Source organism: Microtus oregoni, unplaced genomic scaffold (assembly GCF_018167655.1).
Source record: "Microtus oregoni isolate MIOR12 unplaced genomic scaffold, Mior012 000012F_ref0000307, whole genome shotgun sequence".
NCBI classification, from domain to species: Eukaryota; Metazoa; Chordata; class Mammalia; order Rodentia; family Cricetidae; genus Microtus; species Microtus oregoni.
Window position 1 is genome coordinate 51,439,852 of NW_024543071.1, and position 69,190 is coordinate 51,509,041.

At 49.0% G+C, this 69,190-nt stretch overlaps 3 protein-coding genes across 5 annotated transcripts in view; all 3 read left to right on the plus strand.

The window, feature by feature from the left end:
• The first annotated feature begins 2,667 nt into the window (after positions 1–2,667).
• Capn1 (calpain 1) lies at positions 2,668–28,883 on the plus strand. 3 transcript variants are annotated; one of them, XM_041661288.1, is made up of 22 exons: positions 2,668–2,761; positions 4,008–4,275; positions 4,408–4,477; positions 4,755–4,873; positions 6,718–6,851; positions 6,950–7,118; positions 8,693–8,776; positions 9,101–9,186; positions 9,760–9,834; positions 9,919–10,079; positions 19,554–19,729; positions 20,868–20,879; positions 22,656–22,864; positions 22,960–22,999; positions 23,520–23,585; positions 23,675–23,732; positions 25,422–25,486; positions 25,876–25,944; positions 26,170–26,248; positions 27,117–27,233; positions 27,529–27,587; positions 28,104–28,883. In XM_041661288.1, the coding sequence occupies exons 2-22, from the start codon at positions 4,009–4,011 to the stop codon at positions 28,128–28,130; spliced, it is 2,142 nt and encodes a 713-aa protein (XP_041517222.1). In that variant the 5' UTR covers positions 2,668–2,761; position 4,008; the 3' UTR covers positions 28,131–28,883. The 3 variants fall into 3 exon arrangements, with proteins under 3 accessions (XP_041517222.1, XP_041517221.1, XP_041517220.1); XM_041661287.1 differs by lacking the exon at positions 2,668–2,761 and adding an exon at positions 2,776–2,846; XM_041661286.1 differs by lacking the exon at positions 2,668–2,761 and adding an exon at positions 3,223–3,361.
• Positions 28,884–31,684: 2,801 nt separating this feature from the next.
• Positions 31,685–44,739, plus strand: LOC121454802 (solute carrier family 22 member 20). The gene is made up of 10 exons (XM_041662220.1): positions 31,685–32,059; positions 32,138–32,241; positions 32,920–33,074; positions 34,827–34,995; positions 36,013–36,136; positions 37,511–37,626; positions 42,367–42,581; positions 43,684–43,792; positions 43,906–44,112; positions 44,643–44,739. The coding sequence occupies exons 1-10, from the start codon at positions 31,685–31,687 to the stop codon at positions 44,737–44,739; spliced, it is 1,671 nt and encodes a 556-aa protein (XP_041518154.1).
• A 5,297-nt stretch (positions 44,740–50,036) lies between these two features.
• Pola2 (DNA polymerase alpha 2, accessory subunit) overlaps positions 50,037–69,190 on the plus strand; it is a 23,886-nt gene continuing 4,732 nt past the window's right edge. The window contains exons 1-13 of the mRNA XM_041661594.1: positions 50,037–50,377; positions 52,150–52,274; positions 53,519–53,610; positions 53,975–54,032; positions 57,369–57,475; positions 59,700–59,893; positions 60,297–60,385; positions 61,886–62,041; positions 62,634–62,696; positions 63,536–63,578; positions 66,282–66,406; positions 67,332–67,370; positions 68,231–68,304. Coding sequence (XP_041517528.1) covers positions 50,299–50,377; positions 52,150–52,274; positions 53,519–53,610; positions 53,975–54,032; positions 57,369–57,475; positions 59,700–59,893; positions 60,297–60,385; positions 61,886–62,041; positions 62,634–62,696; positions 63,536–63,578; positions 66,282–66,406; positions 67,332–67,370; positions 68,231–68,304 — 1,244 coding nt within the window. The 5' untranslated portion in view covers positions 50,037–50,298. The remainder of the gene's footprint in view (positions 50,378–52,149; positions 52,275–53,518; positions 53,611–53,974; positions 54,033–57,368; positions 57,476–59,699; positions 59,894–60,296; positions 60,386–61,885; positions 62,042–62,633; positions 62,697–63,535; positions 63,579–66,281; positions 66,407–67,331; positions 67,371–68,230; positions 68,305–69,190) is intronic.

Consider the following 69,190-nt stretch of genomic DNA (forward strand, 5'->3'; position numbering starts at 1 on the left):
AAATCGGAACTTCCTTAAGAGGGATAGCAAAGCCTCAAGTGCCACCAATACCTCGGCCCCTGTAGAGGCCATCCATGCCACCTTGGCATTGAGACGAGCTTCATGATCACAGTCCCTGTCATTACTACCACCCAGGAGACTATGAGAGCCTGCCTGGGAAACTGCTCTGTGATGGTCATCATCCTGCACAAAAGACACTGTCAAGGTCACAGTAAAGGTCATTCCTGAATGGAATGACTGCCCTTCCTACGCCCAACCACAATATCTAGGATCCTACCTGCTGTCAAGAAAAAGTCACAGAGTACAGTGACATCAAGAAGGTGATAAAGAGCCAGGTATGGTGGCACACACCTTCAATCCAGCACTCAGGAGAAGAGGCAGGTAAGTGAGTCTCTGAATTTGAAGACAGCCTGGTCTACAGAGTGAGTTCCAGAACAGCCAGGGCTACATAAAGTGAAACCTTGTCTAAAAAAAAAGAAAAGATGGTGAAGCTGTCTTTGGAGATCCCTGAAGGGATTCTGTGCTACCTGGGGACCAGTTTGTCCCCTGCAACTCTTTATTCCAGCTTTCATTCTGAAGCTGGCGTTACCTTCAATGACCACTTTGTCAAGTTCATTTCCTGGTAGGACAATGAATGTGGGAAGAGCACCAAGGTGGTAACACTTATGGCCCATGTGGCTTCCTATGACTAAGAGTCTCTGGGCCACCAGGTCAAGCAGTATCAGGAGACAAAGATCAACCTTGATCTGCTGGAGAATCCCTGATCCTGCTGAGCCACCCAACACACAGAAAATCCCCTTCCTTATCTTACTATACCAAGAATCATTAATAAAGTTCCCTCTCTCCAAAAAGAAAACCCACCACCAGCCAGGCAGTGATAGCACATGCCTTTAATCCCAGCACCTGGGAGGCAGAGGCAGGTGGATCTCTGTGAGTTGGAGACTAGCCTGGTCTACAAGAGTGACTGCTAGGACAGGTTCCAAAGCTACACAGAGAAACTGTCTCAAAAAACAAACAAACATAAAACAACAATGAAAGAAAGAAAGAAAGAAAGAAAGAAAAAAGACCCCACCACCTCTTTGGTTTGAGCCATACTCTTCTGTCCCTGGATATTTACAGAATTCTTTTACCTGGTTGCCACTTCTTCTCTTGTTCCCTCTAACCCACTCTTCTTTTTTTTTTTTTTTTGAGACAGGGTTTCTCTGTAGCTTTTGGTTCCTGTCCTGGAAGTAGCTCTTGTAGACCAGGCTGGGCTCGAACTCACAGAGATCCGCCTGCCTCTGCCTCCCGAGTGCTGGGTCTTTTGTTTTGTTTTGTTTTTGTTTTTTTGTTTGTTTTTCAAGACAGGGTTTCTCTGTAGCTTTGGAGCCTGTCCTGGAACCTCTGGTAGAATGAAGTCTAAACTAGCAGAACGTAGTGGTAGATCCTATAACACAGCAGTTGGGAAGTGGAGATGGGATGATTGGGAGCTCAAGGCCAGCCTCAGCTACATGGAATACAAAGCTAGCCTAGGCTACCTGAGACCTCATGTGGGAGAGATGACTCAACAGTTAAGTGTAATTGCTGCTCTCCTAGACCATCCGAGTTCCCAGCATCCATGTTAGGCCACTCATGACTGCCTGTTTATCATTCCAGCTCCAGAGTCTGAATCCCTTTTTTGCCCTCTAGTGGCTATTTGCGTGCATGTGCGCGCCGCACACACACACACGCGCGCGCACACACACACACACACACACAAATAAAAAATATTTTTATTAAATAAAACAAAAAAAAATCTAAGCCCCTGATTCTGCCTAGTCCTGCTGTTCTCCCCTCTTTTTTTTTCCCTGCTTAAGCAACACCTGGTGCACCTCAGTTCCTCCACCTGCCTAGGCTTCCTTTTAGGCACACATATACACGTGGGCTCATACAACACCCACTTCTGCCATATTCCCCGTGTCTGGTTAGAACTGCTACAGACACCTGCATTAAGTCAGGCTTCAGTCAGAAACGTGTTATGGAGCAACTCCCAATTAACTATGAAGACAGAAGCCCTGCCTCTTCACCATCTTAGGCCCTGTTGAGCACAACGCCCAGATACTGAGTGCCTGTTTAGGGAAAGTCAGATGCAGTCAGCTCTTAACTTTTGGAGTGTCATGGAGCCTAGATTCCGGGGAGAGGTAGGCACCGTTTATTCAATGAATACTTATCCTTACATCTTAGGTAGCCTGCATCGGCCATGCTGTGACCTCCATAACTAGGAAGAGCCCTGAGCCTGGGGACCGCCCCAGTCCCTCCGCATCCTTGTTTTTCCAACCTTTTGTAGGGCACCAGGTGGAATCTGCGGGCCCCAGGCGGGCCTGCAGTGATGCTCAGGGTCTCTGCTGCTCTCTCCCAGGTCAGGCAACCCCCACAAAGGCCACACTCCCAGGTGGGTAGACCAAGAGCTTGGGAGAGAATGCCAGAATGCTCACATCTCTCAGCTTCTGGATTCAAGAAACTTCAGGACGCCGCTACACAAAGATTGGCGGCAGTCATTGTCCCTCTTATTCTGCTGCACGGTTGGGGAAATTAAGGGACGGATTTACCTATGGCCATGCAGGGAATGCGCAAAGACCGCTAGGACGGAGTTCTAGACCGGCAGGACTGCGTCTTAAGGTGCGGGGGTGGGGAGCTGGCCCAAGGACAGGCCCGGGGTGGGGCTGCCGTTTGCTTCGCGTCCGGTAGAGGTCCGCTCGCACCCAGCACGGGCGGCTCCAGAGAGCAGCTGCGGCGGCCGAAGGTAATCTCTGAGTCGCGTGGATCGCAGACTGGGCTGGAGGATCGACAGCTGCGACCCAGGAGGCGCGCCGGGGCGCAGGAGGCGGGTCGGTGCTGTGGGGAGTGTGCCACAACCCGGACCGTTCCCAGTACCTTCCCGGAGGGCGACGTGGGGTGGGGCCGGCGGCCCTGCAACTCGAGCTGCGGCCCCAGTTAAAAATACCCCTTGCCCTCCCCTCCCTCTGGCTGGCCGTGCCCTTCTGTCCCAGCCCAACCCTCATCACCCGGACAGGCGCCCGGCTCCTCCCGGGGGACAACTCTGCCTTTTACCAATTTGTCCTCACGCAGAGTTGGCTCAAAGCCTGCCGAGGAAGGGAGGGACCGAGAGACACCCTGAGTAAGAGATAGTAAAAAATGTTGTGTGAGAGATAAGAAAGAGCGTAGAGGGAGCGGGGTAAAAGCCTCAGGAGTAGGTGGAGGACCAAAGAGGGAGGAACCAGGGCCGAGGGGCGGTGGAGGAGGGCGGGGAGGAGCCCTCTTCCTGGTTGGGCCCTGCCCTGAGCTGCCACCAAGGAAGCCAGCAGCAGGGACCGCAGCAATCTTCCAAACTCCCCTCCCCCAGGTAAGGAGTTGGGTGCCCAGACTGCGATTGTCTGACCCAGGCCACTGCTTCTGAGGCTAGGGTACTGTCGCTGATCGACCCCTGTTCCAGGTCCTCTCGGTGCCTGCCTGACGGGTTGGGGTCAGGAAGCAGCTTAGCGCAGGCGCTCACCCTGTCGCCAGGAGCTGGGCCAGCGTCCAGTGCTCTGATGTTCAGCCGGTCTCAGGAGCCTGTGGAGGGGCATCAGTGCCTGGAGTATTCAGTTCCTAAGACACCAAAAAAAGGCAAATGAAGTAGATGCTTGGCAACTTTGTGGAGGGGGCTTACAGGCAGAAAACAAGGTCGGAGATTCTACCTGCAGTGCTGATGTGGGCTGGCTTCGCCCGACACCACCTACCTGGATGGCTGGCAAAGAACTGTCAAACCTGGATAATGGGAATAAGGGAAAGGAGAGATGGTGGCCGGGTACATAGAAACTGAGCACATTTTTCCAGATTTGGGGAGCCTGACAAGGTGGCTGAGAGTCCCAGGATCCGTAAATGGGGCAGTGAAGCAGAGAAACCGTGTCTGGGGAGGAATGGACAGGTCCAGGAAAGCACTAGCAAGCAGGAGTTACGTTCTATTTCTGGGAAGGCCTGGGTTTTTAGCAGGCCCATGTGTCCCCCAGGATGGCAGAGGAGTTCATCACACCTGTGTATTGCACCGGGGTATCAGCCCAAGTGCAAAAACAGCGGGCCAAGGACCTGGGCCTGGGCAGCCATGAAAAAGCCATCAAGTATCTGGGCCAGGATTATGAAAAGCTGCGGGCAAGATGCCTGCAGAGTGGGGTCCTCTTCCAAGACGAGGCCTTCCCTCCAGTGACTCACAGCCTAGGCTTCAAAGAACTGGGTCCCAATTCCTCTAAAGCCTACGGCATCAAATGGAAGCGTCCTACGGTAAGAAGGCCACACTGGGTGGAACTTGGCTCTGCTGATGGTGAGGAGTGGGACCGGGGCCCGTTATTAGTGGTGGTTGGGTGCCAGTTTCTAGGAGGGACTGGCACATGAACAGGACTGTGGGTCTTGTAGGAGCTGCTGTCAAACCCCCAATTCATCGTGGATGGAGCCACCCGAACAGACATCTGCCAGGGAGCACTGGGTAGGCCCCCCCCCCCGGGCGGGGTTCTGGGTGTTTTTCCCAGTATGGTTCCCCATTCCCGCTCCATTGGGCACTGCCCCAGCTCCTCCCTCCTGCAGGCCCAGACAGGCTCTGGCTATCAGCACGGGTGCTGGTTTGCCCAGATTCCTGGGTCTTTTCTGTAAGCTGAGGGAGATGAAGGGTTCCTCACCCAGGGAATCCCAGGTTGTCCCCAGCACCCCACCCTCCCCTGAGCAGACCCACAGGGCAAGTCTAATAAGGGTCTTTCTTATCCCAGGGGACTGTTGGCTCCTGGCTGCCATTGCCTCCCTCACCCTCAACGAGACCATTCTACACCGAGTGGTTCCCTACGGCCAGAGCTTTCAGGATGGATATGCTGGCATCTTCCATTTCCAGGTGAAGGGCCCTGCACCCTTCCTGGGGTGGAGGCATAGTTGGCGTTAGGGCCATGTACAGCGATGGCCCACAGCACTCTGAAGTCGGGATGGCCAGTGCCACACCCCGTGGGGGCAGCCCTCCCTCTGGAAGGTATTTGACTGCTCAATGCCACCTCTGGCCGGTCATGAGTGAATGGTCAGGCAGGTATTTCAGCTGGCTGTCTTCCTAGGTGAGGCCGTGCTTAGGGAAGAGAATGTGTGGAGGAGAAAGGCTGTGCTTTGGCTCACAAAGCGATCTTTTGTTCACCCAAGCCTCAGTTTCCCCAGCTAAAGATGAAATATTCTGCTGGGGAAACCCAAGGGCATCTCTGCGGGTCACTTCTCCCTTTCCCAACCTCCCAACTTTGGCAAGCTCTGACAGAGTCTAGGAGAAAAGATAGACTTGGGATTTAAAACTCCTTCTCCTGATGTTTCCAACATGGCCTACTTTTCAACTTACATGAACGAATTCTCCAGGAGCCGGTGTTGAGAGAAGTACACCCCAAAAGTCTTAATTGAGGTCTTCCAGCCATGATGACCCCGCCATGCCTGGAGACTCTTGTTTCCTTCTGCCTAGTCAGGGCCCCTACCTCACTCTGCCCTGGCCGAGAAGAAATGGCGGGTGTTACTCACTGTGCTGAGATCCCCACACCTACCCTGCTCTAGCCCACAGGGGCGTAGTCTTTTCCCCACCCCCTATCCTCAATTCTCCAGTATTCTCTCCAGCTTTTGATGGGCCCCCTCAGTACCTCCTCCCAAATCCTTCAAGGGGCTTCTTCTTACCTCACTATTGTGGGCTTCTCCCTGTGACAATTATTGGAGCTCCCGGAAGCTTCTGTTCCTAGACAGTCTGGGTCTGCACCTCACTCTTCTATCCGGGTCCTTTGGCATCCCTGGGGCAAATCCGGGGACCTAGTGAACCAGCCCCGCCCACCTGCGGCGGAGGGTCTGGGTGCAACATTTTCAGCCTACATCTCCCTCTGATGCCCATAATCAGGCTTAGACTAGGGAGGCAAGAAGGGGGCAGGGCCTAGGGGCTGTCTTGAAGAACTTCTTGCCCTCTCTCTCCATATCCGAAGGGGAGCCTTGCTCCATTTCAGTCTCGAGTTATAGGTGTCACCTGCGTTGTCTTAGTTTCTGTTGCTCCTTTTCCTGGGTAAGAAAACTGAGGCTCAGACCTAAGGCCATGTGATCATCTCACCCTCTCACTATTGTCTAGGAACTATCAAGAAACCAGTCTGTACTTGTTCATTTAAGAATTTTAATTACTTATTATTTTTGCGAGTGTCTGCATGTGTGCACACACGTGTGCCTGTGGTGTGCATGTGTGTTAATGAGGAGTGACGGTGTATATGTATATATGTCTGGTGTGTAAAGGTCAGTTCTCTCATTCCACCATGTGGATCCTGGAACTGAACTCAAATTCTCAGGCTTAGTAGCAAGCACCTTTGTTTCCAGAACCATCTCCATGGTCCAAATATGTCTATGTGGAATTGTTGTTTTGTTTTTGAGACCCAGTCTTACTGTGTAGCCCTGGCTGTCCTGGAGCTTACTGTGTAGATCAGGTTGTCCTTGAACTCACCTTCTGAGTGCGGAGATTAAAGGTGTGTGTTGGAGATTAAAGGTGTGTGTAGTTGTGGCACCTGGGGCTGAGGAGGGCTGACTGACTATATACTCCAGTAGACAAAAGCATGCTTCTACAAATGCATGTGTGTTACACACACACCTGGCATGTGGATCTAGACTCATGCATTTAGTAAGCCCAGCTGGAGCTGAAGCCTGGGGGACCCCAGAACAGGTGCTCACCTTGCCCCTCCCCCACAGCTGTGGCAGTTTGGGGAGTGGGTGGACGTGGTCGTGGATGACTTGCTGCCCACCAAGGACGGGAAGTTGGTGTTTGTGCACTCTGCCCAGGGCAACGAGTTCTGGAGCGCCCTGCTTGAGAAGGCCTATGCCAAGTGAGTAGGAACCCCAGGGCGCACCATCAGTCTCCAGGGGTGGAAGGGTTGCTCCTGGCTCTCATACCTGGTCTTACCTGCCCCGGAACTGCCCACAGGGTAAATGGCAGCTATGAGGCCCTCTCAGGAGGCTGCACCTCAGAGGCCTTTGAGGATTTTACTGGTGGGGTCACCGAGTGGTACGATCTGCACAAGGCACCCAGCGACCTCTACCAGATCATTCTGAAGGCCCTGGACCGAGGCTCCTTGCTTGGCTGCTCCATTGATGTGAGTGATGTCCATGTTCCTCTGCACAGCCCTGACCTCATCCTCAGCCCAGGCTCAGCCTGAGACACACACCCCTCACCTCACTGTAGGTTGTGGATGCAAAATCAGCTCTACCCACCACCTCCTTCCTATCTTCCACCTTCAAACCTCCGACCTCAGTTGTGCCCCAGACTAGTTCCCTGCTTCCTTCTGCTCCCTTTCCTTATCAGTTTTTTGTTTGTTTGTTTGCTTGCTTGCTTGCTTATTTTTTTGAGACAAGATTTCTATGTAGCTTTGGAGCCCTTTCTGGAACTCAGTCTGTAGACCAGGCTGGCCTCGAACTCACAGAGATCCACCTGCCTCTGCCTCCTCAGTGCTGGGATTAAAGGCCTATGCCACCACCGCCCAACTCAGGTTTTTTATGAATTATTTATTTGCATTTTATATGTATTGTTTTGCCTGTATGTATGTCTATGTGAAGAAGTCAGATTCCCTGGAATTAGAGTTATAGACAGTTGTGAGCCTCCATGTGGGTGCTGGGAATTGAACCCAGGTCCTCTGGATAAGCAGCCAATGCTCTTAACTGTTGAACCATCTCTCTAGGCAGAACATACATTAAAATTGGAATGATACAGAGAAGATTAACAAGGCCCTTTTTCATTCTTATTACCTTCTCATGTTCAGAGGCCTTCACAGCCCAAGTGCTTCTGATCTCTGATAAGACCTCTTTCCTACTCTCAGACTTCACCCACTCCCAGCTCCAACCTCTCCTTTCTCGTTGCTTCCCCTCACCAGCCCCACAACTGTTTCCAGACCTCCCTAGTCTGCCCCTGATCACTCCACATCATGGGAAGACTGCATCGTGCAGTCTTCCAGGCCGTCCTTGGCCAAATGCTGCTGTGTGGCCTAACACGAAATCTCGAAAACTTACTTAAAAAACTGAGATCTGAAACTCTGGCTTGACTGGGCTATTGCCACGTGTGAGCTTTGTGGATGACAACGCCACACTACAATGTCTGAAAGGTTAGCTATGGGGCTGGAGAGATGGCTCAGTGGCTAAGAGCACAAACTGCTCTTAGAGAAGTCCCAAGCTCAGTTCCCAGCACCCACATCAAATAACTCACAACCTCCTTGTGGCTCCCTCGGGCTCTGAAGCCACTGCCCACTGAAGGTATCTTCACTTGTAAGTGCACGTACCGATGCACAGCCACAACAGAGGAAACTTTCTTTTAAGGGCTGTATGAGTCTGCAAGTTTAGCCCCATTTGAGTCTGTCCTTTTCTTCCCCCCTTGCTTGCCAGCACACTGAGTTCCTCTTAGGGGTGGGCTTGATTCTAATTGTGTGTATGTGCACACTCACGATGTTGCCAGCCCTAACCCTTGGCGGCATAGTGATGGCCTCGAGGTGGATTGGCCCTGCTCCCCAGGAGGTACAGTGGTCCTGTACTACAATGGAGTGGGCAGGACAGGAGTCCCTGGTAGCTTTTCCCACCAGCCTTTGTGTGGGTGATGTGCCAGGAGGACTGGGTGTGCCTCGTGACAGCTCCAAGCAGGAATGGCGCCTCATCTGATCACAGTGCATGTTTCCTTCTGCAGATCTCCAATATCCGGGATTTGGAGGCTATTACCTTTAAGAACCTGGTGAGGGGCCATGCGTATTCTGTGACGGCTGCCAAGCAGGTATTTCCTGGGTGGGGCCTGCCCTGAGGGTGGTTCCCACTCCCATGCCTTCTTGGCATCTGACCAGGGTTGTGGGAGGTGGTTTCTCCCTTTTGACCTCCTGGGATAACCATTGTGTGGTATACATTGATGCTTATCCCAGTGACTCTAGTTCAATGTACAGCTGCCTCGCAGGGCTGTAAATCCCTAGAGGACTGGCTTTAGGGTATATTGGCTGTTTGGCCCTGGTATGCTGCTGGGTACTAAGCGGGGTGAGGTGATGAAGAATGTGGCCCAGGAAGAGGTGTCAAAGGGCATAGCAGTGATGTGTACTCTGGGAAACAGGTGAATTACCAGGGCCAGCGGGTGAACCTAATCCGAATGCGGAACCCCTGGGGCGAAGTGGAATGGAAAGGACCCTGGTGTGATAGGTAAGGGACAGGACAATGGGCACTGGTTGGGGAGATGTGGGGACATCTGGAGAAGTCCCTGACGTGTCCGCCTGGACCGCAGCTGGCTGGAAATGGACTCAGGGTTGAGTAGAGGGGTCCCATCTTGTGTACTTCTTTAGGATTTTGCTCTAACAGACCCACCCAGGCTGTGGGAGCTGAGGCAGCCTATGGATATAGCAGGGCATCTGATCTGACCTTGATAAGAGCACCCTGGCTGGCCACGGTGATTTCTGCTTGTCATTCTTGTGCTCAGGAAGCTGAGGGAGGAGGATCACTACAAAGTTGAGGCCAGCCTAGGTTGCACAGAGTGAGTTCCAGCTCAACCTAGGCTCCATGGTCTTTAAGAGGGGAGAAATATGGTACTACATAGTGAGAGCGGTCTCAAAAAGAAGAGGGGGCCCTTGAGTAGGACCTACAAAGACCTCAAGAGGGCTGGTTCTAGAGAAAGGCCCTGACCCGGGCTCTGGAAAACACACCAGGTTGGACAGGACCCAGGGACAGAAGTTAGCTAAGTCAGTGGTGTCCAGCCCTGGCCGTGCCTGCTTCCCACAGCTCCTCAGAGTGGAACAAAGTGGACCCCTATGAGCGAGAGCAGCTGAGGATCAAGATGGAGGATGGGGAGTTCTGGTAAGCAACCCTTTTCTTTACTTGCTCCCCTAAAACCCAGTTCATGATGGGGAAATGTGGTTCACGTCTGCCTTGGGCCCACAGGATGTCATTCCAAGACTTCATACGTGAGTTCACCAGACTGGAGATCTGCAACCTCACACCCGATGCTCTTAAGAGCAGTACCCTCCGGAACTGGAATACGACACTATATGAGGGCACCTGGCGCAGAGGGAGCACGGCTGGTGGCTGCAGGAACTTCCCAGGTGACCTGAGCCGAGAGGCAAGCTGGCAGTCAGGGCAGGGGTGTGGGGAAGGCCACCTGCCTGAGCCTGTTCTGTGCCTTGGGAGACAGATTGGGTGTTCCTCACATTAGCCTTGAGGGGTACATCCTTAAATGTCCTTAAGGTACTAAAGGACCCTGCTGAATGCTTAGGGCCTGGGTAAGAACATCTTGTTGTTATCCAAACATCTGCTGGTCACTCCCCTCATTCCCAGTACCCTCCCTCCTGACCCACTGACTTCCTGTCCTCTCACCTTTCCCTCTTACAAGTGGGTGACTGTAGCACGTGGTCAATTGCATTGTCCTGTGCCCCCTCCCTCGGCTCCAGCTCCGCCTGCTCACCACAGAGCATCATGGGCCTTGCCCAGTCTGGGAATACATCTGCCGCTGCCCAGGCCTCACTCTCTTGGAATTGACTGATCTTGTGGACTCCCATTTGAATTACTCTACTCTTGCACACACTGTCTGTCTGTCTGCCTGTCTGTCTGTTTCTCTCTCTCTCTCTCTCTCTCTCTCTCTCTCCCTCTCTCATTTTTGGTTTGTTTTGATTTTTTTTTTCTGCATCAGGGTTTCAGGTAACCCAAGCTAACCTTGAGCTTGCTCTGTAGTCAAGGATGGCCTTGAACTTCTGATCCTCCTGTCTCTACTTCCAGAATGCTGGGATTATAGGTGGCATTACAACACCTGGCTTATGTGGTATTGGGGATGGAACCCAGGCTTTGCGAATGAGAGACAAGCCCTCTACCAATTGAGACACCGCCCAGTCCCCTTACCCAGATATGAATCATCATCTTAATACATAGATTACTTGTTTGTTTCCTAAGACAGGGTTTCTCTGTGTAGCCCTGGCTGTGTGGAATGCACTCTGTAGACCAGGCTGGATTCAAATTTGAAGATTTGCCAGCCTCTGCCTCCTGAGTGTCGGGGCTAAAGGCCTGTGCTACAACCACCTGGCTCATTTTAATATATTTTAGAATATTAAAATTATTTATTTTATGAGGGTACGTGTGTGCATGTAGAGGGTCAGCTTGCAGGGCTGGTTCTTGCCTTCCATCATGTGGGTCCCGGAGATCTGACTCAGGTAGCCAGACTTGGTGGCAACTACCTTTATCCACTGAGCCGTTCTGCCTGCCCTTGCTGTTTTCATCTTGACCTTGCAAGCATCTAGTTCCCTGCCCTTTCCCTCTCTTTGCTCCTGTCACCCCAGCACAACCACAATCCCAGTTGAACCAAGCTTTCTACTGAGTCGGAACCACAAAATGTGGCTGGAAAAAAAAACACAAGTAAGGCTGTTTTCCTTGTAAATTCGTAACCACAAGCCTCTAATAAGCAGTTTGCATGGTACGCACATCCCACTGGGAACTCTCCACTCTCCTTCTCCTCCATCTTCTTTCATTGTCATCTAGAGACCTGGCATGTCATTGAAGAGACCACATCCCCTGTGGCAACTCATTCTTGTTCATTCCAGTGCTTGGGGGGGTAGAGACAGAAGGATCAGGAGTTCAAAGCCAGCTTTGAATGTAGAGCAAGTCTGAGGTCAGCCTGGCTGCGTGAGACCCTATCAGAAAAGAGAGGAAGAGATTGCCCGGCGGCGGTGGCACACACCTTTAATGCCAGCACTCCGCAGACAGGGGCAGGCAGGTCTCCACCCTCTTCTGCTCTGAATTGCCTTGCTGCCATTTCCTTCCTGGCAGCGCTGGCTTGACCAAGTTCATCCCTGTGGTGTTCCCTCGAGAAGCTCATCGATGTTTTTTAGAAGCATTCTTCTCCTCACTTTATTTTCCTTCAAACCTTTAAGCGCTGGTTTCCTGTACCACAGCTGGGCAGCCTGTGCTTTCCTCCGCCAGCCTCTTTATCACCATTGTGCAGTTCCTGTATCTTTTTGGGTATTTCTGGCCCTGGTCCAAGCGTCTGTCAATTACTCACTGATGTAATTGTTATGGATTTATGATGTAAATGTTATCAGAAGTCCTGTTATTAGACAAGGTGGATTCCTTCAGGAGTCTCTTTGATAATTTTTTTAAAGATTTATATTGTAAAGTGTATTTATTTTATGTATATGGGTGTTTTGCCTGCATGTATTATCTGTGCACCATGTGCATGCTGGTGCCCATGGGCGGAGAGGGCATCAGATGCCTAGAATTGAACTTACAAAAGTTTGTGAGCCACCATGTGGGTGCTGGGACTCTAATTCCATTCTTTATTTTTTTTTATTTATTTAATTTTTTTTTTGGTTTTTCGAGACAGGGTTTCTCTGTGGTTTTGGAGCCTGTCCTGGAACTAGCTCTTGTAGACCAGGCTGGTCTCGAACTCACAGAGATCCGCCTGCCTCTGCCTCCCGAGTGCTGGGATTAAAGGCGTGCGCCACCACCGCCCGGCTCTAATTCCATTCTTTGCAAGAGTAGTATGCATACGTAGCTGCTGAGCCATCTCCCTTGCCCCTCCAATCCCAGGACAGAGTCCTGTGACCTAACTTCTCCTAGAACTTCTGAGTCTCCTCCCTTCACCTCTCGGCTTTAATCTTTTTGTTGCTGTTGTTTGTTTTTTTTAAAGAGAGTTTTTCTGGGCAGGCCTGGCTGAGATGGAAGTCACTCTGTAGACCAGACTGTCCTCACACTCAGAGACCCACCTGCCTCTGTCTCCAAGTGCTGGGACTTACAGAGAATATAGCCACACTTGGTTCTTCTTAAATCTTGCCTTTTGTTTGCTTACAAATTTTAGCATTGGGTTAATAAGTCTTTTTTTTTTCTTAAGAAAATTTGAGGGTGCTGGGTGGTGGTGGTGCACACCTTTAATCCCACACTCAAGAGGCAGAGGCAGGAGGATCTCTGTGAGTTTGAGGCCAGCCTGGTCTACAGAGCGAGTTCCAGGACAGCTAGGGCTGTTACACAGGGACCCTGTCTCGAAAAAACAAAAAACTTGGGGGCACTGAAGTATAATTCGGTGGTAGAGTGTTTTCTGGAAAGTAAACGGTCCTGGATTCCAGCCCCAGGACTACCTAAAGTAAATAAATGTAATAGTTTATTATTTTTAAGGATTTCTGTTTGGGGCCTTCATGGCCAGCCTCTATCTCATAACTAAAATAAAATTAGATCTTATTTGGAATTCTTATTAGATCTACAGATCAAATTTACATTTTTATATTTTGAGCCTTTCAGTCTCAGAACATGGTATATCTTTACTCTGCGTGTGTGTGCGCACGCGCATGCTTGCTTGCTTGCTCGAGCTCTCATATATGCAGGCACGCATGTGTGTTCAAATGTTCGCTCATGCGTGTGCAAGTGGAGGTCGGAGGACAGCGTTGGAGGGTCTTCCTCAGCCACCCCCACCTTGTATTTGAGACAGCCTAGGCTGGCTGGCCAGAGAATTCGGAGGTGTCCCTCTGTCCCCTCACCCACTCTGGGAGTAGAAGAGGACAACGCCACACTGGGATTTGTTTCTTTGTTTTCAGTTTTTCAAGATTTTTTTTTTTTGAGGCAGGGTTTCAGTGTTGGGCTCTGACTGTCCTAGAACTTGCTGTGTAGACCAGGCTGGCCTCGAACTCACAGAGATCCACCTGTCTCTGCCTCCCCAGTGCTGGGATTAAAGGCGTGCACCACCACCGCCTGGCATCCTGGGGTTTTTTTAACATGGGTCCTGGAAACTGAACTCATGCTTGCAGGGCAAGAACTTTCCAGATTGAGCTATCTTCCTAGCCCTTTATTCTGGCCTTTCATCCCTCTTTATAGAAGAATATAATTTTTAAAAGGGTGTGTACATCTTTTGAGATCTAGTGCTTGGTGAGCCATCCTTCTACTATAAAAGACTATGTGTGCAGTATCCAACACACTTGTACCAGAAGTGGTTCAGAGTTTATATATTTTTGGCTTTTGACATATTTGTATATGTATATAGTAATATTTTTATTTTTACATTATGCATATGGGTGTTTTGCCTGCATCTATGTCTGTGTACCACATGCATGCCTGGTATATGTGGAGACCAGAAAAGGGCATTGGTTCCCCTGGGACTGGCGTTACAGACAGCTGTGAGCTGCCATGAGGGTGCTGGGAATTGAACCCAAATTTCCTAAAAGAACAGCCATCATTTTTAACCACTGCAACAGTTCTCCAGCCCCAAAAATAGCTTTTAAAGATAACATTTATTGAGGCAGGTATTGTGGCGCATGGCTTTAGTACCAGCACTAGGGAGGCAGAGGTAGGCAGATCTCTGAGTTTGAGGCCAGCCTGGTCTACAGAGTGAGTTCCATGACAGCCAAAGCTACACAAAGAAACCCTGTCTCAAATAAATAAATAAATAAATAAATAAATAAATAAATAAATAAATACATAAACAGATTCTTGCCTCTCAAATGATACTTATGGATACAATAATGCCCAGTTGCCTTTTAAATGTAGTTTGTATCCACACGTCTCTTCTAGATTCTTTGTGGTTTACTAGCTGGTGCCCCAGGAATGACAATGCATTTGTGTCATCTTGTCCCACTTTCCCAACTTTCCATGCGTTTTCTTTCCTACTACACTGTCTAGAGTAGAGCATATAGGAGCCGCCATTAAGGGATTCCTGATTTGGCTTGTCTTTTCGTTGTTGTTTAATTTTCTAATATTGTATTTACTTTGGCAGGGCGGGGTTCACACACGAGGTCAGAGTACAGCTTGTGGGAGTTGATCTTCTCTTTGCACCCTGTAGGACTTGGGGTGGAAGTCAGATGGTCAGGCTTGGTGGCAGGCACCCGTAGAGGTCTCCCCAGCTCCAGTAATACATATTTGTGCTAGGTGTCACTAGAGCAGATTTGTTGGTGGGGGGCTGGGGAGTGAAGGGCTTTGTGGGAGGTTCTGTTGTTGCTCTGTGGTCCTAGAAATCGAATCCAGGGCCTTACACACGCTAAACAAGTGTTCTGCCCAGAACCACATCCCTGCCCCCCACCACCTTTTTTTTAAAAGACAGTTTCCATCTTAAAATTCATGGTTGTCCTTCCGTTGCCTCCCAAGTGCGGAGACTGTAAGTCTGCACAGCCATGCGTAGTTTATCAGGTATTGGAGGTGGGACCCAGAGCTTTGTGCCATGGTCCACTAGGAGGCAAGCAGTTTACCAACTAAGCTACATCCCCACCTGATAAAAGGTTTTAGTTTCATATTTTGTGTATGCACGTGGGTGTTTTGCCTGCATGTATGTCTGTGTACTACATGTATACCTGGTGCCACGGAGGCCAGAATTGGGCAACAGATCCTCACAAACTGGAGTTGCAGACATCTGTGAGCCACCTTGTGGAGGCTGGGAATCAGACCAGGCCCTTTGGAAGAGCAGCCGGTGCTCCTAACTGCTGAGCCATCTCTCCAACCCTTTGAACATTCATGCAACAATTTTCATGAGTGAGCTTTGCCTGTTCATTCTTTGCTCGCCCTGACCACACTGCTGTGGTCCTGCCTTCTCTATTAGAACAGCCTCTTCCTTTGTGTGCTCTAGAAGAGTTTGCATAAGGATAGATGGTTTGTTTGGTAGAAAGTGCAGCTGTTGAACCCGCTTTTTCCTTTTCATGAAAATTAGCTTCTTTAGTTTGCAGTCCTAGGGATGGCAACTTGTGTGTACCGACGAAGCACTCTGTACTGAGATGCATCCCCAGCAGTCTCCATCCCAATGTTTATGTATTTAACTTCTTCTACCTGCCTATCTATTTATCTATCTATCTATCTATCTATCTATCTATCTATCTATCTTTCTGTCTATCTATCTATCTATCTTTCTATCTATCTATCTATCTATCTATCTATCTATCTATCTTTCTGTCTGTCTATCTATCTATCTATCTATCTATCTTTCTGTCTATCTATCTATCTATCTTTCTGTCTGTCTATCTATCTATCTATCTATCTTTCTGTCTATCTATCTATCTATCTATCTATCTATCTATCTTTCTGTCTGTCTGTCTGTCTGTCTGTCTGTCTATCTATCTATCTATCTATCTATCTTTCTGTCTGTCTATCTATCTATCTGTCTGTCTGTCTGTCTGTCTGTCTATCTATCTATCTATCTTTCTTTCTGTCTATCTATCTATCTATCTTTCTGTCTATCTATCTATCTATCTATCTTTCTGTCTATCTATCTATCTATCTATCTATCTATCTATCTTTCTGTCTGTCTATCTATCTATCTGTCTGTCTGTCTGTCTGTCTATCTATCTATCTATCTTTCTGTCTGTCTATCTATCTATCTATCTATCTATCTATCTTTCTGTCTGTCTGTCTGTCTGTCTATCTATCTATCTATCTATCTTTCTGTCTATCTATCTATCTATCTATCTTTCTGTCTGTCTATCTATCTATCTGTCTGTCTGTCTGTCTGTCTATCTATCTATCTATCTTTCTGTCTGTCTATCTATCTATCTATCTATCTATCTATCTATCTATCTATCTTTCTGTCTGTCTGTCTGTCTGTCTGTCTGTCTGTCTATCTTTCTGTCTGTCTATCTATCTATCTATCTATCTATCTATCTATCTTTCTGTCTATCTATCTATCTATCTATCTATCTTTCTGTCTGTCTATCTTTCTGTCTGTCTATCTATCTGATGTGTGTGGGTGTTTTGCCTGCATTTATATCTGTGCACCACATGCATGCCTGGTGCCCTCGGAGGCCAGAATCGAGCAACAGATCCCTTGGAACTGGAGTTACAGACAGTTGTGCCCTTCCAAACAGATGTTGGGAACTGAACCCGGGTCATCTGGAAAAACAGTCAGTGCTCTTAATGAACCTCTCTCCAGCCCCATGAGTGATTTTATAATAGTCTACTTTAAATTTTTTCTTTCTTAAAGATTTATTTATTGTACCTTGGGGTTTTGTCTGCATGTATGTCTGTGTGAGGGTGTCAGATCCCCTGGAACTGGAGTTACAGACAGTTGTGAATTGCTATGTGGGTGCTGGCATTAAACCCGGGTCCTTTGGAAGAGCAGCAACTGCTCTTAAACACCTAGCCATCTCTCAGGCACCCCAATTTTTTTAGATTACATTTATTTGTATTTGAAGTGATGGGGTTTCAGGTGTCACTGAACACATGAAAGTCAGAGGACAACTTTACGGAGGTCAGTTTTCTCCTTCCACCATGTGTCTCCAGACTTGGCAGCTACCACCATTACCCACGGGCCCATCGCACCGGCTTCGCATGTTAATACTTATCTCCATTCATTTGATTTATCTTCCCTTCCCTCCTTCCCGCCTTCCCTCCATTCTTCCTTCCTTCTTTCTCTCCTTCCTTCCCTCCTTCCTTCCCTCCCTCCTTCCTTCCTTTCTTTCTTCTTTCTTTCTTTCTTTCTTTCTTTTTTGTTTTTTTCAGACAGGGTTTCCTTGTGTAGCCTTGGCTGTCCTAGAACTGGCTCTCTAGTCTAGGTTGGCTTTGAATTGACAGAGATCTGTCTGCCTTTGCTTCCTGAGTGCTGGGTTTTAAAGGTGTGGGCCACCATCACCCAGCTAGACAGGTTCTTACTTGGTAGTCCAGGTTAGCCTGAAATTCACAGTAACCCTCCTGCCTAGTAAGCTTTTTCCCACTGTGCATTTAAATGTCTCAAGAACATGCCTAATGCATCTTGTTTTGTTTCATTGAGACACAGGGTCTCATGTAACCCAGGACAGCCTTGAGCTGGTTGCGTAGCTGAGGATGCCTTGGACTTTTTCTTTTTTCTTTATTTTGTTTGTTTGTTTTGTTTTGTTTTTTGAGACAGGGTTTCTCTGTGTAGCTTTGGAGCCTGTCCTGGAACTCACTTTGTAGACCAGGCTGGTCTTGAACTCACAGAGATCTACCTGCTTTTGCCTCCTAAGTGCTGGGATAGAAGGTGATCCGCCACCACTGCCCTGAGGGCCTTGGACTTCTAATCTTCCTGACTCTACCTCTAAGTGCTGGAATTACAGCTGCCAGGTTTCGCTTTCCTTTTATGCTTTGTTGCGGTTGTTAGTCTTTTAAATGCTGAGGCTGGCTTCTAGAGGCTCACATAGGTGACACAGTGCTCTGCCACTGAGCCCAGCCCTATCAACACCCTGTGCCCAGCTGCTCTTCTAAACAAGGCAGAGATTTTAGAGCACCTTCCTTGGCTTGCCCTCCCCTCTATGACATGGCATTTTAATGCTAAACCATTTTTGCTTGCCGTAAATTAAATGCTATGGTCACATGAGCTTGGATTGTCTGGGGATAATGATGGTCATCACATTCTCACCCTGTCATCTGTTCATAGTCTCTACTTAAAATGTCTATTAAAAGTTTTTTCTGGGCTAGGGAGATGGCTCACTGCTCTTCCAGGAGACTCTGTTTATTTCCCATATCTCTATCAGTGACTCACAATTGTCTGTGCCTCCAACTCGCAGGGATCTAACGCCCTCTTCTGCCGTCTGTGGGTACTGCACTCACATGCACATACTCACCAACACATGCATACAAAACTAAAATCAATCAAACAAGGGCTGGAGAGCCGGCTCTGTTCTTCCAGAGATCATAAGTTCAATTCCCAGCAACCACGTGGTGGCTCAAAACCACCTACAGTGGGATCTGATGCCCTCTTCTGGCATCAAGTGGACATGCAGACAGAGCACTTATACCTAAAAATATTTATATTTGTGTGTGTGTACCTGTGTGCTACTATGCCCAACTTGGATGGCTGAGTGATCTAAGACTCAACGCTTCTTGTAAAGGCACCAAGGAAGCCAGGCACTGGCTACTCCTTGGGGGCTCAGCTTTGCTGTCACTATCCCAAGCCGATTGCAGCTTGCGTCTCATTTTAGAACCCAGGGCCTTGAGCACACCAGTGTGCACTGAGTTACAATAAATCCTGCAGCTCCTCCAGTTTACTTTCTGAAGCACTGATTAATTAGTCTTACCAACAGAAACCCGGAATCAGATATCAAGGTAAATGTTGAAAGATCAGAGAAGCAAAGGAGCGGCCACAGTCAATTCTTACCTCTTTGGCTCCTCTGACCGAAAGGGCCCGAGATCCTGTCTCCCTGGTGCTGGGATCAAAGGTGCGAGCCACCATCTCCTGGCTCTGTTTCTCTGTTAGACTGGTTCAATCTCTGTAGCCCAGGGTGGCCTTGAACTCCTGATCTGATCTTCCTGCTTCCTCTTCCCAAATGCTGAGATTAAAGGTGTGAGCCACCACTGTCTGGTCTACACTATGGTTAACTGGTGGCTAGCTCTGCCTCCTGATCTCCAGGCAAGCTTTATTTGTCAGAACACAAACAAAATATCTCACAACATTTTTCTTTGTAGTAATTCTGATAATTCACCCACTTCAGCTTCTGAAAGACAAGCTCTGACAGGCAGAGGCACTGTCCTGCCTATCTCTCCTGTTTTTAAGTCAGGGGCCATGTAGAACCGCAGTGTTGAACAAGTTTATGAGTGAGTAAACACGGAATGTGCGGACGAGGCTTGGGAAGCCATCCGCCCTGCCTGCCTCTGAGCCTCCTCTCTTCCTGCAGCTACCTTCTGGGTGAACCCACAGTTCAAGATCCAGTTGGAGGAGGTGGATGACGAAGACGACTATGACAGGCGTGAGTCGGGCTGCAGCTTCTTGTTGGCGCTCATGCAGAAGAACCGCCGCAGGGAGCGGCGCTTTGGCCGGGACATGGAGACCATTGGTTTTGCTGTGTATGAGGTTAGCCTCACCTCCTCCCACTGCGGGAAGCATCTGCGGAAGTGGTTGGTCCAGGAAAGGAGGGTCACCATTCTTCTAGAATGTGGAGAAGAGGGAGCTGGGCTGATTTTTTGTGTGCCACACCTTCTGGTATCAGACTATGGGCTCAGCTTTTGGAGCTTTCTGTGGAGCAAGGATGCGAGCAGAGGCCTATGGAGTTGGGGAGAGTCTGCTTTACCGGAAGAGGCTATTCTAGGCCCTACTCGGTGCCTCCCCTGCATCTTTTTGTTGCTAGTGTTGTTTTGTTTTTGTTTTTTGGGGCAGGGTTTCTTTGTTTAGCCGTGGTTGTCCTAGAACTCACTCTGTAAGACAAGCTGGCCTCAAACTCAGAGATCCTCCTGTCTCTGCCTCCTGAGTGTTAGAATTGAAAGTGTGTACCACAGGACTGGCTCAGTGGTTAAGAGGACTGTCTGCTCTTCCAGAGGTCCTGAGTTCAATTCCCAATAACCACGTGGTGATTCACAACCATCTATAGTAGGATCTGCCATAAAGGCATGCAGATAGAGCACTCATATACATAAAATAAATTAATTTTCAAAAATGTGTGCACTATCACTGCCCAACTTCCCTTGGTTTTTTGTTTTGTTTTGTTTTGTTTTTCTTTTCTTTTTGTTGAGACACAGGGTTTCTCTGTGTAACAGTCCTGGCTGTCCTGGAACTCGCTTTGTAGATCAGTCAGTCTGGCCTCGAACTCATTGTCTCCCAAGTGCTGGGATTAAAGGCATATGCCACCACCACCAGCCTTTCCCTGCTTCTTATTCTGCAGCTCAAGATAGAAATGGAAACTTCTAGATCTTCCTTATCAGGGCAGAGGGAGGCCACCGTGTTAGCCTCCACCCAGAAGCCCTCGCAGCAGATGTCCCTGGGCTTTGTCACACTGAGATTGGTCACCTGGCAGCTGTTTCAAGGAGCAGAGGCCCAGGAGGTCACAGGGACAGAGACTTCTGCCCTGTCCTTCCGCTGGGAGGATAGGTCTGAGTCACCACTGGCCTGTTTCCTGTCCTCTAGGCTCCCTCCCTGAGAACTCAGGACCTCTATCTGATATGTCTGCCCTAGCTTTCTGGGCAAATACGTATTATTCTCTCTGTCTCTCTTGCAGGTCCCACGGGAGGTAGGTGTGGCTTTCTTTCTACTTGGTTCATCAGCCCGCCCGAACTCACCAGCCTGATGGGTCCCGGAGGGGAGGAGCAAGGTTGAAGTCAGCCCTACCCACACCCCACATCCAGCTTCTGGAGATATCACCTTATTTGTCACTGCCTGAAAAATGCTACCCCCAGTTCTTGTCATCAAGTAGGGCAGTCATTGCACTCCTGGGGGCAGGTAGCAAAGAGTGGATTTGAACCCTGATCCTCAGTCTCCATTCAGCATGCACACAGGCCAAGTTCTCTGTGTCTCGCTGCTTGTACTGAGGAAGTGCTAATCAGGCCTTGGAGTGGGGGGCTAGGAGCGTGTGCCACTGGCTGAACAGTTGCTGCAGCCCTGGACCTCGGGTTTTGTATGCAGACGTGGCACTTCCCAGCTGTGCATGGGGGCACACGCCTGTAATTCCAGCACTTGGGAGGTAAAGGCAGGAGAATCAGGAGATCAATGTCACCCTTGATTATAAAGAGGGCCAGCCTAGGCTTCATAAGGCCCTATTTTATTGTGTGTGGGGAATAGAGAGCATTTCCTCTGGGGCTATCAAGAGGGTCAGCAAAGGGCCACTGTCAGGTTTCATGCGAGGCACGACACAGGGAAAGTGCCAATGAGTGACAATGGCGGCAGAACTTACATGGCCTCTTAGGTTTGTCGGTCCTGGATGTGACCCTAGGATCTCACACGTGCTAGGCAAGCACCGAACCACTGGGCTACATGCCCAGCCTGCATCAGGTTTTAAACTTTTTTATTGTGTGTGTGTGTGTGTGTGTGTGTGTGTGTGTGTGTGGAGAGAGAGGGTGTGTGTGTGCACGAACCACATCATGAGTGTAGAAATAAGAGGAGCTCTTTGTGGAGCTGGGCTCTCCCCTTCGTCCTTTCCATAGCATCCCAGGATGGGACTCAGGCCACCAGGCCTGTGCAGCAGGTATGTTTACCTGTGGAGCCATCTCAACATCCTGGCGTCGTAGTATTGTTGAGTCCCTTATCTGCAGTCAAGGACACTCATATTTTCTTTTTATTGTTTCATCTTATTTATTATTTATTTACTTTTGAGATAGGGTTTTATGTAGCCTAGGCTGGCCTTAAACTTGCTTTGTAGCTGAGGGTGACCTTGAATTCCTGGGATTGCAGGCCCATATCTGATTTAATGCCATTCTGGAGATCAAAGTCAGAGACTGGAATATCTCAGTAGGTAAAGGCACTTGACCCCAGGCCTGAGGAGCTGAGTTTGATCCCCGAACCTACGTGGTGAGAGGAGAGGACTGACTCCAAGTTTTCCTCTGACCTCCACTCACACGTGGGCGTTCAGGCATCCCCTCCCCCAACCACAGTAAATAAATGTAAAGATGCCGGGAAGGTCTTGTACCGCCGGTGCCCTGTACCGCTGGTGCTCTGTACCGCCGGTGCCCTGTACCGCTGGTGCTCTGTACCGCCGGTGCCCTGTACCGCTGGTGCTCTGTACCGCCGGTGCCCTGTACCGCTGGTGCCCTGTACTCGCTGGTGCTCTGTACCACTACTCCGCATCTCCAGCTGAGGCACCCAAGTTTTGCAGAGGGTGAGTAACTTATCAGGGTCTCGCAGGCTGGGTACCCAGACTTAGCAAGCTGCTTCTCACAGACTGGGCTCTGGACTGCAGGCCTTGACCAGTATCCAAGGGTAGCCTGGGCTCTGGACTGCGGGCCTGGACCAGTATCCGAGGGCAGCCTGAGCGGGCACTGCAGTCCCCTGCTTGTTTCCTTCCTCCTGCCAGCTGGTGGGTCAACCTGTGCACTTGAAGCGGGACTTTTTCCTGGCCAACTCCTCTCGGGCCCGGTCAGAGACCTTCATCAACCTCCGAGAGGTCAGCAGCCGCATCCGCCTGCCGCCGGGGGAGTATGTGGTCGTGCCTTCCACCTTCGAGCCTAACAAGGAGGGTGACTTTGTGTTGCGTTTCTTCTCAGAGAAGAGAGCTGGGACCCAGTGAGTAGTAGATTCCCATCCCCCCACCTCTCCATTTCCCCATCTCTCCACTGCCTCTGCCCCAGGCCCTCTGACTGACCTTCTCTACTCTGCAGGGAGCTAGATGAGCAGATCCAGGCCAACCTCCCTGATGAGGTATGTGGTCCCCTTATTTCCCCCAGGTTCGTGATGGGATTTGGGTTCTGCTGGCAGGGCAGACTCCCTTCTGATAGAAGTCCTTAAAACAATACTAGCTAGTCCCTTGTTTGTCCAGCACTTCACAGTTTGCAAGGAACCTGTAATGATGATAGTAGGCAGTTCTTATGCTACGTCTGTGTATCTTGTTTCTTCTCCATAACTATTTCATCTGCGTTCTTCATGATATCACCCTCTGAATGGGAAACACAAGTTCAGAGAGGCTGATGAGTTAGCCTAGTTCACACAGCAGAGACTCCAGCCCAAACTTTTCAGCGCTCACTGACTTGTACCCATCATTTAGGCTACAAGAGTCCTAGACAGAAGGCAGATTCCATTTTACAGGTTAGAAAAGTGAGGCTCAGAGAGGTGGATGGAGTGACTTGTAACTGTGAGGTCCCACCCCACCTCCAGCGGCCATTCCTGCAGGCAAGGGCCAGGCCATACCATCCCTGACCTAGTCTCTCCATTTTGGGTACAGAGAGTGCTCTCTGAAGAGGAGATTGATGACACCTTCAAAACCTTGTTCAGCAAGCTGGCAGGGGAGGTATGTCAGGGCCTGGAAGAGGGTGGTAGGATGGGAACCCGTGTGTGAAGGGGGGGAACCCAGTAGATGCCGTATTTCCTCTTCCCTAGGACATGGAGATCAGCGTCAAGGAGCTACAGACCATCTTGAACAGGATAATCAGCAAACGTGAGGATGTCCAAATGACTGTCCCCACCCCGTGTCCTTCCCCAACTCAGCAAACATGAAGATGTCCAAATGACTGTCCCCACCCCGTGTCCTCCCCAACTCATCCCAGTCGTCATGGAACTAAACTGCACACCTTGGTCTAGGTGGCTGTCAGGCCTTCCACAGTCTGGCTCCGCTCGCTACCATTCCTATCCCAGACTTCTTACTAACCCTGCTCCGCCCCATCTGCTCCCTTGAGCTTTGTGACTTTAGGGAGGACAGACAGCCCATAGCAGGGCCAGCCACAGGTGCTCAGTGCTGATGGAAAGGCAAGGGTGCAGCCTCCAGGCCAGGCCACAGGTCTTGGGATGTAGAGTAAGACTAAATTCCAAGCCGGGCGATGGTGGCGCACGCCTTTAATCCCAGCACTTGGGAGGCAGAGACAGGCGGATCTCTGTGAGTTCGAGACCAGCCTGGTCTACAGAGCTAGTTCCAGGACAGGCTCCAAAGCCACAGAGAAACCCTGTCTCGAAAAACCAAAAAAAAAAAAAAAAAAAAAAAAAAAAAGACTAAATTCCAGGCTCTGGTGTGTGTGGACAAAAGCAGTGACCCCGACTTGCTCTTCCCTTCTGGCCTTGGCTGCTGCATGTTGGTATGAGCCTGTTCTAGCTGCCCGTGGTTTGCTGTGCCAGGCCTCTGTCTACATCCCTCCCTCTGGCCAGCATCTCCCTGGTCCTACCCTGCTGGCGAAGCTTGTTTACCCTCCCAAGCCCACAGTCAGCACCTGCTGGCTCCTCTTCTACCTAATTTCTTGTATGTCTGCCCAGTACTTCCTTCCTTTCATTCGGGGCCAGTTGGTTCCTGAGGCCCAGGAATGCTCTGTGGTTTCTCAGGAGGGCAGCACTGCACCCCATAGTTTGCCGGTCTCAGTGCCCGTGGGCTGGAGCCTCCCTCTCACTGATCAGTGTAGGGCTCCTGGCAGGACCAGTTCTGCAAGACCTCTGAATTGAGCCCTGGGACTGGGTTCTTCTCGATATCTGTCATCTCTCATGGCAGATAAGGACATCGGGTGCCCTGCTCTATCATTCTCTGTCTGTGCCCTCGAGACAGGGTCCCTCACTGGGCGTAGGACCAGGCTGGCAGCAATTGCAAGCCCTCGCAATCTTCCTCCCTCTGTCCCCAATGGCTCTGGGGTTACAGACTCTGTGTCTGTGTGTGTGTGTGTGTGTGTGTGTGTGTCTGTGTGTGTGTGTGTGTGTGCATGAGGAAGGGATATGGAGGCTGTGTGTTTGTAAGTTTTTATTATATATTTTTTATATAAATGTTTGCCTGCACACATGTAAATGTACCACATGCATGAACCGCATCCCCTGATCTGGAGTTACGAGTGGCCGTGGATCCATCGTGTGGGTGCTGGGTCGTAAACCCAGGTCCTCTGCAAGAGCAGCCAGTATGCTTAATCACTAAGCCATCTTTCCAGCCATCTTCTTTTCTCTTCCTTTCTTTTCTTTTTTAGATAGGGTCTATATATCTGAGGCTGGCCTCGAACTCCTTATCCTCTGTTCTCCTCCTTCCAACTGCCATGGTTACAGGCCTGCACCACCTTGCTTGGTGTATATGATGGGGATCAAACCCAGGGCTTAACGGCTGCCAGGCAAGCACCCTCCCAACTGAGTGGCATTCTCTGACCTGTTTGTTTGTTTGTTTCAGACAAAGACCTGCGGACCGATGGCTTCAGCCTGGAGTCATGTCGCAGCATGGTGAACCTCATGGATGTATCCTTTCATCTGCTCGTGTCTCCTGTGGGGTTTGAGGTTGAGGAAGATGCTGCGTAACTGTCCTAGGAACCGCTGAGAAGCTTGGGTGGAGCTGGAAGGGTGTGGATGTGGTGAGGTCTCGTGCTCAAATACCTTCTTAGATATCTCCAGGAAGGGAGAGTGAGGCACAGGTCTTCTGGGAGATGGAGAAGACCTCAGTCCTAAGGCTGGTACCATCTCTGCACCTCTCTGCATCCCAGTTAACTATACCCAACACATAGAACTCCAGCCACAGGCTGCAGATGGCCGCTCTGTCTCTCCCCTCACGGCCAGGCTCCCTTCTCCCCAGCTACCCCCCTTACACATCTGCTCTAAATTGTACAGTTTCCGTCTTAACATCTGTCAAGCGTGATGGCAATGGGAAGCTGGGCCTGGTGGAATTCAACATCCTGTGGAACCGCATCCGAAATTACCTGGTATGTGGTCGCTGGCTGGGTTCTCCTGCCCCGCTGTGGCCTCAGTCATGGCGTGGCCAGGCCTGGCAGCAGGCATCCCTCAAACCTCCTTTCCCACCCAAGCCCACCCATCTCAGCGAATGAGACCTTCCTGGCCGTTGCCCTCCTCCCTTCCTTTCCCTGGGCAGCAGGTAGCCCTGAAGAGCTGCTGACTCACCAGGTCCACACCCTTTCCTCTCCACCCAGACCATTTTCCGGAAGTTTGACCTGGACAAGTCCGGCAGCATGAGCGCCTATGAGATGAGGATGGCCATTGAGGCCGCAGGTGAGGGCCGAGGCTGGTGGCCCCGAGCTCCTGAGCCCCAGGGCTGTCTCCTGGGGATGATGCTCTGGTTACTGAACTGGCTACTCCATCTGTCCCTCCCTTTCCTCTCCTTACCAAGAACAAGGGGTTTTTAATTAATTGTGCCTGTGCATTTGTTTGTGGTTTGCATTGTTTATTTATGTTCACGTGTGTGTGTGCATACATGGAAGCCGGAGGTTGACCTCATCTGTCTGCCTCCATTGCTCTTACTGAGACAGGGTCTCTCGCTAAAACTGGGTCTCACCGATTAAGCTAGTTCAGTCATCCAACTTTCGTGCAATCTGCCTTCCAAGTGAATGTTGGGATTGCTGGCCGACTACCACACCCCCTGGTTTTTATGTGGATTCTAGGGTCCAAGCTCTGGACCGAGAGTTTTCATGGCAAGTGTTTTATCCATGGCCACGAAACAGAGCCCTTTCTTACAGCCCCAATGTGAAGAAGTAATTCTCAGAGGGAGAGCAACTGAGTTCAGGACATATAACCAGGCAGGCAGAGAGAGGATGTTGGGTATCAGCTCCAAGCTCCGGGGAGATAGGTGCAGGACTCTCCCACCCTGGCCTGTGTAAAAACAAGTCCAGAGTGTTTTACCCAAATGCGGCCAGATGCCTAAGTCCTCTGCAGCCAGCTCCCGATTTCCTGGAGTGACCTGGGTGGTATGCACCCTTCCCTAAGACCTGGTCCTCACTTGCCCAGCCCCTCGCCGCTTTACCCAAGAGGTCTTTCCAGAGAGGGATGACCCTGTGTATCCTGCCCAGAACAACTCCTCCACTACCCTCTCTGGCTGCATCTGCTCCGGCCGGCCCTCACTCGCTCTTCTTCCTCTGCCCAGGCTTCAAGCTTAACAAGAAGCTGCATGAACTCATCATCACCCGCTACTCAGAGCCTGACCTGGCTGTGGACTTCGACAACTTCGTGTGTTGCCTCGTACGACTAGAGACCATGTTCCGTGAGTGTCCCTAACTGACCTACTCTCTCACAGTGCCTGCAATGTGTCCTCGTGATCCAGTGGGAGAGATGGGGGGGGGCAAATAGGGTGGAGGCTGAGGAGGGGACAGGGACTTATCCATAGGTACTAGGTGTATGAAGTGTGGGCAGAGGAGGGCCTAAGGAGGCCCCTTTGGGCAGGAAGCTTCATGGCTCTAAGGGACAATAGCTTGAGGTACATGGGAGGTAGGAGACAGTCTTGCTGGATATTAATTGGCTGGTGTTCCAGACTTAACACATCTTTTTCTTGAACACAGGGTTTTTCAAAGCTCTCGACACAGACCTGGATGGTGTTGTGACCTTTGATCTATTTAAGGTGAGATGACCATTCGTGTTCACCTGTTCCTTCCTGGGCAGGCGTCCATAGCCTTGGAACCAGATCTCAGATATGAGTCCTAGTCCTGGAAGCCTTGGATCAGGGGCTTTGGGGACCAGGGGAGGGATGAAGAACAGGAGGCTAGGCCCCCAGATGTGGGAATCAGCAGACTGGTCTCCTGGACTAGAGAAGTAAGAAAGCTCCCCCTGCTGGGCGTGGTGGTGCACATCTCTAATCCCTACACTGAGGCAAAGGCACACCTGCCTGAGTTCGAGGCCAGCCTGGCTTACAGAGTTAGTTCCAGGATAGCCAGGGTTACACAGAGAAACCCTGTCTTTAAAAAAGAAAAGAAAAAAAGCACCCCTATCAGCAGAGGGTCCCCCAAAAAGGGGATGAGGTGCGGATGGTGATGGCTGAACCCTGGGGCTGGACCCTGGGCTCTGGGACGGGTGAAGAAGGAAGCTGCCATGTTGCCCTTCTGCGGCTCCTGGTAACCTGTCCATCTGGCCCTTACAGTGGTTACAGCTGACGATGTTTGCATGAAGAGGGATTCGACTCCCATTGCCTGTGTTCTTCCTTTCCTCTTCTGCCAACCCACGCCTTCCTGCTATGCCAGACCAGACCACATCAGCTGCAAGTGCCTTCCTTGGAACAGGAAGCCACCTTTGTCCTCCTGTCCTTTCTCCTCCCCACTACCTCTATTCAACTGCTCTGGGCAGAGTCATGGGCCCCTCCCTACCTCTGTGGCCAAAGGCTCAGAATGGACAACCCTGGACCCTGCTCATGGCTAAGACCAGGAAGGCAGCTCCTTGCTTATTCCTTCTTCTGGGGCAGGAGCAGGCACCCCTGCCCCCACCCACACTAGTGTCTGGATATGTGTTCTCCCTAATCTGTAGAGGCTATAACCCTTGCCATTCCCTAGACTGCAGACTTTATAACCACTAGCTAGCTCACACTGTCTGCATCTGGGATCTGAAGACCTCTCCCCACCAGGGAGCTCCACAGCCAGGATCACCTGTGCCTTCCTATGCAACAGCCAAGATCCCCTCTGCAAACCAAACCACTCCTCTCCTGCCCCATTGCCCACCAGGAACTTCCTGGCTTAGCGGGTGCTCAGGCCCTCCCTCCTCCCCTCCTCCCCTCCTCCCTTTTTTTATATTGGTCATTTTCAAGGGAACGTTTGAGGGGCTAGTGCACTGATTACGGAGGAGCAGGCACTGAGGGCGGGGTAGGGCGGTCCCTTGTTTCAGTGCAGTGGAAAAATAAAAGTAAGGGTGCACATCCGTCTCTGCGTGTTATCCTCCCAAACCTTGATGGTACCAGCAGGCCAGGGCTTAGAGACAGTCGCTAGCGGCATGCCCACTTTGGCTGGAGACTGGGCAGACGGCTGTGGCTACCCTGAGATGTTGAGAAGGGCTGAGTTACAAAGACGTGGGCTGGACGGCTCTATTGACAATCCAGTGTGGGTGGCTTTTCTGGTTTTGCATGCCCTCCTCTTCTGCCAGTGTCAGCAAGGAAACACAAAACCTCTACTGAGCACAGAGCTGCCCTACCAGGAAGCTGGGACAGGCATGTTGTCTCCCTCCTGGGCCACACTGGATCAGCCACAGCTTATATAAGCTGTTCTGCCTCTGTGTCTCTGCTTGCCAGGAACATGAGTGGGTGGGACTGGAGGATGAAAACGAGTCACCCGCTAGGACAAAGGCTGCAGGCAGCCAGTGGAGCCCGAAGGATCCAGGGCCGTGTATTTGATTGGTAGAGAGTTTGTCTAGATAGAGGTAGGAGAATTAGAAGGTTATCCTCAACTACATAGGGAGTTCCAGGCCACCCTGGGCTATATGAGACCCTGTCTTGAGAAGAGGAAAAGAGAGAGAGAAAGTAAGAAGGCAGGAAACAAGGAAGCAAGGAAGGAGGGACCAGCTGGGTGGTGGCAGTGCACACTTTTAATCCCAGCACTCAGGAAGCAAAGCCAGCTCGGTCTACAAAGTGAGTTCCAGGGCAGCAAGGACTGTTATACGGAGAAACCCTGTCTCAAAAAACTAAACAAAACCAAAAAATGTGAGGGACCAGGAAATGAGGACTTCCCACAAGACTGCCATATAGAAATAGAACTGAGACTTTTTCTTAAGATTTATTTATTTATTACATATACAGTGTTCTGCCTACATGCATGCATGCCAGAAGAGGGCATCGGATCTCATTATAGATGGTTGTGAGCCATCATGTGGTTGATGAAGTGGGTGCTGGTGAATTGAACTCAGGCCCTCTGGATGAGCAAGCAGTGCTCTTAACCTCTGAGCCATCTCTCCAGTCCCAGAGATACTTTTGATAATCAGGACAGTGTCCCGAGCTTGCAGTTTGCCAGTTACCTACTCACACGGAGCCCGCAGGCCTAGTCTGTACTGGCCTCCTCTCCAGCAGGGAACTGCTTTGTGAGGAAGGTTCTGGAAGGAGGAGGGGTGGATGATGTCCTGGACTCAACCCTTTGGCCTTCTCTAGAGTAACTTTAATTTGTTGTGGTGATTGGCCAGTGAGTGGGAATCTGAGGGCATCTTGACCCCAAGCAAAGGCTGTACGATGCTTCTTGGTTGCCCTATTTGGATTTGTTTGGTTTTATTTTGTTGTGTTGTATTTGGATTATTTTTTTACTTAAAAAATAAATTCGGCAATCTTTGGATGTCAGTGTGGCGATTTCTCAGAAAATTAGGAAAAAACCTTCCTCAAGACCCAGTAATACCACTTTTGGGTGTATATCCAAAGGATGCTCAATCATGCCACAAGGACATGTGCTCAACTATGTTCATAGCAGCTTTGTTTGTCATAGCCAGAACCTGGAAACAACCTAAATGTTCCTTGACTGAAAAATGGATAAGGAAAACGTGGTACATTTACACAATGGAGTACAACACAGCAGAAGAAAAAAAAAACATCTTGAATTTTGCAGGAAAATGGATGGAGCTAGAAAACATTATTTGGGGTGAGGTAACCCAGTCACAGAAAGACAATTATCACATGTACTCACTCATAGGTGTTTTTTAAACATAAAGCAAAGAAAACCAGCCTACAAATCACAATCCCAGAGAACTTAGACAACAATGAAGACACTAAGAGAGACTTACATAGATCTAATCTACATGGGAAGTAGAAAAAGACAAGATCTCCTGAGTAAATTGGGAGCATGGGGACCTTGGGGGAGGGTTGAAACGGGGAGGAGAGAGACAGGGAGGGGAGCAGAGAAAAATGTCGAGCTCAGTAAAAATCAATTAAAAGAAAAGAAAAAAGAAATACAAGAGCCAGGTACACACCCTTTAATCCCAGCACATGGGAAACAGAGGCAGGTGGATCTCCGAGTTCCAGGCCAGCCTGATCTGTAAGAGTTTCAGGACAGCTAGGGCTACACAGAGAAACTGTCTCGAAAAACAAACAAACCAGTGTGAGGTACCAGGGCCATCTTTCTTTTTTTTAATTTATTTATTTATTAAGGATTTCTGCCTCCTCCCCGCCACCACCTCCCATTTCCCTCCCCCTCCCCCGATCAAGTCCCCCTCCCTCATCAGCACGAAGAGCAGTCAGGGTTCCCTGACCTGTGGGAAGCCCAAGGACCACCCACCTCTATCCAGGTCTAGTAAGGTGAGCATCCAAACTGCCTAGGCTCCCCCAAAGCCAGTACGTGCAGTAGGATCAAAAACCCACTGCCATTGTTCTTGAGTTCTCAGTATTCCTCATTGTCCGCTATGTTCAGCTAGTCCGGATTTATCCCATGCTTTTTCAGACCCAGGCCAGCTGTGGGCCATCTTTCTTAAGTGGGTTTAAATGCAGGGCTTTATGCGTGTAAGGTAAGTGAGCTTACTTACCCTGACTCGGCCATCGCCCCAGTGCCCAGCCCTTGGTAACAGAGGGAGAAAGGGCCTGGAGGAGGGCCCCCCTGCAGATGTGGGGACACAGACCTCCTGCGAGGTGTAATTGGATCCCTCTGAGCTGCAGGGTTGAGGACCTGTGTGGTCCTAACTCCTGGCCTGATCCTCCACCTCCCAGTCCCCTCCCCTGCCTTTTTACATAAGGCCTGGGCACACAGGACCTTGGGTAGAGCCCTTGCCATGGCCTTCACAGACCTGCTGGATGCTCTGGGGGGCGTAGGTCGCTTCCAGTTTGTCTATACAGCCTTGCTGCTGCTTCCCTGCGGGCTGCTGGCCTGCCACACCTTCCTGCAGAACTTCACAGCGGCGGCACCCCCTCACTACTGCAAGCATCTTGCCAACAACACAGAAGCTACCACCAATGACTCAGAGGCCTGGCTGAGGGCCACCATACCCCTGAACCAGCATGGGGTCCCTGAGCCATGCCAGCGCTACACAGAACCCCAGTGGGCCCTTCTGAAGTCCAACACCTCCTCCCACGGAGTGGCCACAGAGGACTGCAAGGATGGTTGGGTCTATGACCGGAGCATCTTCCCCTCTACCATCGTGATGGAGGTCAGAGGTGGGCGGGTGGCCTGGGGCAGGGAGGCTGCTGCCTAGGGTCACAGATTAGCATTATTCTCTCCCTAATAGTGGGACCTGGTATGTGAATCCCGCACCCTCCGTGACCTGGCTCAGTCCATCTACATGTCTGGGGTGCTGGTAGGAGCTGCCTTGTTTGGTGGCCTTGCAGACCGGTGAGTGTTTGGGAGAGGTTCTAGTCACTTAGGAAAGCCCTCACGTTCATCTGTGTTCCTTTTCTTTCTCTTCTTCCTTTCTTCCCTTTTCTTTTTGTGTGTATATGTGTGTATATAAACATAGTAAGTTTGTGTATGTATCTGTGAGCATTTCTTCCTTCCTCCCTTTTTTGTTTTTCTGGTTTTTCAAGACAGGGTGTCTCTGTGTAGCCTGGAAACTCACTCTGTAGACCAGGCTGGCCTTGAACTCACAGACATCCTCCTGCCTCTGCCTATCAAGTGCAGGGATTAAAGGCATGTACCACCACCACTCAGTGAAATTTTTCTTTTAATTTTTTTGAATTTCTGATCTTTCTGCCTCCTCTTCCCAATGCTGGGATTACAGGCATAGGCCTCAGGGTCTTTTCAAAATCTCTACCTTTCCCCAACCTGGACTAAATCTCTCAGTCTCTGGTTCTCTTCTACATGTCCCTCTATTCCTGACCAGCCTTGGCCACCAGCATTGGGGTCCTGGCAGTTGTATGAGCTATTTACTAGGGTGGCTTTGACTGGGCATCTCATCTTCCCCTTGATTGCTTTGGTGTTTCTGCCAAGGCAGAAGGGTCAGGCACAGGTTTTGCTCCCTTGGGGTCATCTGGCCAGCTTGGGATTCCCTAACCCCTCACTCTTTGGGCTCAGGTTGGGTCGCAAGGCTCCGCTGGTTTGGTCGTACCTGCAGCTGGCAGTTTCCGGGGCTGCCACAGCTTACGTTGGCTCCTTCAGTGCCTACTGTGTCTTCCGGTTCTTAATGGGCATGACCTTCTCTGGCATCATCCTCAACTCCCTCTCCCTGGGTGAGTCCAATTCAGGTGGGACCCAGAGAGGCTGGGGTCAGGAGGAGGGGGAATTGCAGCCATCATAGGACATCTTTGTTAATTTTGGGGGTGAGGGGTAATTCTCATCCAGAAACCTCAACTCAAAACCCCACCCAGGGGTCTGGATTTGGAAGACCTGGGTTGGCAGATTGTGACCATGGTAGCAATGGCAATGGACCCTGGTGGCCTATCTGGTTCTGAGTTTCAGTTTACTAATCCGTGAGCTGCAAGGGTCAGGTTGATTTCATCTGAGTGTTACTCAACAATAACCACTAATTGTCTACAATGTGCCAGGCTTAGGAGGGGTCACACAGGTGACTGGGACACAGGGCCGTGAGATAGGATGATCTCCAAGGGAGCCAGGTATGGTGGCTCACACACGTAATCCCAGCACTTGGGAAATGGAAGCAGGAGGATCAGGAGTTCAAGGTCATCCTCAGTTACACAGCAAGTTTGAGTCTGTAAAAAAGTAGGGGTGGGGGTGGGGGTGGGGGGCTCATACAATCAATGATCCTATTCTGGAACCCAAACGCCAACTTTAGGGCAGGGTGCCAAGGTGCATGAATATAATCCCAGCTCTCAGGAGGTAGAGGCAGGAGGATCACACATTTGAGGCTAGCCTGGTCTACAAAGTGAGTTCCAGGCTAATCAAAAAGTACAGAGGGTGAGACCCTGTCTATAATAAAGAAATAGTCAGGCAGTGGTGACGTATGCCTTTAATCCCAGCACTCAGGAGGCAGAGACAAGCAGATCTCTGAGTTCAAAGATAGCCTGGTCTATAGAGAGAGTCCCAGGATAGTCAAGGCTACACAGAGAAACCCTGTCTCAAAAAACTGGAAAAGGAAGGAAGGAAGGAAGGAAGGAAGGAAGGAAGGAAGGAAGGAAATGGTTCCAAGGACGACAGAGAGCCCTGAGGCTGTATGGCTTTAGGGAAGATGGGTTTGCTAGTCTGCAAAGGCTGGTTATTTCTTAGCTCCATGGTAGAGATTTTAACTCCTGGGTGCTAAACAAATAGGAGTGTCCCCCTTCAGTGATAGGTAATAAACTGGAGCCTGTAGGTGGTCCTGGTGGAAGGCATCATGGGAGCCCACCCTGGACACAGAGCTGCCACCAGTGTGTGTCTCTTAGACCACTTGGTTTGCTTATGAAGGCGTCATCAGCCTCAGGAAGGGCCACTACCTTCACTGTCCATAGACAGATGGGCCTTTGACTTCAGGGAGGGAGGGAGGTCTTGGGCTTAGAGAACCAGGTGTGGAGATCAGGATCCCTTTTCTGCTTCTTTCAGAACCATCATTTGGGTATTGGAAGATGCTAAGCATATATTGGGACCTCAGTAATCCAGTCCCACGCACCTCCTTCTAGAAGGGCAGGTGTACAGTCATGGCTTAGAGCAGGTACCTGGGGTCCTTCAGTCCATCTCATACTAGAATGGCCTCTCTACCACACAAATGTTTGCACTCTCATGTGCACATGCACTTGAACACACACACACGCACGAGCAGGGGACATGCCAATAGAGGCCCCACACTCTGTCTCAGGACCCCCAACCTTACAAGGAAGCCATTGTGGAGTCTGATGTCCTGTAATAACCCACCACAGGCCACTCTTAGAGTATTGTCTAGGTAAATCTTGGTGTGGGGTTTAAGTTGCCGCAGTCTTGAGGAAGGGACAGGTGAACTGAACAGCTGTGTGGCAGATGAGGCACTTAAGTTGGCTGTCTTTATTCCACAGTTGTAGAGTGGATGCCAACCAGGGGCCGGACGGTGGCGGGCATCTTGCTGGGCTTCTCCTTCACCTTGGGCCAGCTTATCCTGGCTGGCGTGGCCTACCTGATCCGTCCCTGGCGGTGGCTACAGTTTGCTGTTTCTGCTCCTTTCCTGGTCTTTTTCCTCTATTCTTGGTATGTCCATCAGAGAAGGGGATGGGTGGGTATGTGCATCTGTGTGGTTGAACCCCAACATGGCTTTTTTTTGGGGGGGGGAGTTGTTTGAGACAGTTTTTCTGTATTGCTTTGGAACCTGTTCTGGAACTTGCTCTATAGACCAGGCTGGCCTCAAACTCACAGAAATCCACCTGCCTTTGCCTCCCGAGTGCTGGGATTAAAGGTATGAGCTACCACCACCGGACTCTGACATGGCTTCTTGATAGGACAGAGTGTGCCGTGTCTGTGATGTACTGGACACAGAGAACAGAGAGTGTCATGAAGGTCACAGGGGTCCTGGTACTCATGGATAGAAATAAATAAATAAATAAATAAATAAATAAATAGATTTAGGGAATCTTTGGGAAACCTCTGTCCTTGGCATAGAGCTCTGGAACACACAAAATGATCTTGCCTGTATCAGTTCCACTATATTTTATGACACACCCATGACATTTGGTAAGAGGAAAACTGAGGTACAGCCCAGAGAGGGACCATGGTTTTTTTCAAGGTCACACAGTGACCGATATTCAATACCAAGTATATCTTAGTATATTCAATACCAAGTATATCTCAGTTTTGATAGACTCTTCAGTGATTCTCTGTATGATAAACTTTTTTAAAAATAGGAAAATAGGTGGGCAAGATAGCTTAGCAGGTAAAGGCACTTGTCTTCAAGTTTAACAACCAGAGTTCAATTTCTGGGACCCACCTACATAGTGGAATTTTAAAAAATTAAGAAGAGAGTATTGTGTTAGGTGTAGTGGTTGCACACCTGGTTCTCCAACACTTTGGAGGCAGAGCCTGAAGGACCAGGAGTTTGAGGCCAGCCTGGGCTATCTAGGGAGAACCTGTCTCCAAAACAAAACAACAAAGGGACTTTGGTGGCACATCCTGGGCATGAAGCAGGGGCCATGCCACCTGCCTTTAGGGTCTGGTAGAAGGCAATGAAGGTATGTTGGGACTGCAGGTGGGAATGATCCTTCTGTGTTCCAGGTGGCTTCCAGAGTCATCCCGATGGCTCCTCCTTCATGGCAAGTCTCAACAAGCTGTGCAGAACCTTCGGAAGGTGGCCATGATAAACGGCAGGAAGGAGGAAGGTGAAAGGCTGACTACAGAGGTAAGCAGCTGTGTGGGTGGAAGGCTGGGGTAGGTTTTCATGTTAGTAGCTTCTGGTTACACTGGGACTTGTCAATTACCCCAGACTTACCTGCCTGCTGTCCCAACGCAGAGGCTGGTGATGCTCAGGGCAGGCAGAGAATGAAGTGTTGAGTATGGGGGCTGGGGAGGTGGCTTAGTGGATAAAGTATTTATTGTACAAGCATGAGAACCCCAGCTCAATCTCTAGCATGCTCAGGGGAAAAGAAGTCAGGTATGGTGGTATACCCAGAAGTTAGGTGCTATACCCAGAGCTGAAGTGTGTGTGTGTGTGGGGGGGGGGGTAGAGCAGGGACTCGCGTGCCAGCTGGCCTAGCTGAAAGGGTAAGTTTTAGGTTCAGTGACAAGACCTTAAACTTTAAAAAAAAAAAATTTAAGAAATACACACATAGCCGGTCATGGTGGCACTCACCCTTAGTCCCAGCACTTGGGAGGTAGAGGCAGGCAGATCCTTAGTTCAAAGCCACCCTGGCCTACAAAGTGAGTTCCAGGACAGCCAGGGATACATAGTGAAACTCTGCCTCAGGGGAAAAAGAGAAAGAAAGAAATGTACTGTGCACACAAAGCACACACCAGAAGTGGTTGTCAACATTTGCCCTCACACGCCTCCCACACGTGAGTGCACAAACACTTGAACACACTCATACACCACACACATGAGGAGGGGGAGGAACACATGAACACACTCATACACCACACACATGAGGGGGAGGAACACATGAACACACTCATACACCACACACATGAGGAGGGGGAGGAAGAGGAGGAAGAAAATCCAAATTGGGGCCAGTGAGACAGCCCAGTGGTGACCTGAGCTGAGCCCTCAGAACCCACACGAAGGAAGGAGAGACCTGGCTCTCACAGCTGTCCTCTGACCTCCACACATGCTGATAAATGGAACAGAAAGACTGCAAAAAAGAGAAAGAAATAGACACTGAGGTTTGGATAGACCCTGTAATTTGCCTCTGAGCACACGGTAGAGTTGTCCTGGAGATGGAAGCTAGGCCTTGCACGTGCTAACCCAGTGCAGAAACAGCTAATTCCAGTCAGCTACTTTTAACCACTCCTTGACCCTATCGTGAAGTTACAGGAATTGAGTGTGTCTCTAGCGCCTCAGAACCTCGGGATTGTTGGGGTACATGTTGCAGCCCCCATCTCAAAATCATGCAAACAGTCTCTAAGGACCCATCAGTTCCTCAGTGGAGAGGATAACGACAGATATCATCCCAAGAAACACAACTGAAGTTCTGTTTTCCACTGATAAGGTGTCCCCAGCAGGAAAATTGGGGTGCCATAGCCCTCAATGCCCCTCCCTGATCAGACATTCCTCATCCAGGTGGTGAGCTCCTACATCCAGAGTGAGTTCTCAAGTGTCCGTACTTCCAACTCCATCTTGGACCTCTTCCGAACCCCGGCCATCAGAAAGGTCACATGCTGTCTCATGGCTATCTGGTAGGTGATGAGCTCATACCCAAGACTTTGTCCTAAGATGGGAGCACACTTTCTGCTCTCATTGGCAAACAGTCCTGGTACAATGAGCAGGTGAGTGTGTGAATTCAATCTCAAGTCACACCCTTTCAGCACCAGGTCCTCAGGGCTGGGGAGATGACTCAGGGATGAAGAGCACTTGCTCTACAAGTGTGAGGACCTGAGTTCAGATCCCTAGTACCTGTGTGAAAAGCTGAGCATGGCCAGGTGTGCCTGTAACATTGAATATAAGCAGATCCTGAGAACTAGCCTAGCTAAGCTGAGCTTCAGGTTCCGGTCTAAGGGAATAAAGCATCAGAAGATAGAGGAGGACACCCAGTGACCTCTGGCCTTTATATTTGTACACATGGGTTAGCACATTGGCACAGACAGGTGCATACATAAGCAAAGGACACACACACACAAAGGTCATCCCCAGGGGCTCGAGAGATGGCCCAGCAGTTTAGAGTACTTGCTGTTCTTGCAGAGGACCCTGGCTCAATTGCCAACACCTACATGGTGGCTCAAAACCAACTGTAAATGCAATTCCAGAGGATCTGCCCCTGTGGAATCTCCATGTGAGTTATTTGGGAACTGGTGGGTGGGGAAGGAAAGTCCGCCAACATCTGCCAACCAGACAGATGTGGTGCACATGCGTACATGCCGTTTTTTTAAATTAAGGTTACAGCTGGGTGCTGATGGCACATACCTTTGATCCCAATACTCAGGAGGCAGGGGAAGATGAATCTCTCTCTCTCCCTCTCTCTGTGAGCTCCAGGACAGCCAGGGTTACACAGAGAAACCCTGTCTCTGAAGGTTCCACCTAGCACTTGGTACTCTGTGGAAGCACTGACTGGCAGCATAGATGAGACATTACATTGGTCTAGGGTGTCCACATTTGAGCAGAATCTTACCTGCACATATGTGCACATAAACTCACACAGATACACACATACATGCACAAATAAAAGTAAGCAAAACTTTAAAAATTAATAAAATAGCAAATAAAAATAAACAATTTAACATATAAATTTATAATTAATTTTTTTATAATTTAACAAATAAATTTTTGAAAGGGGGTCTCAGAATGTAGCCCAGTCCTGAGCACTTGTCCAGCATGTACAAGCTGCTAGGGTCAATCCCCAGATGAAACAAAACAACAAGCCAGGCAGTCTCATTTATTACACAAACTGGGAGGGCAAAGTGAAAAAAGATGAATATCTTTGCCCCTCTCCTCCACATTCCCTGGACATTAAATATTTCAAGCTGACATTTATGAGGCGGGGAGATAGACAATGATTGAGTTCCGATTACAGTTTGGTCCTTGTGAGTCTCAAAGTCGAGATATGCCAAGAACTTTCAGTGTTTTTGACCCCTGACCCCTGACATTCTGTCACCTGATTTGGGATGTGTCGCTTCGGCTCTGGGAATGCAGAGGTGTCTCCCACTCTGGAGGTGGAGAGAACTTGATGATCTGACTCTGGGCTCTGAGGGAGACTTGGTGACCCCAAGACCTCCCTGAGGTGTGTTGTGACATCCCCCACATCCCCAGCTGAGCCTGCCCTTCCAGACATTTCCTCACCTTCCTCTTCCTGCTGGAAAGACACAAACTACCAACTCCAAACTCAGAGGTTGAAAACCCTCTTTTGGATCCTTCTAGAGAAAATTAGCAATGGCCCGTTCTTGTTAAGAGGCAGCAATCCACAGCTTAGGCAGAGGTGGGACCTTGGGTCTGGCTGCAAGATTCTCCAACCATCCCAACCCCCTTGAAGCCTCCCAGCTTCAATTTATTAATTTCAGTTTATATAGAAAATCTTGGCTGTTTCAGTGCTCCCCTGAAGCCCTGGAGCCTCACTAGGCCGCATCTGGGTCCAATTACACCACTTCTGGAGTGTGGAGAGAGGCCCCCTAGGCTCAGCTGGGGCGGGGCAGGACTCCTAGGGTCCCAGGAGGACTGGGAGGATGAAAAGGGAGCTGAGAATTGGTCAGCTTGTGCACACATGTATGCATATACACTTATGTTCCTACAAAAATAGATTAACACTCTGTTCTGCCACTAGTTTTTACTTTAAATAACATTTAAAAAATCATATCTGAAATACCTTTTATTGTTAAGCAAAGCCATGGAAAATATGGTAGATTTGTAGTAAATATTTGATAAGCCGTAGAATAACGCGTGAACAAAGGAAGGAACGTGAGAGCTTTGTCAGGTACAGGGACGTCAGACAGAAAGGAAAACGTCTATCTAGTCCGTTCCCGCTGTGCTGGGATCCAGCTTGACGTGACTGCAGCCATCCTGACTGTGGCCCCGTTTGCGGCCACCCCTCCAGTTCCCCAGTGCGCATCTAAACTTAGTGGGGTGAACAAACTTGATTGGGTAGTCAGTCATGCCAAGCGTTGAGCCAAGGACCGCTCCTTACCTGACAGTTGATACGAGAATGTTTTTTGAGACTGTCCGAGTACATCCCAATTGGCCCTGATCCATTTTGGCATGGATTAGGGGAAAAAAAGAGAAAACTTAAACTCTTCCTCTTGCCCCTGGGCACCAAGACATGCTTCCATCCGCAGGTCCAGAATAACTTGAAGCCTGCCAGTCCTGGACTAGTCTGTCTTTTGGCACCTTCTATTCTTGGTAGCCAATTCTCAAACACCAGGTATTTCCAGAACATTGCCAATATCTGCCCCACCTGGATGGCACTCCAAGTCTCTGTGGGAAGACCATTTTGAGAACAAAGCCACCCCTTATAGTCCCTGCTAGCTGTGCCAACCACATGCCCTCAGGAACATGAAAATGAACCTGGTGGCTTTTTCCTGGTTGGTCTTTGGCTTTCTCAAAGGCCACCATGACTAGGCTCCACTCACTTCCCCTGCAGGCTGAAGTGCCGGCCCAAGCGCTGGGTCCCCACATGGCTCTCACAAGGCTGAGCTGCAGGAGTCTGTCTAGCTCAGCACTGTGGCAGAGTCTTGGTGGAAGAATTCATTTGGCAGAGTTGCCCTCTCTGCAGCTGTAGGCTGGATGTCTCTGCTGACCATCTCAATTCCAAGAGACCACCTACATTTCTGGCCAGGTGACAGTCTCCATTTCCGTGGAGACTCTCACAGCAGATTGCTCTCTGCCTGGGTGAAGAGGCACACCCGTAGCCTCAGTATGGGGAGAAGTGGAAACAGAAAAATCAGAGGCTCAAGGTTAGCCTTTGAAAAATAACAAGTTCAAGCCCAGCTTGGGCTATATGAGACCTGATCTCATAAATCTGGAAGAAAAAAAATGTGTCTTAGGCTCTGGATCTCTAGCTCTCTGCCACTGACCTAGGCCCAGGCTTAAAGGACTTGTGTGATTGGATCACCCCATTATCTTCAAGTCAACTGACATTAGACCTTCATCACACAGGCAAAATCCTTTCAAAACAACTCTTAAAGCCGGGCGATGGTGGCGCATGCCTTTAATCCCAGCACTTGGGAGACAGAGGCAGGCGGATCTCCGTGAGTTCGAGACCAGCCTGGTCTACGAGAGCTAGTTCCAGGACAGGCTCCAAAACCACAGAGAAACCCTGTCTCGAAAAACCAAAACAAACAAACAAACAAAAAACAACTCTTAACATTGGTGTTTGGATGACTAGGAGAGGGTTTGTGTTAACCCTGGCCAGGAATAAGGTGGACCACGTTAGACTTATGCCCATCCAGTCACCATTTTTGTCATTTTGGTTGGCTGTTTAAGACGGGGGTCTCTCTCTGTAGCCCAGGTAGGCATTGAGCTCTGGATTTTGCTGTCTTGGCCTCTTCGGTGCTGGTATTACAGGTGCATGCCACTCTTGCCTTGCTTTGAAAAGCACACACCAAAATGTGCATGGCTTAGCTTGATGGATTTTCATGTTTGATCCGGAAACAGAACACAACTAGGTACTTGGCTTGCCTATAATTGCAGAACTTGGGAGGCTGAGGGAGGAAGGCTGCTATGATATTTAAGCCAGCCTGGGCTACACGGTGAGTTCCAGGCCAGCTTGAGCTATGTTGCTAGACCCTGTCAGAGAGAGAAGGGGGAGGGGAGATCCTGTCTCAGAAAATAAGGTGGCAATACTAAATGATAGCTCCGCAGGTCAAAACACTCACGCAACAACCTGACATACATCCTGGCAAACCCAAAGCAGAAGGAGAGAACTGACTCCCCAAAAGCTACCCTCTGACCTCCACACGTGTACAGATGCACAGACTATAACAAAAATTAATTAATAAAATGAAGACAACGGGGAGAGTGGTTGAGGAAGGTACCACACACAGGAGTACATATGCACACACATGCCACACAGTCACACACACAAACAAACAAAGGTAAGCTTTTGAGACAGGGTCTCCCTGTGTAACCCAGGCTGGCCTTGGCCTTCCGAGTGTTGGGACTACAGGCCTGGGCTGGCCTGAACGATGCTCCTGTGTTATGTAACGTGTGCCTGTCTTCTATCTTTATTCTTTAGTACAGTTTTAGTGCCAGCCCTGAAGTTACACTGACAGTGGAAACCAAACTTAGCCCAGAGCTCAGAGCCTGAGCTCAGAGGAGAGGGTGGGGAGAAAGAGATGTAGTGGAAAGTGCCCCAAAGTCAGGCTTAGGGGACCAGAAGATGCTGCTGGAGGACAGGGGATTTGAGCTCCCCAAGAGGAGGATTCCCCGGTCACACAGCCTGCATCTTCTGCCTTGAGTCTCAGCGGAGTGGGCCATTCTGCCGCCTTTCCCAGGTTCTCTAACTCCGTGGCTTACTACGGCCTGGCCATGGACCTGCAGAAGTTTGGGCTCAGCATCTACCTGGTACAGGCCCTGTTTGGGATCATCGACATCCCAGCCATGCTGGTCGCCACTACCACCATGATTTATGTGGGACGCCGGGCCACAGTGGCCTCCTTCCTCATCCTAGCCGGGCTCATGGTCATCACCAACATGTTTGTGCCTGAGGGTGAGTCATCACGTCTGCCCCATGGGAACCACACAGACATGGACTCCAGGAACAGCGGAAGTCCCTCTGGAGCCTGACCAGCAGCACACCTGTTATTCTAGCCCTTGGAAGGCTGAGGCAGGGGGATCATCAGCTCTAGGCCAGACTGGACTACAAAGTGAGACCCTGTCCCAAAAGGAACGAAAAGGAAACTTAAGCCACCATGCCAAAGAAGAATTGGTATAGTTGATGAGAGCTGGTTTGGGTGTGGGTGATTAAGGTATCCCCCCACACATATGATCTCAGGATGCATGCCAGCTAACACCAACCTAAAGCTGGCACCACAGTTTCTTTGAGCACCTAATGTGGGTCATTTGAGTCAGGGTTTGCAATTCATAAAAGCGTTAGGACAAACATGCTAATGACATAATAGAAATACTACATGAGCCCCAAACACTGCACTAGTGACATATGCCCACCCAACAACACATCTGCACAACCGTGCAAAGCAGGCCTAGTATGTCCCTTGCTGGCAGGATAGAGAAGCTGGGAGAAAGGCAGTCACTCTGACTAGGTCACCTACCTGGATCAGGGCTAAGGTCTGAACCGAAGCCTGACTTCAAACCTTGTCTCGTCTCCACGGCAGCCACAGTGACAGACGCAAATAAACGAGGAAGCAGAGGTCAGATGGGGCAAAAAACGGGACTTCGGAATCCCATGCAGAGACCTGCCCACCTCTGCCTTCCAAGAACTGGGATTAAAGACATCAGCTCATGGCTTTTTCTTTCTTTCTTTTTTTAATATTTATTTATTTATTATGTATACAATATTCTGTCTGTGTGTGTGTCTGCAGGCCAGAAGAGGGCACCAGACCTCATTACAGATGGTTGTGAGCCACCATGTGGTTGCCGGGAATTGAACTCGGGACCTTTGGAAGAGCAGGCAATGCTCTTAACCACTGAACCATCTCTCCAGCCCCCCATGGCTTTTTCTTGTAGCTCCGCCTTTGCCCTGAGCTTTACCCACTGGTCCTCTTCCCAATCCCAAGGTCCCCCAACCCTCCATCATACCCTTACTCCAGCCTCCGCTCCCCACAGCTCCACCTTCCTCTTTGCCTCTTTAGATCTACAGACCCTGCGGACAGTGCAGGCAGCACTGGGCAAAGGCTGCCTGGCCAGCTCCTTCATCTGCGTGTACCTGTTCACAGGAGAGCTCTATCCCACGGAGATCAGGTGGGTATGAGGAATGGCGCCCAGGCAGGGGTCTACTCTCCTCTCCGACACCCACAAGGTCTGACTCTCTGGGGGCCCAGACCCAGCTGCTGATAGATCTGCACTTCCCACAGGCAGATGGGAATGGGCTTTGCCTCTGTCAATGCCCGCCTTGGAGGCTTGGCAGCTCCCCTGGTCACCACACTTGGTGAGATCAGCCCCGTCCTTCCGCCTGTGTCCTTTGGTGCCACTTCAGTCTTGGCTGGAATGGCCGTTGCCTGCTTCTTGACTGAGACCCGAAACGTGCCGCTGGTGGAAACCATCGCAGCAATGGAAAGAAGGTGAGTGCCCTCCGGCATGGCAGAGAGCGGGGTCAGATGGTTACCCTTAACCAGACCCCTGGAAGTCAGAGGAATCTTCCAAGACTGTGCACAAAATCCCACCTCTGCCTCCCTCTACAATGGCTTCCTCCCCACCAGAATAGGTTCAATGATGAAGAAAAAGAGAAAGACTAGAGTTAGACCAGGAGACATAGGAAGGGGGGTTGGAGGGGCTCAGGAGGCAACACAGTGGTAGTTTGCTTGCCCAAAACACAGGAAACTCCAGAATCGCATAAACCAGGTATGGGAGCACACACCATGAATCCCAGCACTCAGGAGGCAGTCTGGTCTAAATAGTGAATTCCAAGTCAACCACAGATACCTAATGAGACCCTGTTTCAAACAGACAAAACAAAAATTGAAAAAAAAATTGAACATTGAGATTTTTCTAAAAATGAAACCTGTCAGGAAGAGCGGGCAGAGGAATGGGCAAGTGGGCAAGTCAGGAAACAAAACGACTGAAACAGAAGTTCCTATTTGCCTTTGAGCAGAGTCAAAGAAGGCCGATCCAAAAGAGACACAGAACGTAAGAGCGAAGAAATTTCTCTTCAGCAGCTGGGGGCTTCTCCCCTCAAAGAAACCATTTAAGCTGCCAAGAGCCTGGCACTGAGCTGGCTAGAGCTCAGCCTGTGCTGGCAGGGAGCGTGAGTGTCCAGGTCCCCCTAGAGGACCCTGGTGCAGAACTCCACACAGAGCCAGAGGACATCATGGACTTTCCTGCAGACCCACACCCAAGCCCAACCAGACCACGGAAGCCACATGCGGGGACTGAAGGAAAGCCTGCTGTCTGTCGCAATGAGGGCCACTTTTCAGATCCACCAGAGATGCTGGGTCTTTGCACGGTCACAGTGACATCAGCACTCTGTGGTTTTCCTGGCCAATTTTCTCTACTGCCCTGCAAAATTCCAGAACTGCTTCCCTTCTTTAGAGAGTATGATCAGTCCTTTTGGCTTTATGGGAGAAAAGCTCATTTTTCCTGGGACCGTGGTGGAGGGATGGGCGGTGTCTCCACAGGGTGGGTCTTCATGCCAACAGGGGGCCCTGCAGCTGGTGGACTAGCTGATGAGCCAACAGTGAGGCAAGCGTCAGGAATGCATGGACATTCGCCCGTTATTTACAGCCAGAACAACAGCACTTTGCAGAAGTTAGATCTGGTCCAGTTTCCCAGAAGTCATAAAAGGAGAAGGGGTTAGCAGATTAGACCAACAAACAAGATTCCTTCCAGGTTCTATGGGTCAGGAACTCATAGGATCCTCATGACACCCTCTGGTTCAGGGACTTCTCTGAGCCTGCTGGCTTCTCATTGACCAGAACTGCTTCATAGTGGCTGCTAACTCCAATTCCAGGGGCTCTGGTGCCCTCTTCTGGCCTCTTCAAACACTGCACTCTGCCTGCCTGTCTCTGTCTCTGTCTCTCTCTCACACACACACATACACACACACACACACACACACACATACACACGCAACTAAAATTTTTAAATCACTCTGGGCAGTGGTGGCACACGCCTTTAATCCCAGCACTAGGGAGGCAGAGGCAGGTGGATCTCTGTGAGTTTGAGGCCAGCCTGGGCTACTGCGGATCCAGTCTCAAAACTAAAAAAGAAACAGTGTGGATGCCAGATGTGGTGGTGCATGCTCACAGGCTCCACTGTCTGAGCACACCTGTAATCCCAGCACTTGGGGAGCCTGAGGTACGAGGATTACAGGTTTCAGGCCAAAATGGGCAACATAGTGATTTCCTGTGTCAAACATAAAAAATAAAGAAATCTGCTGTTTTCCAATTGCTTTTCACCTAGTTGATGCTAGAAAGGCTTATGCTTAATTTCTTCAATACATTATACAACACAAGTCATTTTATTTAATCCAACATATTCAGAATATTATCACTTAAACATGTCACCAGTACAAGTTTTTTTGGAGATAGGATCTTTCCATATAAGTCCTGGATGACCTAGAACTTGCCACGTAGAAGAAGCTGGCCTTGAACTCAGAGATCCACCTGCCTCTGCCTCTCAAGTACTGGGATTAAAGACGTGTGCCACCGCCCAGTTTCATTATTGTTTTTTTGTTACACTCAAAGTCAAACATGGGTACTATTCCATTTTGATGGAGAGAGTGGCATAGGGGGTTGTGTAGCTGTATCTTTGACTCGTTGGTTCGTTTCATTTTTGTGGGCACTCTGAGGTCTGCCAGCAGCCCTTACCCTCAATTTCATACTTACCTAACGAACTAGGATACTGACGTGTGGGTCAGATGACCTATCCAGGGTCAGAAAGGACTCAAACCCAATAGAAGTGCAAGGGGTACAAATCTGTACCAAGGTGGGGGAGACTCTCCCCTGGCTAGGGGACACTAAGCCAGTTCCCCTGACCAGTCAGCTTCCCCAGCTGGTGTGCAGCTGCTGACGGTCTGGCAGGAACCAGGTGTCAGGGCAGAACAGGGAGTATTCCGACAGAAAAATACCAGTCCAAATGTGAGCAGGATGCAAGCCCAGTGGGAACGAAGGTGAGGAAGAAGAGGCCTCAGGGCCAGGCGAGATGACCTGGGGAAAATGTTGAGAGATGAGACAGGAAAGGAGGAGCTGGAACATTCCGGGAGGGTACAGGGAGGGACAGCTCGACAGCTGTGGAGAGGGAGAATTGGAGAGGAGCCCACTAGGAGGGTTGGAGCTGATGGGTCACACATGAATTTGTCAGAGGCTACAGTGGCCTCAACAGGGAGTGAGCTTGTAGGGGCTGGGGACGTGGCTTAGTCACTGTGCTCCCTTGGAGTAAAGATGACAGATGCAAAGCCGAGTGGAGAGCATGCTTGGTGACCTCAGCTGCTGCACCCATCCCTCCTAGTTCCTACCTACCTCCAACTCAGGCCTACCTCAGGGCCACAGAGGGTAGGGCCATAAAGTTATGGCTTCCTTCCTTCCTCCTTCTCTCTCTCCCTTCCTCCCTCCCTCCCTTGTACTTTTTCCATGTGGTGGAGGCATAGGCCTTTAATCCCCTCACCCAGGAGGCAGAGGCAGGCAGATTCTGTGACTTCTAGGCTGGCCCAGTCTACAGAGCCAGTTCCAGGACGTCCAAGGCCACACAAAGGGACCTATGCCAAAAAAAAAACAAACCAAATCAAACAAAATAAAAACAACACACTAAGCCAGGCGGTGGTGGCACACACCTTTAATCCCAGCACTCGGGAGACAGAGGCAGGCGGATCTCAGGGAGTTCGAGGCCAGCCTAGTCTATAAGAGCTAGTTCCGGGACGGGCACCAAAGCTACAGAGAAACCCTGTCTCAAAAAAAAAAAAAAAAAAAAAACAAAAACAAAAACAAAAAAAACCACACTACTTTTACTAGGCAAGGTGGTGCACAATTTTATTCCCAGCACTTAGGAGGCAGAGGCAAGTGGAGTGGATATCTGAGTTCAAGACCAGCCTAGTCTACAGAGTGAATTCCAGGACAGTCAGAGCTACACAGAGAAACCTTGTTTTGAAACAAAACAAAACATTACTTTGGGGCTACAGAGATGGCTCAGCATTTTAAGAGACTTGCTGCTCTTGCAAGGACCCAGGTTCAATTCCCAGCATCTACGTGGTGGCTTACAACTGTCCTTAACTCCAGCTCCAGTGGAACAAACGCCCCCTTCTGGCCTCCTCAGCATCAGGCATGAACACAGTACACAGACATACATGAAAGCAAAACACTCATACGCATAAAATAATAAAATAATAAGAGTCAAAAGAACCATTTTGTTTATCCATTCATTTTTGAGACAGGGTCTCTTGAAGCCCAGGCTGATGTTGAACTCCTTATGTAGCTAAGGATATCTTCTGGTCCTCCTGCCTTCATTCCCAAGTACTGGGATTACGAATGTGCCAACATCTTCGTTCATCAGATGCTGGGGGTCAAACCCAAGGCTTGCTAAGCAAGCACTCTTCCACTTGGGCTACAACCCTCATCTCTATGAACAACTGCTAATTGGTCCAAGGTTCATGACCTCTCATTATCAAGAAAGACTTGGTGGCAGTGGTTGCTCATGTCTTTAATCCCAGCACTCAGGTGGCAAAGGCAGGTGGATCTCTGTGAGTTCGATGCCAGCCTGGACCATATAGTGACAGTAGTGACCATATAGTGACAGTAGGACTGTTTCACAGAGAAACCCTGTCTCGAAAGAAACAAAAAAGTCTTAAGTCTTAGGTATCAGGTATGCAGTAGCCCTGGCACTAACCCAGCTGCTGTGCTATCTGCCGCCAGTGCTTTGGCTACTGGTGTGAACAATCAGTAAGGCTTTGTTTTGTTTTTCTGTTCAAGTCTTAGACTGTGACCCAGGGTGGCCACAAACTCCTGACAACTGCCTGCCTGAGCCTCTCAAATGTGGGGATTGCAGATACGAGCCACCATGCCCAGTTCAGTAAGACTTTTTTAAAAAGAAGTTTATTTACTTTTGTTTCAAGACAGGGTTTCACTGTGTTGCCCTGGCTGTCCTGGAACTTGCTCTGTAGACCAGGCTGGCCTCAAACCTGGAGATCTACCTGCCTCTGCCTCCCGAGTGCTGGGGCTAGAGGTGTGCTAAGGGTGTTTGTGAGCACCTGAGCAAATGTGTGCTTCATGTGCATGTAGGAGCCTGCGGAGGCCAATCCCCTGGAGCTGGAGTGACTGGTGGTCCTGAGCCACCACATGAGCTCTGGAACCAAACCCAGGTGTTTTTCTGTTTGTTTGTTGAGACCGAGTCTCTCTATACAGTCTTGGCTGGAACTTGCAGAGATCTCCTATCATGGTCTCAAAGTAATGGGATTACAGGTGTGTGCTACCAGATCCAGCTTCAAACTTCTTGCACTTTCTTTGGTTTTTGGTTTTGGTTTTTCGAGACAGGGTTTTTCTGTGTACCTTTGGAGCCTGTCCTGGAACTCACTATGTAGCCCAGACTGGCCTTGAACTCGCAAAGATCCACGCGCCTCTGCTTCCTGAGTGCTGGGATTAAAGGTGTGTGCCACCACCCACTGCCATCATCACGCTGTTTTCTTAAAAGGTTGTCAGGGCTCAATTCCATTCTTAGCGCATGATGACACAGGTCACTTGACTAAGCCAAACCAAGGCAGATTTTGGTTAAAAAAAAAAATTAGGAAATGTTTCAGGGGGAGAATGCACTCCTCATTTTACAGACCAAGTCAGCGGTTCTCAACACGACCCCTTTGGGGATTTCAACGGTCTTTTCACAGGGGTCGTTTATCAGATATTCTGCACATCAGATATTTACATTACGATTCATAACAGTAGCAAAATTACAGTTATGAAGTAGCAACGAAATAATTTTATGGTTGGGGATACCACAACATGAGGAACTGTATTAGAGGGTCGCAGCTTTACAAAGGTTGAGAACCACTGCCCTAAGTGCCCTTCAGTGATCTGCCCTCTGGTTGCCCACTTCTAAATTTCGGCCTGGAAATCCTTACTAGTCAGTTTTTCACCCCGATCCACAAAAATGTCACAGGCTCAGAAAAACAGGCCTGTCCCTATGGATGACAATCACAGCAGCTATAACAACAGCATTCCCTACGAAAGCCCCTGTTCAACCAGGATCAACCAAGGCACAGCAGGATGGAGATGCTGGGGTGGAGTGGGAAGGAGCCTAGGCGCTCTGCGTGCTCAGCACAGCAAGATTCAGCCACTGCAAGATACGGCCGAACAGCGCCTCCTGTCCAGGAAAAAAAGGACAAACAAGCATCGCGGAGCTTCGCAAAACAGGCGACTCCTGAAACACTCTACCGCAGTGCAAGGTCGGGAATCTCCATTTCCGCGCGAAAAGGACAGCGGGCGCTTTCTGCGCAGCCGCAATGGGACGGACCGGCGCGTGCACGCGGAGGGCGGGGCTGACCCGGTCCTCGCGCAAGCGCGCGCCGGCCAAAGCATTTGGCGGGTTTTTCCTGACTGAGACGCTAAGCAGCAGCTTCGGAAGTAAGTTTTCTCTCCGGAGCTAGACCTTTCGAGTTTTCTTTTTGTTGACCTGTTTCTCTGTGACCTGGTGGCTAGGGGCTTTTGGGGGCCCGCGTCCCTGTTACCTTCGCCCAAAGCGAAAGGACAAGCCTCTGCTGAGCAGACTTGAACTGAGGTAGGAACTGAGGCGCCGGCCCCCGCGCCGGGGCACCCCGCCGGGACACCATGGCCGTGTCCACCCAGCAGCTGGCGGAGGAGCTCCAGATCTTCGGCCTGGACTGCGAGGACGCTCTAATGGAGAAACGTGAGTCCCAGACCGAGAGGGTCCCTTCCAAGTTCCATATGCTCGGGTCCTGGTGAAACGACAGGTGACATTGCCAAAAGGAGACCCTGGAACCATTAGCAGCCCACAGCTCATTATCTGTCGCTCGTGGCTTTTCTCATCAGAGTTGTTTTTCAAAGACAGGGTTTGCTTCTGTAGCCCTGGCTGTCCTAGAACTTACTGTGTAGACCACTGGGCTGTCCGGCCTCGGATTTTCAAAGATCACCCGCCTCTGCTCCCCGAGTGCTGCGGGATTAAAGTGTGCCCCGCCATGCCTCGGTCAGTGTGGTTTCAGCGATCTGTGCAAATAGGAGCTCCTCGAGGTGGATCCCTAATACGTTATTTTCGTTTTGGAAGAAACTTCAGGGGGCTTCTTGACTCCATAGATGGAGGAACACAGGCAAGGAGAATGAATTGTTTAAGCTGTGTGCCAATCCCTGTCTCTTGCTCTGGAGTCCGTGCCTCGCCATACTGGTCCCTAGAGTCCACTGGGGAAGACCTCAATCACACATCTCAGTGAGTCGGCTTCAGCACAGCACTCTGAACTTGTGGTTTTGGGAACTAAGACCATAGTGTAAACGGACTTGCCTCTTATCCCAGCACTTGGGAGACTGAGGCGGGAGGGTCTTAGAGAATGCAAGACCAGTTAGGGCTGGACACTGAGCTCCTGTCTGCTTTGCTTTCAAAGGTTAAAAAAAAAAAAAAGCACAAGCTAGTGTGTGACACTTCTTTCGTGGAAACTGAAATATTCCAAGTCCTTGTGAGGACTTAAAACGAATCTGTTCTTGCTTTTTAAAAATTTCTTGAGACAGGGCCTCTTTTTGTAGCCCAGGCTGGCCTCAAACTAGCAGAGATCCACCTGCCTCTGCCTCCTGAGTGCTGGGATTATTTATGTGAATGAGTGTGTGTGTGTGTGTGTGTATACACACGCATACACAGCTACACCGAATGTATGCTGAGCCCTCAAAAGCCAGAAGAGGGAGTTGGTTTCTGGAGCTAGAGTTAGTGCTGCTCGCGCGTGTCGGGAGTACATACTACATACTGGCTGTAGCTTCCCTGCCACCACTCCTGGGTGGCCTTTGGATTTTCTCACCACCACTTCTCAGCCTTTAAAAATTCATTTTCGCTGGGCAGTGGTGGTGTATGCCTGGCCTCTAAGGCTGAGGCCAGCAGATCTCTGAGTTCTACAAGAACTAGTTCCAGGACAGGCTCCAAAGCTACAGAGAAACCCTGTCTCCAAACAACAACAACAAAAAATTCATTTTCATGTGAATGTCCAGGACTCAGTCAGAATCGCTTCCTGCTGCCTACATCACTCCCGTGTGACACTCTTAGTCCTCTTGGGTCACTCTTAATCTGACTGGTTAGCCTCTGTGCTTTCTTGTTCTGTCTTCACCCCGGTAGTGAGCTTCCTGTGAACAAGAACAAGTCTTCTTGTTCACTGCTGTGTTCCCAGGGCCTGCGAATAGGCAGTAACTGGATAACAGGAGATTACTTCGCCTCGATATGAAAACAAAAAGAAGTAAACAAGGGGGCTGGAGAGAAGGCTCAGAGGTTGAGAGCACTGGCTGCTCTTCCAGAGGTCCTGAGTTCAGTTCCCAGCAACCACATGGTGGCTCACAACCATCTGTAATGAGATCTGCTACCCTGTTCTGTCTCTTGCCGGTAGAACGCTATATACATAATACATAAGTAAATCTTAGAAAGAAAAGACACGAGCGAGGTTTTTCCTTGCCCGATTTCTCTCCCCGCAGTGGCAGAGCTGTGTGTTCTGTACAGACAGACTGAGGAGGGAATGGTTAGCGAGCTCATTGCCTTCTGCACCAGCACGGGGAAAGTGTGCCTTACTCCAGAGATCCTGAGCTCTTTTGAACACGAGGTAAGAGCAAATGTGAGTTAACTGATGGCATTCTGCTGCCTGAAGGTGTACACTCTAGGAAGAGATGCAGGCTCGGGTCGCTGGGTCTTTTACTTCCTTTCTTCCCTCTGTTACTTTCTATCATAGTGTCTTTTCAGTTCTGTACATTTATTTATGTTGTGTGTGTGCATGTGTATGTGTATGCACACCTTGCTACAGGACTTAGAGGACAGCTATGAAAAATTAGTTGTCGCCAGATGGTGGTAGCTCACATCTTTAATACTAGAGAGGCAAGTGGATCTCTGAGTTTGAGGCCTGGTCCGGGACAGCCAGAGCTACATAGTGAGACCCTGTCTGGAAATGAAGAAAGAAAAGTTTGATTCTCTCCTTCTACTAAGTGGGTTTTGGGATTCAGATTCAGCTTAGCATTGACCATTAGGCTTAGCAGAAGTGTCTTTGCCCAAGTCACTTACTATTTTTGAGCCTTGGTTTTTTTCCTCCTGTCCAGTTCTGATAACCTGTGTTTTTAATATGATTGTTGTAAAAATTGTTGCAAAAATTGATGGCAGGTGTGAAAGAGAATTATTACTAGGATTATATGTTGTCAGCAGACAGTTATTAGAGAAGCTTTTTAATTTTTTTGTTTTTGTTTTTGTTTTTTTCGAGACAGGGTTTCTCTGTGGTTTTGGAGCCTGTCCTGGAACTAGCTCTTGTAGACTAGGCTGAAGCTTTTTAATTTTTATTTACTTTTATTATTATTCTAATATGTGTATGTGTGCATGAGTGCAGGTGCCTGCAGAGGCAGATCCCCGGACCCGGAGTTACAGGCAGTTGTGAGCTGAGTGTGTGTACCAATCCTGATCCTACTTTTTCCCAAATGCTAGCATGATAGGCATGATCCACCATGCCCAGCCTGTCATCTTTTTGTTTTAGAGACAGTGTCTCACACTGCGTAGGTCAGGCTGACCTTGAACTCACAGACCCACCTGTGTCTGCCTCCCAGTGTTGGGATTAAAGCTGTGCACTAACATGCTACTTAACACTTTTTGGAGTAGTTTATCTTTGACTCTGTGAGAATGGGCTGATACTGGAATTGAACCCAGGGCCTCTTGCATGCCTGGCAAGTGTTCTACCACCTGAGCTGTATCTCTATTTTTTTCTGCTTACATTTGGAATGCCTGTTACTTCTTGAAATAGGAAATGCCCTTCCTATTATCAGACTATGGAATAATATATTCACCATCTGCTTTTATTCTATTCCTCAGGTTCTAAACAAAAAATTATCCAAAGCCTGGCACAGTGCCTCCAAAGACAGTGGCCATGCAGGAGCCAGAGACATTGTTTCTATACAAGAGCTGTATCCTTTTATGCAGAAGGCCTTTGCACTAAGCCACATATATGTATTTTGTAATTTCTCAACAGTTGTATATATAATTTAAAAACAAATTTTTAAAAATACCTAACTTTCAGTTTCTTTCTTTAAAAAATATTTATTTATTTATTATGTATACAATATTCTGCATGTGTGTTTGTCTGCAGGCCAGAAGAGGGCACCAGACCTCATTACAGATGGTTGTGAGCCACCATGTGGTTGCCAGGAATTGAACTCAGGACCTTTGGAAGAGCAGGCAGTGCTCTTAATCACTGAGCCATCTCTCCAGTCCAACTTTCAGTTTCTCAACTAATCTCATTTAATTGCTCTCCTTGACTAGTGTTTTCAGGATTGAAGCGGAGGAAGAAGAGGAGACCCTTCTGAACTCTTACACCACACCCTCTAAGGTGAGCATGTGATGTCAGGAAACTGCATTCTACAAGTAACACTCTTAAAAACATATCACAAAGCTGGGCTTGGTGGTGCACACCTTTAAACCCAGCACTTGGGAGGCGGAGGCAGGTAGATCTCTGATTTCTAGGACAGCCTGGTCTACATTTTGCTTCCCATGACAGCCTGGTCTCACCAGAGAAAGTAAGTTCACAGAATTTCCCTATTAAGGTTCACAGTCTGAACAACATGTGTGAGGATATGTCCACCTCGGTCCACCTTGGTCCCATCTGCCACTCCTGCCGCATTGGTTTTCTTGTTCATCTTCAGGCATACAAACATACAGTCACCTCGTGACCTCTTGCCAGGGGCAGCTAGCCTGTCTAAAGTAGCAGCTTCCTTCCTCTCCCTCTTCTGTATCCATTCTCTTGCTTTATCTTTCGCTGTGGACCGGAATTTTGTTCCATCACTCCATTACAGAAGCTCCCAGATCACGGATGCTGCTTCATTCACTGTTCTTTCCCCAGGGCCTGGCCCATGACAGCTGCAGAATTCATGTGTTAGAGGAATCTATTTGGAAAATAGCTAGAGAAAATGTATCAAAACCCCAAAGTCATGTTTATCCTTTGTCTTACTCATTGTTCCTGGTGAAACATCTCCTGAGAACGGGGAGTGTAGCCCGGGGGTACATGTTTAACGTGTGCAAGGCCTGGAGTCCATTCCCAGCAATTCCCTAAATACCTAAGGAAATTATCCAAATCACAGAAAAAGCTATATGCATGATGAGGTGCATCATAGCATTATTTATAATCATAAGAAATTAAAAATAACCTGTAATCTAGCAGTAGAGAAGGAGGCAGAGAAATTAGTTATGAATTCAATCATAGAACAGGACTAAGGATTGTACCAGTGTAGGAGGATGCATATAGAATTTAAAAATGATGGGGCTGGAGAGATGGCTCAGTGGTTAAGAGCACTGCCTGCTCTTCCAAAGGTCCTGAGTTCAATTCCCAGCAACCACATGGTGGCTCACAACCATCTGTAATGAGGTCTGGTGTCCTCTTCTGGCTGCAGACATACACACAGACAGAATATTGTATACATAATAAATAAATAAATATTTAAAAAAAAAGAATTTAAAAATGAGTGTATAAAATGCTGTAAGTTTTCTTTGTTTGTTTGTTTGTTTATATATTTATTTCATTTTTTTGAGACAGGGTTTCTCTGTGGCTTTGGAGCCTGTCCTGGAACTAGCTCTTGTAGACCAGGCTGGCCTCGAACTCACAGAGATCCACCTGCCTCTGCTTCCCAAGTGCTGGGATTAAAGGCGTGCGCCACCACCGCCTGGCTTTATAAGCTTTATTTTTAAATTAGGGTAATTTTTTGTTGAGGCAGGGTTTTGCTGTGTAGCCCTACCTGGCTAAAATAACCATTCCTTAATTGTATCTTAATATCTTTTAACTTTATATATAAATTAAAATAGTTGCTCTGGCTGAGCGGTTATGGGACATACGTTTAATCCCAGCACTCAGGAGGCAGAAGCAGGCAGATCTTTGTGAGTTTGAGGCCAACCTGGTCTATAAAGCAAGTTCCAGTACAGCCGGGGCTGTTACACACTGAGAAATCCTGTCTCAAATAAATAAATAAATAAATAAATAACAAATAGTTGCTCTAGCCAGACAGTGGTATACACACTTTGAATTCCAGGTAGGCAGAGTAGCAGCATCTCTGAATTCAAGGTAGTCTGGTTTACATAATGAGTTCTGGGACAGTCAGGACTATCCAGAGAGACACTGTCCAAAAAAAACCCAAGATATTTTAGAGGAGCTTGCAGTGTATGTGTATGGTTATTTTAGAGGACCAGTGGGAGGGCTCAGTGAGCAGAGACACTTTCAGCGCAAGCCTGGTGACCTGACCTACAAAAAGGTGGATGGAAAGAAGCAGCTCCACAGCATTGGAGCTGCACTTACACCCGGGCACCCGGGCACACTCTCTAATAATAAGTACAAATGGAAAAAATAACTTAAAACCTAGTTTGTAAGCCAGGTGTGGGGACTCAGGTCAGTAATCCTAGCACTTGTGAGAAGGGGGCAGGCAGGTCAGGAGCTGAAGGATAGCCTCAGCCACACTGGGTTCAAGACCACTGTGGGCTTTAATACCTGAGACTATCTCAGACAGAAACAACCCAGAGGCTGGAGAGCTGTCTCCTTAGTTACACGATCTCGCTGTTCTAGCAGAGGACCCAAGTTCTATTCTCAGCACCCACATCAGGCAGTTCACAGCTGTGTGTAACTCCAGCTCCAGGGGTCCTTCCCAGGCACCTTCACCTGCATGCACATGCTAACATACACATAAATATAAAATCTTTAAATAAATAAAACCACCAATATTTAAAAGTTAATTTTTGATGCAGTTTCTGTGTTTTTGAGTCAGGGTCTCACTCTGTAGCCCAGGCTGACCTGGAAGTTGGATAACCTCTGCAGTACAGCTTCCCAAAGCTAGGATTTCAAGTATGAGCCATCATGCCTGTCTTAGTGATGGTTCTGAGTCTGTTCCCACCTTGGGTCCCATAGACTACCAGTTGATACTTGATGATGGCATTTCCTTAAATGACCAGCAGGAAGAGCCCTTGAGTCAGAAAAGTTCCTGCGTATGAACTGTAGCCCTTGGGCTGGGCTTGACATTTGTCTCCTGGTCAACACCCCATTATCCAAGGTCTTGGGAATGAGGTCCTGTGATTGGTTTTCATCCTTTACCCTGCACTTATCTTTGACTTCTTATTGGTGAGAGCAAAAAGAAAAAAAAGTAGTGGAAGAGAGAGAAGAAATGAAAAAAAAAAAAAAGGAAAAAAAAAACAGATGTCACCATTAGTGAGGTGTTCGCTGACTACTCTCTCCAAGTATGAGCTCAACTACCTTATCTGCCTGGAGTTATTCCAGGCTTTAATTTGGAAAATGTGTGGTAGACTGGGCCAAAAGAAGTGTAACAGAGTCCCATCCCCTCTCCAGAGAATGTGTGCACGCAGGTCAGAGTCATGCATTGCCAAACTCTGGCCTTTTCTCAAAGCACAGAGCCCATGGGGATGGAGATGTGCGTGCCGGTTGACAGGTCAGGTGACTGGGCTGGCCATCTCCTTTGGGAAATGTTTGCATTCTTTTCATGACAGCCTTCAGAGTGCAGATAGTGTCCTGGTGGGTGTTGGGTTACTGTTGAGGGTTTATGTGATCACTGCTGGAGACGGCTCCGGAGGATCCTGGGCCACTCTGTCCTTTCCGAGGAACTGCAGCAGCTCTCCACTTAATTAGCAACCTGGAGCCAGAGTGACGGATGTCGTTTGTTCATCTTGTTTCTAGGGTCCTCATAAGCGAACTAGCAGCACCCCAGAAACCCCCCTAGTGAAAAGGAGTGTCTCTACTCGTAGCCCACATCAGCTTCTCTCTCCATCAAGTTTCTCCCCGAGGTATGTATCATAATTGATCCAAGTGTAGAGAAAGCCGCGCCTTTCTCTGCGGACAAGGCAAACTGCAAGTAACTTATTAACCGCCCAAGGAGTAAGCCGTCTCTGCAAACTAGCTGGAAAGCCTGTGGTTCTCCGCCTGTGGAAAGTTACTGTTTTGTTTAGTAATTACGGAAACTTGCTTTCCACCCACTTCTCTAGGGCTTATTTCCTAGATGGGGAACTGATATCTCCTATTGAAAACAGCCTGGCTATTCAGAAACTCAGGCATCTGGTGCGTCTGGTCAGTCAAGGCAAATAGGCTCTCACCTGCTCCTACTCGTTTGCCTTTACTTGGGTTTCTTCTTGTAATCTGAAGTGTTTTTTAAAGGAAAAGTATGTGCCTTTGTCCGCAGCATTGCATAACCTGTTCATCCCGTGCTCAGGTGACAGCTCGTTTTGGAGCGTTTTCTCATCGCTGCACCTTTGCCTTCACAGGCTCAGTTGATACTTCCTCATGGCTGCCACCACTGTCCAGAAATGTGCAGAGATCACGTGTGACTCTGAAATCCATAAGTGATAGGTCTCCATTAGAGAAGCCCACGGACGAGTGCTCGGCTGAGGAGACGTGATTATAGGGCTCTCCCATCAGGATGCGGGCTCAGGAACAGCATGTCAGCCATTTAGGGAACTACCAGCCTCTGGGTCCTTCTAAACCAACCAGAGTGTAGGTTTCTCGGTTCTCTCACTTTAGAGAGTCAGTGACGGGCTGGAGAGACTGGCTGCTCTTGCAGGAAACACAGGCTTGGTTCTGAGCCTCCACATTGTTTCTCCAGTTCCATGGATCCACGAGCTCTCTGCCTCTGCAAATACCAGGCTCGCAGATGGTGCACGTAGAATACAGATCTTAAAAAACGGGCAGTGACTGAAGGCTCTGTGGCCATTGACTATGGGTGGTTTTTGGATCCTCAAGGACAGTTCGGTTTCACTGTGGTCCACCTGGTCTGGGGAGATCTCAAAAGTTCCCAAAGTCAACTTGCTAGACTTAAACGGGCACCTCTGAAACCTACGGGGGCTCAAATAGTTGTTGCAGAGCCGTGGTGGGCATTAGCCTCTCTAAGTAGGAAGGTCTTTAAATCTGTTTCTGTGGCTGTGTTTGTGGCTGTCCCCTGTGAGCGTCTGATGGTACTGGAGGGCTGCTGTGACGCATGCCCCTTCGGGTGGAGCCCTGAGGAACTGGTCACTTCCCCGCCTGATCATTTGTTTACTGTATACTTAAGAAAGCTGACATCAGAGACTCGTTTTGTAATTCGTGAAAGCAGCCTGTAAATTATGTAGGTAGACGCAGCCCTGGAGATAAAGGTAATGAGCCGAGCTGTTTTCTGTAGCTCTTCTGCAAAGGAGGGATGCTGGCAGTGGTTCCGACCATGCACCTTGGGAAGTGAGTTCCTACAGAGTTAGTGTGCCAAGTGTAGTGTGTTTCTAGACCTTTCCATAAGCAGTGTTCAGAAGCTTCCAAGCAGATTACCAGCCTCCAAGTATTTGTGATTTGCCAGTCAGAGTGGATACAGAACTGGCCAGTGCAGCCTTGGAGTGAGGGTAAGGGGTGCTTGCTCCCTTTTAACCGTTCGTTTGTTTGGTTGAACTTTATTTTAGTGTCATTTGTTCTTTGAACTAACTGTACTGGGAGGTTTTTATTTGCTTGCTTGCTTGTTTATTTATTTATTTATTTATTTATTTTTGAGTTAGGGTCTTATGTAGTTTAGGGTGGCCTCAGACTTGGCTGAGACTGGCTGTGAGGTCCCGATCCTGCCTTGGATTTCTGAGCGCTAGGATTGCAGATGTGTGCCACCATGCCTGGATTCAGCTGTACATAGGTTTTTGTATTTGCTCAGCAATCTCTGAGCCATTCACTGTTTCAGGATCAAATGATGGGTTGGTAACCGTGGGTGACTCACAAGAAGAAAGGAAAATAGTTGAAACTTGCCTGTGCCGTCAATTCAGAGTACCTTTTGTTTTGCTTCATTTAGTTTTTATATGTTTTTGTCTTTAAACTTTTGTATTCTGGTGTTCCTCGGGGCCTCATTCCCGGAATTCCTGAAAGGTCAGAGTACTCGTGGCCCCTCCACGTTGATTAGATCTTTAAGACAGTTTGCTTTTTCTCCAGGCCTTCCAGCCTCGCCTCCTCACGTTCCTTTCTCAGGTAGCTACACAATAATAATCCACTAATCCATTCTGTTCCCGGCAGTGCTACCCCTTCCCAGAAATACAGCTCCAGAACCAACCGAGGAGAAGTGGTCACCACCTTTGGCTCAGTACAGGGTGTGTCCTGGTCTGGGAGAGGAGGCTCTGGAAGTGTCAGCCTGAAGGTCATAGGGGACCCAGAGCCACTCACAAGCAGCTACAAATCCATGTTTCAGAAGCTCTCAGATATTCGTGAAGGTAACTGGTTTCCTCTCAGATGGTTGAGTGGGTTTAAAGCCAATGGGAGGACTGAAAGAAGTGAAGTAACAAAGCCTGGCTCAGCTGGTAGAATAGCTCCCTCGTGGCTTTTGATTCCAGAAGTTGGTCAGTGTTCCTCTGGCTGCTCTTTTCAGTGATGGGGAAGGAAGGACGCTGGGTGATGCCGCTGTGAAGGAGCTCGGCTCTTGAGTTGTGAACACTTGCCACTGCTTCCTTGAAAACCAAATAAGTAATCATGTCAGAAGATGACCTGAGGTTCAGACTGGACAGATGTCCATGTTCCTCCGTCCTGTAGGATGGTTGTGATCCTGGACGGTGTGCTCTGTCTTTTCGTTCCGAGGGAATTTCTTACTGACAGCACCCTGTCGCCTTTGGATTGCAGTTCTGACCTGTAAGATAGAAGAGCTTGGCAGTGAACTGAAGGAGCATTACAAGATTGAGGCTTTTACTCCTCTTCTAGAACCAGCACAGGTAAGAGCCATCTGAAGAGGTCTCACTAATTACCACTACTCTTAATTCCTGATGAAACCATGCTGGCTTTGAACTGAAAAACCTGCCAGTGTCTGCCTCGAGTGCATGTGCCACTACATCCGTCTCGGAAGTCAGTGAAGAGGCTCTTCTCCACTCACCAGTGTTCTAGTTCATCCCTTGGTTGGCTGTGGTGAAAACAGGTCCCTCTCAAAAAATACACGTGATCCCCGCCTGTGTCGCCAACTTCCTTTCCTACCTCGTGGACTGGGTCTTATATACATGCAAAGGTTGAAACCTTGTTTTCTCATTGGTGGAGGACATTGCCTCTGGAGAGCTCCTGCCTATAGAAGTGTCTGGGTTTGCCAAGTGAGAGCAGGAGGCTGGAAATTCTCATTGCCTGGACGATTCCTCTGGTTGAGCACTGACGCAGATCGGCAGCTGCCTCTGGCATCTAGAGTGACATCATGCCTTAGTTCTGGTGCAGGTGCTTTCTCAGGAGAATTGCTAGTCTAAGAGATGTGTCCTAAATAATCCCTGACTGAGTATGCCTTTGTCCTCTGTTTGCTTCCAGAGAAAAACAACCATACATAAGATTTTGTTCTTAGCCGGGCGATGGTAATGCACGCTTTTACTCCCAGCACTCAGGAGGCAGAGGCAGGTGGAACTCTGAGTTTGAGGCCAGCCTGGTCTACAAAGCTAGTTCCAAGACAGCCAGGACTGTTACACAGAGAAACCCTGTCTTGAAAAAAAGAAAAAGAAGAAAAATCTTTGTCCTGTAGGAAGTTTTGGAGAAATTGACGGGAAGTTTAGGGGCAAGGTCGCACATGAGGGAAAGATTAGATGTACTGAGTTTGCTCCCAAGAGTGGAAGCCCTACACAGGAAGCCGTTAGAGATTTCAGTTCCGTCTATGAAGAGCTTCCTGTGGAAGTGGTAAAGTGATGTCCCACATGGTATCTGGGTATTTGGGAGCCCAAGGCAGGAGGATTGAGAGTTAAAGATAGACTGACTATGTTGTGTAGCAAAACCCTGTGGGGAGGCAGGAGCATGCATGTACCAAGAGGTACTCTAGCATGGCTGAGGATTTGGCTCTGGAGCCAACTTCTGGCCTTCGGTCCAGGCTTCACTATTGTTGATCTTAATGAAGTTAATTATATGGCCCCACCACTTGTTCCTGGGTGTTGCCGTAGCTACGGTGGTCGTGAGGGTTGAATGAGTTAATACATGTCAGCTGAGAACAATGTGTGGCAGACTCAGTGAATGTGATCTATTAATAGCTGTGGTTTGCCAAAAGTGCTGTGGGCTGCAGGGCTTGGGATTCCTCAGACTGGGGATGCTCACATTTAGGCAGCCTCTCTGAACACACCTGGTAGGCAGGAGGCGGACTAGACACCCCTGAAGGGTCTTTCCACTTTTAATGGTGATTCTGGGATCACCCCCCAAAACATTCCATTTGGGGTCTCGCTGTACCGTCATTCTTATGTTCTCTCTTTTTTTGGTAGGAGCCTGTCATCCTGCTGGGCCAGATTGGATGTGACAGCAATGGGAAGCTGAACAGCAAGTCAGTGATTCTCGAGGGAGACCGGGAACACTCCTCAGGCACTCAGATTCCAGTGGATCTGTCCGATCTCAAGGAATATTCTCTCTTTCCTGGGCAGGTGAGACTGTGGAGCCTCTGGGATGCAGACCTGAGAGCTTGGTTTCCATCTCTGTTGCTATGAGATTGGGTTGTATAGGGCCACTGTCTTAGGAATTGTTTTTTCCTCTCCTTGGTCCAACCTTGGCCCTGGGTCCAACTGCTCGGGTTCAGATCCCAGCTCCACCTGAGGTGCGTGGTTGTGGGTAAGGTACTTGACCTCGAAACCAGGAAGTCTTCATCCACAAAATGAAATACAGATTCTTACTTTCTGGGATTGTTGTGAGAATCAGGCCGTTTGTACAGAACGTAACTGTGACTGATAGAGCCCCCTTTGCTTATTCTCTCGAAAATGCCAGGATCAGCCGGGCGGTGGTGGCGCACGCCTTTAATCCCAGCACTCGGGAGGCAGAGGCAGGTGGATCTCTGTGAGTTCGAGACCAGCCTGGTCTACAAGAGCTAGTTCCAGGACAAAACCACAGAGAAACCCTGTCTCGAAAAACCAAAAAAAAAAAAAAAAAGAAAATGCCAGGATCATAATTACCAAAGGTAGTGTATCTCAGACCTCTCGTTTATCTCTCCTAGTCAGCAGTCTTGTGTTTCTTGTCTTTCAGGTTGTAATTATGGAAGGATTCAACACCACTGGTAGGAGACTTACTGCCACCAAACTCTATGAGGTACAGGATGGGCCCTCTGCCACTCCACGTTTGCTCCAGGCTCGGTATATGTAGTTCTGGTAGAAGAAACTAGTCTTTTTTGGTCTCTGAATGTTTGGTAGTAGTTTTTGTTTCTAGACTTGGAACTCACCTCCAGGCTGTGACTTAGCGAACTGTTTAGAGAGCCCAGCGGCAGGTGTTTTAGACCATGAGGTCACACGTGTTTGTATCATTATAGTGCCAGTGCAGCCATCGGCCACGCATAAACAAATGACTCTGGGGAAGTCCCACCAAAACTTTATTTACAAAAACCGCTGCAGTTGCTGGGCAGGGTGGCACATGCCCTTAATCCCAGCACTTGGTAAATAGAGGCAGGTGATCTCTGAGTGAGGCCAGTCTGGTCTACAGAGTGAGTTCCAGCACAGTCAAAGATACGCAAAGAAACACTGTCTCGAAAAACAAAAAACAAACAAAAAATAATGGCTGCAGTCAAGTTTGGCCTCAAGCTGTAGCTTACTTATCTCTGCTCTCAACTAAGGTCCTTACAGATTTCCATAGGATCCCAGGAAAAGTAGTGAACTCCCTTCTTCCACCCTTACCCAGCATGCCAGTGACACAGCCACCCACTTTGCATGGGATGGCTAAGTGCTTTGTGTTTTCCCATTGCCTGGTCTGCTTAGTCATGGTGAGCTAGAAAAGTGGCGGAATCTGGGCTCTACCTGTGATTCCCAAGAGCAAGGCAGAGATATGTCCTCTCCTTGCTTCTCACAGTCCTCCCACTGCACCTGCAAACACTCAGAGCCATCCATTACCAAAGCAATGGCAGGAACAAGACCTCAGCTGAGCTCTTTCTGTTCCAGGGTGTGCCGCTTCCATTCTATCAGCCCACTGAAGAGGATGGAGGTAAGTTTCGGTTCAAATTTTTTCTTGCCAATAATGGGGGTGATAGGCAAAGTCCTAGACAAAGTTGCCCAGTCTCAAGGAAACAACAGAAGCTGTGTGGGAAAGGCATGCAGAACAGTAAGACCACAACTAATCAGTGGACATACAGGCCTTTTCTGCAAGAGCCACCAGGGGGTCCGAACCTCCTGAGCACTGACAGTGGCATTATCTGGGCTCTGGTGATAAAGTAAACACCTGTAACCTGGATGCTAACAGGCATGTGAAGGTACTTGGAAAGGGGAAATGATATACACATTATAACTCAAGCTGGGTGTCCTGATGGAATCCTGGAGGAGAAAGAGACACTGTTGGAAAACCTTGTTTAGTCAGCAGTTAACATACTGTTAATCCCAGCAAATGTGCTGTATTGTAAGAAATGTTCATGTTAGGGGGCTCTGGGAAAAGACAGAATTCTGTGCTCTCTTTGCAAGTTTGTGCAATTCTATCATCATTCCACAATAAGGGTGTCATTTGAAGAAATAGTTTCTGGCCAGGCATGCTAGTGCACGCCTTTAATCCCAGCACCTGAGAGGCAGAAGCAGGTAGGTTCTTGCATTCAAGTCTAGCCTGGTCTGCATAGGGAGTTCCAGGCCAGCCAAGGCTACATAGCATGACTCTTATCTTTTTTTAAGAAGGGCCAGTTGGTGGTGGCACACACCTTTAATCCCAGCACTCCCGGAGGCAAAGGCAAGCAGACCTCTGAGATCAAGGCTAGCCTAGCCTACAGGGTGAGTTCCAGGATAGCCAGGGCTACACAGAGAAATGCTGTCTTGTGGGGAAGAATTGCAGAACAAGTGACCTGGATGGGAAAGCAAGATAATAAAAAATATTTGTGAGCCGGGCAGTGGTGATGCATGCCTTTAATCCCAGCATTTGGGAGGCAGAGGTAGAGGCTGGCCTGGTCTTCAGAGCGATTTCCAGGACAGGCATCAAAGCTACAGAGAAACCCTGTCTGAAAAACACCTAAAAAATAAAAAATAATTTTTTTTAAGTTAACAAACTTTGTTTTAAAACTCCCATAAACTGGAGTGGCGGTGTTGCTGGGTCTATAACACGTGTGCAGCATATATGAGGCTCTGGCTTCGACCCCCCGCTGCCACAAATGAAAAAGAGGATGGGAGCTGGAGAGATGGCTGAGTGGTTAGGAGCAGTAGCTGCTCTTCCAGAGGACCTGAGTTCAATTCCCAGCACCCACATGGTGACTCACAGCCATCTCTAGTGAGATTTGTTGTCTTGTTCTGTCTGATGTCATCGTCTCTCATGCAGGCATACGTGCCAATAGAGCCAATAAATCTTTTTTTTAAAAAAAAAAGAGGAGGGGAAAGGAAAGTATTTTTAAGCACTTTTGTAAGCAGAGTAGAACAAACACCAGTAAAGATTTTCAATACATGCCAGTGCTGGCATATTGCCAGAACCCCACACTCGCTGATGGCATGTGAAGTCATTCTTGAGATGTCATGGCATCAAAAACTATCTGTGTGGGGGATAAAGGTAGGTTCTTCCTGGTCTCAGACCTGAGGCAGCCTGAATATCACTTCCGTGATCCCATGGGACCTATGAATATGTTCCTTTACATGATCTGAGTGACGTGGTAGTGAGCACCATTAGTCTTAGTCCTTAGGAAGCAGAGGCAGGCAGATCTTTGTATGTTCAAGTCAAGCCTGGTCCTCATAATGAATCTTTTGAATGGGATTATACAGGTGGGTTGAGTGCAACCACACGGGTCCTTATGCACATGGATGGCAGAAGGATCAGAGTCAAGAGGACAGAAACCTCAGACCATGGCTTTAGCCTCAGATCTGTCAGAGCCCTGCTGACACCGTGACCAGAGCTGTAGACAGTAAATTGCTTTAGCTTCCAAATTTGGAGTAAAGCATTTTTTAATTTTTATTGTTGTAAGATTTATTTTTGTTTGTTTGTTTTTATGTGCCTTGTGTATGGGTATGTTCACTTGTGAGTGCAGGTACCTATGGAGGCCAGAAGAGGGTGTCGGGTCCCCAGGGCAACAGTTATAGGCAGTTGTGAGCGGCCTGATGTGGGTTCTGTGAACTGAACTTGGATCCCTAAGAACAATAGCAAGCACTCTTAACTGCTGAGCCATCTCTCAATTCCTAAAATAATTTCTTACAGAACCAGTATGAAAGTAATTGCTACATATTAGAAAATTTGAGGGATTTTGGGGGGTTGTTGTATAAGCTACAGGAGCTAGCTCAGACTGACTTTAAAAACTCAAATCCAGATAGTTCTTGGGCTAGACAGGGACTGGAAACCCAAGCTTGGGGTGGGGGGCACAAGCCTAGCAGCTTTAGTGTCCAGGTAGCATGAGAATCCAGCAGAGTCGTCCAGTGTCTGGCCCTCCAACAGCCTCCCCTTCTGAACCCACATTCTCCCACTGCACTGAACCCCCAGATGGTCCTAACTTCTGCACAGTGTGAGCACTTGTCACCTTGATGGATTCTTCCTCGCTGACACTCTGCTCACACTGCCCAGTTTTTACTTGGTTCAGTGTCCCTGGGGAGGGATGAGAGCCTCAGCTTCAGTCCTCAGACCTGCACTCATGGGACCTGATGTGCATTTTCCTCCAGTGGCCGGCCCTTCATTATCTCTCTACCAATATCAGTTTTCTTCTTTCTCCTCATGACCTTGCAATGCCTTCTGTCTCAGATTTTGAGAAAACTATGGTTTTAGTTGCCTGTGGGCCTTATACCACTTCTGACAGCATCACATACGACCCCCTGCTTGATCTGATCACCATCATCAACCATGACCGGCCAGATGTCTGTATCCTGGTAGGTCCTTGGGTAGTGGTGTGCAGGGAGGCTGTAGGGTGGGAATGAATCAGCCTTGGAAAGGGTTGTAATGCTATTCTAAGTTCTTAAGAAACATTGATCTGTCTCATTTTACAAAGACGTGGTTTTTTTTTTTTTTTTTTTTTTGGTTTTTCGAGACAGGGTTTCTCTGGTTTTGGAGCCTGTCCTGGAACTAGCTCTTGTAGACCAGGCTGGTCTCGAACTCACAGAGATCCGCCTGCCTCTGCCTCCCGAGTGCTGGGATTAAAGGCGTGCGCCACCACCGCCCGGCAAGACGTTTTATTTTTAACTCTTTCCTTATTTTTGGTGTTTTTTGTTGTCGTTTTGTTTTGAGACGGGGTCTCACTACATAGCCCTGACTGACCTGGAACTCACTATGTAGACCAGGCTGGTCTCAAACTCTCAGAGATCTGCCTGTCTTTGCCTCTCAAGTGCTGGAATTTTTTAATTCTCAGTCTGTACCTCTGGAGGTACATGCGTAATCCATCGCCGTCACTAAGTCCAGAGGGCCAGCAGTATTGTCTTCTCTGGTTTTACAGCAGTCTTGCTCTGTCTTGGTACTCTGATCCACATCTAATCTCTTTTTATGGCTAAGATACTACTAGTAACGTAGTGGTCTGTTGTTCTTGCTAGGTGTGAAAAAAAAAAAAAACAGAAGAGAGCCCAGTGTCATTTGGGGCAACCACAGGAGTTATAGGGCCCTAGGAAGCCCCCTGAGGGAACAGAATTCAAATGCTCCTTGGTCCATCTGTCACCTACCCAGGCTCTCCAGGCAACCTTGGAGGGACAGGTGGACCAGGGCTGGGAACTGCTTTTAGACAGTTTGTCTAAAAGCCTTTGCAGACATGGAAGATTCTGATTTGTTCTTTGGTGCTTTTGTTTCCCTACCTCTGCTCCTTTGCAGTTTGGACCTTTCCTGGATGCTAAACACGAGCAGGTGGAGGTAAGTGCCTGGGGAGAGGAGTGGAGGGGAAGGGGATGAGTGCCTGCACTCTACCTAGACTCTTGCAGTTTCCTCTTTTGGAGTTTATCTACGTCTGCAGCAGGCTTACATCAACCCTGTGGCTAACGAGGAAAATATTGTCCCTGGCTGTATTCATTAACTACTTTGAATTTGAAGACTCTGTTGCACTAGTACATAAAACCATCTAGAAGCCAGGGAGGGAGTTGGAAAAATAGGTGGTTCTTTTGTCTACCCTAAGTCACTACTTAGATGCAAAAATAGTAACAAAAGCAGATGGGCTTCAGCCGTAGGTCTGGCTGTCTGGTCTCAGTGCCTATGAAACTGACATACTAGCCTCTTCACGCAAGAGGCAGGTTCTGTGGAATCCTTTATTTGGCCATTGCCCAAGCTCACGGCTCATGTCATAGGTCCTCTAATACGTAAACCACAGTTCTTCCTAGGACCTTGGTCTAGGGCCTGGGCCTCCTGCCCTTTGTTTGCTGGGTATTTCACCTCCATAAACAAGATTTCAATGCAGGCTTCATCCTAGACTGTTCCGTGCACATGCAAGAGAATTAATTATTCCCTTATCTAGACTCAGCTTCTTGCAGATGGACAGCCCACCCCACTCCCGTTTTTTGTTTGTTTACGATAGCATCTTACCCTAGAACTGAGCTGACTTAGAATTCAGTCTGTCCTGGGCTGGCCTGGAGCTCACAGCAGTGCTGGGATTACAGAGCATGAGCCCCCGTGCCTGGCTCCATCTTCCTCATCGTCACATCTCTGTCCACTCCATGCCCCTGGGGTCATCCTGCAAGCCTTGGCACTTCTCCAAGTGCAGTTCCTTTCCTTTCTTGCAGAACTGTCAGCTGACAAGCCCATTTGAAGACGTTTTCAAGCAGTGCCTGAGAACCGTTATCGAAGGAACAAGAAGGTCAGTGTTCCAGATGGAGGGCAGACCTGGAGCTTTCTAGGTTCTTCCAGGACATGCCAGTAGGAAAGTGAAGCTGCTTGGACCATATTTATTCCCATCCTTTCTGTCCTTTTGGACTTAGAGATCAGACAGAGCCCTTGAACTCCTGTGCTCAGTGGGTAAACAGTCTTTGTAAGTCAGATAAACAAACTTGGAAGGACAAACTTCACACACTCTTATCCTTTGGTCTTTCTCTTTACTTCCTTTTCTCACTTCCCCTTGTGTAAACTGTTACTCCATGGGAATATTCCCAGGGTGGTTTGGGGAAGAATTTGATTGGCAGTGAAATTCTGAGAGGCCCCAAGCCTCTCATTGCATGAAGGGAATGTTTTGGGGTAAGCCCAACTTTCTTCCCTGAGTCAGTGCTTCCCAATGGTGGTGGATGGCCGCCAAGGGCTAGAGACTCCAGTGAAGGTGAATCCTGAATCCTCAACCTAGCTCCGAAGACAGGCAGGACTGAAAGGCCACAGCACTGACATAAGTGCTGTGGTTCTAGTGTGTGCAGGCCTCCCGATCCCAGGAAGGGTTTAGAGCTAGCTGCAGAGAGTCATCAGGGAGCTGGCCCCTCGGCCAAGTCAGAAAGAAAATGTCATAGTGGACAGTCTCTGGGGATTTGCTGCCTGTTGCTGAACTCATAATAAACAAACATTCCTGAGGCTGAGATTTAAAAACAGACCTGTAACAAAGGTGGTTTTGAAAGGTCTTCCTTCCGCCTTCTGTCCTGAGAACAGATCCCAGGTTGATTAGTTGTAATCCAACCTTGTGCTGGCATCAGGCCTGGAGCCAGGAGACTTGAGCCCTCAGCTGCTTCCATTCCCCTCCCCTCTTGAATGGAGGGTTACATATA

What these genes read in the sequence shown, in the direction of transcription:
- Capn1 (XM_041661288.1), top strand. Translation starts at nt 4,009, where the DNA reads ATGGCAGAGGAGTTCATCACACCTGTGTATTGCACCGGGGTATCAGCC. An exon ending in ATGGAGGATGGGGAGTTCTG is followed by an intron (nt 9,835 to 9,918) that starts GTAAGCAACCCT and finishes TTGGGCCCACAG; the next exon opens with GATGTCATTCCAAGACTTCA. An exon ending in GAACAGGATAATCAGCAAAC is followed by an intron (nt 23,733 to 25,421) that starts GTGAGGATGTCC and finishes TGTTTGTTTCAG; the next exon opens with ACAAAGACCTGCGGACCGAT.
- LOC121454802 (XM_041662220.1), top strand. Translation starts at nt 31,685, where the DNA reads ATGGCCTTCACAGACCTGCTGGATGCTCTGGGGGGCGTAGGTCGCTTC. An exon ending in GTGAAAGGCTGACTACAGAG is followed by an intron (nt 36,137 to 37,510) that starts GTAAGCAGCTGT and finishes TTCCTCATCCAG; the next exon opens with GTGGTGAGCTCCTACATCCA. An exon ending in TGCTGTCTCATGGCTATCTG is followed by an intron (nt 37,627 to 42,366) that starts GTAGGTGATGAG and finishes CGCCTTTCCCAG; the next exon opens with GTTCTCTAACTCCGTGGCTT.